Below are 72,089 nucleotides of genomic sequence, written 5' to 3' on the forward strand. Positions count from 1 at the left end.
TGGGTCAGGGTCAATACTACAGGCAAACTGATGTTAGTGTCCATACATACTCTGATGATTATAGGTATGGTGAGGCACAGGCAGGGCTGCCAGGGGCTGAAGCTCTGCCATCAGTTGACATCCCACTTTTATCCACCTCATCCCCGAACACAGTTACAATGCCCAGACCCCATCACCAGTGACCATAGATGAGGGACAGTTGGCTGGTGGTAACATGGGATAGGACAGTGTGGGGACTATGGCAAGTATGTCTGTGCACAGCAGCCATAACTGGATGAATGGCAAGGTATGCCACAGGCAGATGTACAGGGGTGCTCATAGGAGGGCTGTTGGCCATCATGCCCCTGGCAGAAGTGCCACATCAGATGTCACCAGATGCATGTTTTAGGCCATCATGGAGGCATAGGCATGTATGGAACATTATACCAGACAGAGTCTGAGGCTCCAGAGGGCTACTCATTCTGCTGTACTTGACAATACCTGTAATCTTGCAGGTGCCCACCGTTATTTTGCAGAGGTCCTGGATAGAAGGTTGGGTGAGATGGTGGGAATCCTCGACCGTGTGATGTCTGTGTTAGAGCATGTGGTGGGAACAGGGCATCAGCCATGTGGATGTAGGTCAGCAACAGCAACAGGTGGAGGTCTTCTTGGATGTGCACCAACTCACAGCCGCTCCCGTAGTGGCAGTACTAGCACCAGCACTGCAGGGGGGATGCTGGCCACACCACAATGCAGCAGGCCATGTGCACATGGGCCTGGCTAGTCCCAACAGGGACACGGATCCAGCGGACAATTGTCATCATCATGGGAGAGTACCATATCTGGGCTTCTACCTTGTAGTGCCCATGGAAACCCTGGCAGGTACAGTTCCCATGTCCATGTCCAGAGACTGTGAACTGTACACCCTGCCATGTACGGTCTGCAGCTGCCCAATAAACTCCTGTATATGGCAGCCACATGGCAGAGCTGTGTGTATACATACACACACATCACCAATACAGCTAGGGCACCTCCATACCTACAAACACCACATCTTTACAGCCCAATTATTAAAGAATTTCCTAGCACACACACATGATATCAACAAAACAGCTCAGCTTAGGTATCTGGCAAACCCACCACACACCCTGTGCATATGATGATACCTGTGCCACATCCCTGTCATCCATACTATCGATGCAGGGACATGCTAATATGGTTCTGATGCACAGGGTGAATGTAGTAAGGTTTAGCAATGTAATGCTATTTAACGTGTTTTCAACTGGAATGTTTAATGCTTACATGTTAGGGTGTGTAGCTGTCTAGCCATGATGCATTATAGCTGTTATTTACACTGAGTGATTGTGGTCTCCATAATGTATTCTGTTTGTGTTGTAGGTGTCTATGTGTCAGCAGGATATTGGTCTGCTGTCCTTTCCTACGAGGGGTATGGCACTGTGGTGACACATTGTGTCATATCCTGGGTACAGCTGAACACAAGTAACAGGTCTGTATAATAGTTACTGCATGTGCCACATGGCTGATAGTCTGATGAGTGTATACAGATGAGTGCATGGTAGCTGATGACAGCAGCTCTTCTCCAGTGGACAATGGTAAGTGTACTGGGTGGCACACACCAAATGTTTGTGAATAACACACACACACACACACACACACACACACACGGGCTTTGGTGTCGATGCAATACACAGAGAATACTGTACACATGGATGTACTTAATTTTGCAGTGAATTCATTTTGGCCTATGTAATTCCACCAAGACCAAATAGCCAAAACATTACATCAGTAAATAATCAGTCTGCCAGTTTAATGTCATTGACGATGGTATTGGCAGGGTATATGTCCTCTTCCCAACTGTAGTGCAATCCTGGAGTTGGTAAACATAGGTGTGCTGGTGTGGGTGGCACAGCCCCCCACTTTGGAGGGTGTGTGGTGTCATAGAACCACACATAGTGTGATTAAGAAATATTTAACCTGTATAACAGCAGAATAAGCAGGGGGATACACACAACAGTAACCCCAGGCTGTACTCACAACCACACACAACTATATATACCAATTCCAGTATTGCTGTACAGCTGTACAGTGGAGAAGAGGGCATTTACACATCCACTACTAGTTTTGATGAAATTAATTTCCACAAGATGATTCCTTTGAAATGTTACCTTTTGCCAGTTCGTTCTCAGACAAATGATCTCCTGGGACATATATTTTCTGCAAACTGAAGTAGATCCCTTCACATACACACACACACACACACACACACACACACACACACACACACACACACACACACTTACTTTGCAACACTGAGAGTAGAACCCCTACCTAGGTACTTATTTCTACTAATGTGTTTGGCCTTAATTGCACACACCACACAGCTTTTAGGATGAGGTGTATCCCGAGTTTCCTGTTAAGAGAAGAACATCACCAGGCCTTGTACAGTATGGTAATGGGGGATGTACTGGGTGTTAATGAACAATACACAGTATGACATACCATCATGTACACATTGACAAACACATACAGTCAAAGACACATTTGACAGACCTGGGTTTAGCAGTGCTAACTACCTTGTCAGTGAGGCCATACTGTTAGGGAGTTTTTGCACACAGGACATGCATCATTGGGCTGAATAGTGAACTCAGTTACCTGTATGGTTGATGGTGACAACGGTCCTCATACAGTGGAACTTGGGACATGTACTGGGGGTACCATGGTGTAAAGACAGTATACCCAGCACTCATATCCCACATTGGATAGTATACTCACTGAAACCCATGATAATGCTCTGACATACCAACAATCACACATTGATCAGGACTACAATACAAACCCTTATATATCCAATCAGTGCTACTACAGGGATATGCATTTATTGCACATGCCACAGGGATAGTAGGGTGAGGGTTTGCCATGGCTCTCCTAATGTCAGCAACATGACCACCCCATATAATGTATGGCAAGGTTTATTGTATTTGAAGTCTGTGGCCACAGAATGCTGTCTCATACAAATATGCACAGTCACACACAATTGCACACACATACACACACACACACACACACACACACACACACACACACACACACACACACACACACACACACACACACACACACACACACACACACACACACACACACACACACACACACACACACACATACCCACATTTGCCAGGACTCAAAGGGTAACCCACACATACCTTTCCATTTGTAGAACAGAGTTATGCTGGTACTGCAAGCTCCAGGTAGCCCATAGGGTGAAGAGTGTAAAAAGGTACATTTAATGTGAATTACAGCAGCTGCCATTTCTAAGTATAGCAATGGGGAGGATGTAGTGTGTGAGAAGGCCCTCAGTGGATTTTCAACTACAAGTTTACAAACACACAGACACTGTTATACTCAATAATGCACACACACATTTCCCAGCACTGAAGTCCATAGGTGTAGGTGTTTCTAGGTGTGTACCAGGCTAATGTACATGGAGAGATGAGAAGAGTAGGGCATCTGAGTACACTGGTACTGTGCCACCAGACATTTATCAGCAGGCCATCTATCAGCTGATGCCATATGATCCCTATGTTGACAGTTAAATTCAACATCCACTCCTCTGGTTTTATCTTGACGAGAGCCAGTGAGGTGCTCCAATTGACATGTATGCAGCATATATTGCATAACATGGCCAGTGTCTGGGTTAGCGACCTGTACACAAACATGTTCTGTTGACTGCAGTAGTCTGTTTGAAGTATCCATGGCATGTGGTGCATACAGAGTGGGGTTTCCTAGCTGTGGCATTCATAAGACAGCTGGGCAAACATGTAAGTGTCAGTCAATCAGAGATTGCCTGTAAGCAGCCAAAATGAATACCTGATATCTGCACAGAGGACAGACAGAAAGTAGATAGGCAACAGGTTATGCATTAAGATGAATGTTTTGACAGATAGACGTCTGAAACTGATAGGTATGCCATTTCTACATTACAGCAGTCCTCAATGACATGTCCTGAAAACATGGTAGTCTGCAGTTACTATCAACATATCAGATCAATATCCAATAGGAGATGCATACAAACATACAGCTCAAACACCAAGAACACGATAGTCAGTACTCAGAGTCCAGCTTTGCATGCAGGGGTGTATGGTTCCAGTACTACAATCTGCAATCTACTCTTACTTGGAAAAGCACTGTTAAATGTAGTAATGTAATGATACAATACATGCAAGTGTGACTGCATATAACCTGGGATACTACCCATGTATAAAACACATGCAAAGAGAAAGGATTGTGGCACTACCCATGTATACTCAGGTGTTCCTTAAGTATACCCATTACCCACCCCCTTTGCTACTGTAATAGCAGCACATAGAAGCATGTTATGTACATGGAATTAAATACACTAATTAAATATGTCATTACCTGATATTTTATCAGACCTGAATGTGATCACTGGTTACCAGGGCTGAACTATGCTTAGCAGTTGTAAGCATTGCTTAAATATAAATGCTAAGCAGATTTGTGCACTGGTAAGCAAAGCCTACACGGTGTAAGCGCCTACACGTTTAACCATACATTAACAGTGCTTACCGTCATGTAAGCCCAAGCAAACCCACTTAAAGCTGCTCAAAACTGCCTTAACTATTTTGTATCCAACATCTGTTCTACCTAGCAACAAAATAAACATCCCTTGCAGGTCCTGACCTAGGACACTATACACTATAATCACAGCAGTTAACCACTAAGCCATTTGAGTCAAGAAGATGCCTGTTGTTTTTCAAATATATCATTCAGTACACATACTGAATAGTAGTGTACAACAGCTCTGATTACTACAATTGTTTAGTACTTGTAAGTGAAAAAGGTTTTGAATCAGTCATGTTCTTATACGTAAATATACACATATCAGATTAATATGGTGGGATACATCTGAGAAGGTATATACAACACTCATGTTTACACATAAAAGGATATTTCTCTCTCTCTCTCTCTCTCTCTATATATATATATATATATATATATATATATATATATATATACATGTGTGTGTGTGTATATTTTTATATTTCTCTCTCTCTCTCTCTATACATATATATATATATATATATATATATATATATATATATATATATATATATATATATATATATACATATACATATATATATATATATATATATATATATAAACTGTCTTCGGCTTTTCGGTTAGGTTGCCACAGAGGAACTGCAGTCCGCTAATGATTGGCAGTAGATTTTACGTGCTGGCTTGCCGGGCCTAACGCACAACCTTCAACGAAGGAACGCCCATTCACGCATGTCAACACACAGAAGACACTCTAACTGAGAATCGAACGTGCAACGTCTGTGAGGCAACAACTCTACCACAGCACCACCACTGCAGCTCTCTCTCTCTCTCTCTATATATATATATATATATTTATATATATATATATATATATATATATATATATATATATATATATATATATATATATATATATATATATATATATATATATATATATATATATCTATATATGTGTGTGTGTGTGTGTGTATGTATAAATGTCATAGGCCCATGACATGTAGTGGAGTCATACCTCAGCACCATAACTATCAACCTGTTAGTGCAAGGGACCGTAATGTATGTATTGCAGTTATAAATGTAGAATGTTGCTACAGTGTCAGGGGTTGTGTCAACATACATGTTGTGAAGGAAGGCTCTTCTGAAACTGACATTTACGCCATCAGTTACTGACAGACGTCATGAAATTATCATAGTGAAGTACCACACAAATCACAGTAATGATCCTATGGAATGCAGAAGCAATATGAGCAATAAACATGGACAGTCTGAAACAATCTGGTCAGTTAGGAGGTATACACTGAATGCCTTAGTCCAAGAAATGTGGAACAAGCCTGACAAAGGGGACATTTAGAGCCATGAAATGGGGATATATCAGAAATACTGGACTAGATAATCTCACACAGTTGATGCATTCACACCCTCCTGTCTGTCCTGACACATATTAACTGGAGGAGCAGACATCCCAAGCCACATACTAGTTAATGACATACACCTTCACACCAGCCCAATACTTTGTCAGACATACACAACACATATGGTGGCCAGGCAACAGTACATCTGACAAATATCTGGACATAACATCACACTAAGGCAAATACCCTGCTCTGCTAGGGTTACATGTGAAAAGATAGCAGCTGAAATATCAAACACCATATGGTTGAGACCATATGGTCGATATTTCAGATGATCGATCACTTCAAAGTATTAAAAAAAAAACAAAAAACAAACAAGAAGACATGACTGCAGGGGGGCACACGCCCCTGCACCCCCACACCACCCTACTTAAATATACCAACTCCAAGATCGCGCTACAGCAGGGAATAGGAATACTTCAGTGTAGCGCAATCCTGGAGTTGGTATATTTAAGTAGGGGGTGTGTGGTGGGCACAGCCCCCCATATGGGGGATGCAGGGGGCTTGCCCCTCTCCAGTAATGTCTTCTTATTTTTTTTTTAATACTTTGAATAGATTGATCATCTGAAATATCGACCATATGGTCTCAACCATATGGTGTTCGATATTTCAGCTGCTCGATCTTTTCACATGTAACCACTGCAAGGCATGTCACCAAGCGCTGTCTGCACTACAGGCAAACTGCCACAACACTAACCCAATTTTCCTATGTGGGAATACACATGTAATTGCAGGCACTACAGGTGCGTAACAACATGGGGTAAAAGACACCAGTGTGAGAGTGGATACCCACAACCAATCTCAACATAGTCACAGTCACATAATGATAAGCCTAAGTAATAGTACAGTCAATGGCCTGAGTGAACAAAAGTCATCATCATGTTTGCCACTCACACACTAACCCTACATATACTGGTCCAATTCACAGTGTAGTCTGATGCCTGACTGTGGTATGGGATATGTCTCAGTTTGACCCTACAAACATATAGACTGACAGGGTATCAGAAACTGGAGCAGAATGCACTGTCAGATAGAACAGGACAAAGAACACTGACATCTACCCCAGTTTGTACACAGGCCAAATAACATGATCACAATACACTGCTACATAATGCAGACACTCTGTCAACAATCGCCATAAGTACACAGACCTCACTACTGTACAGATTACCACAGAATATCCAATGTGTGTGTGAAGCATAAATGGTGTACAATTTGGTGTGTGTGCACAGACATCTGCAAATGACAGATATGTACAGTCCACTGTGTTGTTAGACATGGGCTTCATTTCTCTAAGTGTAGGAGAAGCCCAGTATGACCTTCTGTATTGAGTATGTGAATTCATTCCATGTAGGGTTGTACTCCAGTCCAGGGTTTGGTGTTCTCAACCTAAGATAGCAACCTGTTTCTGCAAGATATCTGTAGATAGGTTGACAATATGGAGTCACAATGGGTGACAGATGCTGTCTGTGCTGCTTGTATTATATCGTTGGTGTTAGCAGAGATATTCAGACATATGCACTGTTTTACACTGTGATATATTATGTCATCGACTACTGACAGATATAATTATTTGCTCAGTTATTTTTGGGAAATACAAGATGAATGAAGCTGACTCCAGTATTGTGGTCTGCAGCCTACACATTCTTGCACACTCCTGTCATTCTGGAGGGGCAGCTGCAGACACTTGCTGATGCGTCTGTGTAAATGGTCCAGCACCTTGGTAGTATAGTGGCTGAGGATCCCCTTGTTGTACATATATCAACTTAACAGAATGGCCATATCCTGCTGTGGCCATACCTCTCAGCTGTACAGATTCACCCAGGTTACCCAGAGGCAGGGCTCATATATCTGGTCAGTTCCCCTTCACATTGTGGTTTACAAGCAGGTTTGTAGCCACCCATTACTGGGTTTGCAGGCAGGGGTAGTATGCACACACATCAGAGTTTCAGACTTCACACACTCCATGATGTCCATGCATCTACACCCCCCAATCTGTTATTCTATCCTCATCATAACATTATGTGAGCGATATCTGGGTAGCATCCTACAGTTTGCCCTTCATCCGAGCAGTATTTATGTATTGGCCCCCAGTTAATGCAGTAGGACATGGGGGGCATGCTACTGGGATTTGTCAATATGGCCTTGCATTTGTGTTCTGTTGACTGTGTAAGTTTGTTATTTGGGACCCCATAAGATACCATATATTGGCACTACAGGTGAGGCACAGGCCTTTGACAAAGGACTGTAGGCCATTTGGTAGTAATGTAGGCTATCTGTAGCAGGGCAGTGCATCCTGTCACTCCTACATTCCCAGGCTGCGAGCCAGTGGATTCCTTTGGGGTGACAGGGTAAGTGTTTGAGGTGTTAAAGGCAATAGTTCCTGTACATTTAGGCACATTGGTCTGGATGCAGGCAGGGTGCTGCTTACAGCTAGGGACACACCTCCATAAGACACCTCTTCAGCATGCTGCATTCTGTGGGTATTCCCATACAGAAGTGGGGTCATATTGTACTCATTCCCAACAGCAAGGATATGACCTGTGATAAACCTCTGGCTGATGGTGCGGTGAGCTGAGTGCATGTGTGATATGGAAGCTACTTGCAGCTGACTCACAGATATACCTGGGGCATTCCCCTTATGTTGCCTTCTGCAGGGACATAGGAAGTCTCTCATTACTTCATAACTGTGCCTTTTGTGGTCTGCCAGTGATTGTACAAACTACACCAGTATTCCATACTTCACAGACAACTAATGTGCTGCTAACCTGTATGTACAATTCCAAAGGTGTATGCAGTTGACAGTTAAATTTTATGCACTCTGTCTAGGGTACTTCCACCTGTGTACTGTGTGTTTTTATGGGCCCACCTTCATGACATGTCCATCTTTCATACAGTGACAGATATTAACATCTGGACAGTGAGTATGGATGACTGCTGACATGGTTATTGCTGAGAAGTATTGTGGTTGGCGCTGCAATTGTCATACCATGGCCCTGTCATCCACAGTACTGCCCATAGGCCACAAACACACAGCCCTCCATGCATACAAGCTGACCACTGCCACACAATATTGAACATGTGACAACCTAACACATGGACCGCTGCATATTGTACACATGCAACAATTTATCCTGTAGATTGGGCCAGCTTGGGCAATCTGTGCTCCATTGTTATTACATCTCGCATTTACATGTTACTGCATTTCTACATGGGATTGTGGGTGGGGGGGCACACCTGACGACTTTAAACATTTGCTATTACTGTACTGGTATTTCAGGTACTCTGTTGGCTTCCATTTAATTTTGTATTCTGACCTATCGCAGACTGAAGGCATATCAGTAGTGTACAGATCTTAGGTTTTATTGATCTACATTTCAGTTTCAGACTTCATAGTCTTCAGAACTGACATACAACTGCCAGACCTGCTGTAGTCTGTCTGTGTAGGTCTAGAGGGGGCTGTTCTCCATTGCCATTAATTGGAGGCCTTAGACCAGCCTTTCTTTATGGTCATCTACACCTGTCCTGCTGGCTGAGGCTGGTGGTGGGTATGTGAGCCACACTGACAATCATGTGTCTGTCCTATAGACACACATTTGGGCCACAACATGTGCTGCAGTGGGATTTGTCACCTTGTCTAGTACTGCCTAGTATGTTGACAGCAGTATTTGTTATGGATTTCATGCAGCACATAGAGGTGCCCACTATCTGCTGCCATCTCATTCAGCCACCCAATTCCCTTGCATGCTCACATCCATACCATAGATACAACTATCAGAACATACTACTCCATTAAGCAATTGATAGGAATACTGACTTACCTTGTGTCTGTGCCAGTATTGAGGATGGTGCTGGAGGGATGACTATGTCAGATGCACATAGTACACTCCCTATACATAGTAAATCACAGGTAGTGTCATTTTTGGAATCCCTTTTACTGTATGTGCGAGTCAGAGAGAGGTGTCATTCCCTGGGTCCCTACCGTGTCAGTGTATGTGCTATGCGTTGTCTCTTTGCCAAGGCCTGGGCATACTGGGTACGCCTCCTTCTGCCTGCATGGCAGGCTCAGGTAATTCCTTTTCTGAGTCCCTCTGTGCTTGTGATGGCCTTGGCATTGGTGGGGGACTGTGTGGCCTTGCCATGGGCTCTCCCTGCTGCAGCTGTTTCTGCAGGATTATATTGTGTAGCATGGCACATACTATGAACATTTGTGTACATGTAGCTGGATAGTACTGCAAGGTTCCACCGGATATGAACAGGCAATGGAAGCATGACTTGAGCATCCCAAACACATTGCTCTGTTATGATTCTGGTTTGTGCTACGCTGCTCCATGCGCAATTGACTGATTCTGATACAGTTCACCTGCTAGCTATGCTAGTTCTCCTTGATTGCCTTCCTACTGCTGTTTTGCCTTACCATTGGCTTCCTGTTTATGCCCGAAGGCACGCCATGCATACCCAGTGCTCAGATGTGAACAGTGCTGCTATTTCCTGGGGTTTTTTTTTGTTTGTTTAAAACCCGGTGCATGGTCGCACACCTGTTTAGGCTATGTACACAGTGCTCAGGAACATCTGAGACACTCCCTTCCTTAGCTGTGCTTAGCTAAGGGCAAACACAAGCTACAGAGCTCCCATGAGGTTAAAGCAAGCATGGCACACCTCTTTATGAAGTCATTCATCTCTTAGACTTGCACTGTTGTATTGCTTCACCTACACGGTTGGGTGCAAACTAACACTGAGAGGAAATCTGTGATCCAGTATGAAGTCCCTCATTTGCATAAAACAGAATGCTAATTCATAGTTACCACACTCACACTCAGCCTTCCCCTTTAGCAACCTCTACTCCTTGGTATTGTTGTTTTATGCATGCCATTGACTATCATGGCAAAATGCTGATTTGGGTTTAAAAGCTTATTTCCAACTTTTTTTCTTATTTTTCAGCCCAATCCCATTTGCGCACCGCTGCACTAAACTTAAACGGCCGAAATCGGCCAAAAAAAAATAAAAGTTACTTTTTATAATTTTGCAACTATTTATCATGCCAATGGCCATATATTTAGCCATTGGCATGCCTTCTCCTTTGAATACATGCTTTCTTTGGAGCTGTCATGCCTCCGTTTTGTAATTTGCAGAAATGTATTAGGTTAGTAATCAAATACATTTCTGCAGGTTACACTATTCCTGCACAGATGCCTGCCTGCATCCTGCATTACTAATTCACCTCATTTTCATGGTTTTCACCTGCAAATGGGGTAATTAGTATATAGCAGTGGTGTCCGTGCAGGAATAGTGTAGGAGTGCCCGTGCACATCCTGGGAGCTCGTTCCTGGATCGGTTGTCGGCCATATTGCATGCAGCAGCTTTTACACTATTCCTGCACACAGTGCAGAGCTTGCTGAATCCTGGGGATTGTTTGGAGATTCTGTGACCATTCCCAGTTTGCAGTCATCAGCAAACTTTGTCAGTCACAGACCTTTAGTTTTTGCTTGCTATGTTAGTTGATGGGGAAGTTCTAGCCAATTTAGGCATTTTAGTGCTATACAGTGGTGAGTTCTGAAAGAGGTATTTGCTGCAAATTTAGCCACTTTATTAGAGCACTGTTGAGGTTTTGATTTTTGTGATACCTGGATGTTAGTAGGGATGGAAGCATCATAATGTAGTGAGGGTAGGAGGTAAGTAGTGGCAAGTGCAGTTTTAGTTGGGTTGGTGGGAAAGCTTTTGGCTCTATAAAGCATTATTAGGTTTTAGTGATTTTTTATGCAATTTTGTATATGCAGGTCAAATTTAAGATTATCATCCTCTAATAATTTGCTATGAAAAGTGACTTCAATTATTATTAACAGAGAGGATTTTAAATGTTGTGTATTTTTCATGAGACAGGGATTTTTTTGGGGGGGTTGAGCATGAGGTATGAATCACAAAGTACTGTTTCAGTGGCTGTTAAAGCTTCCTCAGTAATGTTTTGGAGATGTCCTTTATCATGGCTTAACTGCAAAGTGATCTGCCACTGTTTCATGGTCACTGTAATGTAATCGATCAGTGTGGAATTATCTTATACATTTTTATGCATCCTTTTATCCATGAATGTGGGATTTTATCAATTATTTTTGTAGTTAGTCCATGCTATACTTAGATTCTTCCCCTTTTTACAGTTTTCCACTATGAATTTATTTAAAAACAAATGATTCTTTGTTCTATATAACTTTCTTTTATTGCCATTTTGTTCTATTGCAATTATTGAGTTTTCTTCTAAATAACTACAAACACTGTCAGCATCAATTCCAGTGTATAGTTTATAGTTTATACTTCATCAGAAGGCAAATTATTGGTCTATAAATTTTAGGGTAGCTTGCAGGTTTACTCTTAAGAAGGAGCATTGTTTTTCCTGCTGTTAGCCAGGTTGGTGTCTGTTCAGGGGTGCACATATAAATAGTTCTTACTCATGGCTAAATCCTTATGCAAAGATGTTAATACTTTTAACCAGAAGTTAGGTATTGCATCTGCACCTGGTGTTTTCCAGTTAGAGGCTTTTCTTAAATTTGTTTCAATCTCTCTGACTGTTACTTTGTCTCATTTCATATCCTGTACCTTTAAACTTCTTATTCTTTCTTTAACTTCTTCTATCCATTTAGCATCTTTGTTATGTTCCACAGGATCTTCATAAATACTTCTCCATAATATATCTATTTCTTGTTTTTTTGGTGGTCTTTCAACTCTTTTTACTTTTTTCCCTGTTATCTGCATATCTTCTAAGTTTTTCTGCCTGTGCTGAGATTTTTAGTTTGTTATTTGCAATAGTACATGATAGATCCTGATCAGTTCTAATACTATGCATTGCGTTTATCACATCTATCTTTTTAAGTATTTTTGTTGATCTGTTCCCTTTTCTCTACTCTTCTAATAGTGGCACTTCTTGTCTTAACTGCTTTATAGTTTTCTCTGTTCAAAACTTCCACAATGGCATTCTGTTTCTCCCTTTCCTTTCCCTCACTACTCTGTGTTTTTGTGGTAGAAATTTATCAGTTATTAATTTAGCTGCACAGTAATATATCCTGCTTACTTCAGTTATATCGCATGGAACTCTACGGACAGTCCTAATTACTGTGTTCATTTGTTTTATCAAATTTCTGATTTTTTGGGGTTTTATTGACCTTCTGCAGTCTATTTCTTTCACTGACCTTTATATGTCTATCTGTCTCTATTAAATCAAGCAACTCTTCTCTTAGCTCATTTTCTTCTAAACAGAGGGCACAGTTGTTTTCCATTTCCTAGAGGCATTCTATAGAAAGTTCTATATTATCTTCCTGTGGCACATTCTCTTCAATTTCATCCTGTGCCATCCATTGCCCTGTCATATGGGAACTCACTGTCCTATCACTCTTTAGCATTGACTGCATCAGAGTTTCCACAATTTCCTGTTCTTTGCCTTGCTGTCCAGCTTCAAGTGGACATTTATACTGGTTTTCTGTTGAAGGCTCCAAAATATCTTCATATGACACCTGACCAACTGCTTCTTGTTCCACTGGTTTCCCCTTAATTTGGATGTCCATTGCTCTATCCTGTTGTAGTGCTTTCTGAATTAGATTTTCTACAGTGAATCCTTCACTTTACAGGTACTTGTGGCTCATCGCTGCCCCTTCCAGACATCAGCTTAGTTAAGTGAGGGATTCCTTTCTTTTCTTACCTAGCTGTTGGGCATTACCATCAATCTCAACAAGTCATCACTGGCCCCGGTTCAAGTGTTAGATTTCATTGGGGTTCGACTGGACACTATTCAAACCAGTCTTTCTTACTTCAGAGAGGATTCAGTCACTGAAGCTGCATGCCCTTTGCATTCTTCAAGCTCAGCCACTGATAGCGGAGATGGTACTAAGAGCATTGGGGTCCATGGCAGCCATAATCAATATCTTGCCTATGGCACATTTTCATATGTGGGTTCTTCAATGGACCCTCATGGTCCAGTGGTCCATAGTAGATTCCCCTTGTCTCATCCTGTTAAAGTCTCTTCAGTATGCAAGGACTCTCTTCTGTGGTGGATTCATTCTCCGGACCTGGTTCTGGATCACTTCTTTCTTCCGACTTTCCCCTTGGCCATGATGACTATGGATGCCTCCCTTCTAGGGTGGGGGGCACTGCTTGGAAGGACAGTCCAAGGCATGTGGTCCCCTACGAGACCAGATTTTATATCAATGTCCTGGAGATGAGGGCGGTGCTTCTAACGTTGCAGGCTCTCCATGCCCATCTTCCTCCAGGGATGATTGCTATCCAGAGAGACAATATGTCTGTGTTCTGTTACATCAACAAACAGGTGGGAGCCAGGTCTTACCCTCTATGTCATGAAGCCATGAGAGTGTGAAAGTGGATGATCTCCATCATCTGGTTTCGGGTGGCAATGCACGTTCCTGGTAAGTCCAACATTCTAGCAGGCAGGCTCAGCAAGTCTATTCTGATGCCTTACAAGTGGCCTCTGAATCCTTCAGTAGTGAAACAGATCTTTCTCAAGTGGGGTCAGCCTTGCTGTGATCTCTTTGCCTGTCTTTCCAGCACAAAATGCAGCAAGTTCTTCACTCTGAACCGTCCCCCGGTGGGAAGCCCACAAAAACACTCTGATTCATGCTTGGCCCCTCTGTCTTTTTTATGCTTATCCACCTCTTCCATTGATTCCAAAATTCCTTCAGAAAGCTTGCAGGCTGGGGGGATTAGTTATCCTCATTGCCCCATTTAGGCTTCATCAGGTCTAGTTCCCCTTTCTATGGTTTCATCTGATGCCTCCACCATGGACCTTGGATCCAGTTCCGGATCTTATTTCTCATTCATCAGGGATTTCCCATGCAGACCTGGGCAGTCTGAATCTCACTGCTTGGCTGCTCCAGCTCCCATGATAGTGAGGACTCCTGGTTTATCTCCCCTGTCAAAAAGATCCTGGTGACAGCTCATAAGTCTTCCACCAGAAAGGAGTACTCCAGCAAATGGAAATGTTTTTCTATCTGGGCTTCACAGCATTCCCTAGATCCTTTCACTGTCCTGGTTTCTGCAGTTTTGGAATTTTTGGCAGGGAGTTTTCAGCAATGTGCCAGTTCTTCTACAGTCAAGGTCCAACTTGCAGCAATTTCTAATTTTCATGTAGGTGATAATATGGCTTCCTTAGCATCCTCTAAGCTTTGCAAAGCCTTTCTAAAAGGCACCTTTCTTCTTCGACCCCACCGCATAAAGGACCCAATGCTGCCATGGGATCTTACGTTAGTTCTATAAGCTCTAGTTTCATCTCCCTTTGAGCCTGCAGTGTCTGTGGATCTGAAATTTCTGTCCTGGAAGACAGCCTTCATGATGGCCATTACTTCTACCAGGAGGGTTTTGGAGCTGCAAGCATTGTCAATCAAACCTCCTTATATGATTTTTCATAATGATAGGGTATCCTTGCGCACTAATCCGTCCTTTCTCCCTAAGGTAGCTTCAGAATTCAATATTAATCAGGCGATTAATCTCCCGTTTTTTCCCACATTTTCAAAACAAGGAAGAATATAAGTTGCACTTGTTGGATGTGCACAGACAGTTACATTTTTACCTGCACAGGACTAAATCCTTTCACAAGTCTAACCAGCTCTTCATTTCCTACAGTAAACCATTTTTGGGGAAACCAGTATCTATGGTCACCGTTGCCTGTTGGATTTTCCAGTGTACTATTTGGGCATATTCTGTTAGGGGTTTATCCCTGCCAGGTCATGTGAAGGCATATTCCACCAGATTTATGGCTACCTCAGCGGCCTTTTGGTTCAGAGTTTCCTTAGATGATATCTGCTCTGCAGCCACTCGGGCTTCATCTCACACCTTAATTTTGCATTATAAGTTTGACATCATATCCAGGAATAGGGCATCCTTTGACTCCTCCATGCTCTGCAATATCCTTCCATGAGGGTGTCCCAGGTTTCTAGTAGCTGGAGACTCTGTCTCATAAGTTGAAGATCAAATGAAGACAACAACTTCAGATAAAGAAGTTATGTACTCACCATAACATTCCATCTGAGTTGTTGTTCTTCATTTGTCTTCAGCCATTTTTCCCTCCTTCCCCATGCCTTGCATAAACAGTGTGGTGGTCTGGTGAGCTGAGGATGTGGTCACATCCTGGGTGCCTCTTACTCTTCCTTTTTTGCTTATGCAGATATTTAGTATGAGACAAGGTGTTGGGTTGGGTGTGGATGCTAAGTTGGGCAGCAAACTTGATCTGAAGGGAGGAAGGAGACAGGGACATTATGGGTAGAAGAGGAGCTTTGAGCTTGGATCAGATGCTAGATATGTGGCCATGTTGGATCTGTGCCAGATCTGGGAATCCACAGGTTGAAGACAAATGAACAACAACTCAGATGGAATGTTATGGTGAGTATATAACTTTTTTTTTCTATTTCTTTAACTTCTCCATTACTAATCTCCTTTTGTACTTTTCCTCTTTGTCCTCTTATTTTTGTATTGTAAAGTTTTCCATGTCCGGATTCCTTTGCCTGTATTTCTCTTCAGGCATCTTTGGTGCTGTTCTTTTTGTATTGATTAGTTTTGCTTTCTCCTTTGCATATATATTACACCATATAATATCTCTTTTTCTTTTGCATGTCCATATTTCTTCTTCAGAAGTCTCCTCATCTTCCTGGTTCTCCTTACTTTGGCAACTTATTTCATCATGCTGTGATGTAACCTGTGTTAGCCCTTCTACACAAAATCCTTCTCTTTGCAGGCACTGCATAACTTCAACTTCTATTTTTTAATGTCTACTTTACAAACCTTTTTCTACATTCCCTCTTTGTGGTATTATTTTTTTATTGTGAAATTTTCCATATTTGGATGCTTTTGCTTATATTTTTCTTTGAATATCTTTGGGGCTGCCTTCTTTCTATTTATTAATTTGGCTTTCACCTTTGCATAAATGTTGCACCATATCAAATCTCTCTTTCTTTCCCATGTCCATATTTCTTTTTATACTTTTCAAAAATCTCTAGGTTTTGTTTATATTTTCACACTTCCTCAGATGCTTCTTTTTCCAAACAGATAAAAGTTTATTGGTTTATACACTGTTTTTTTACAAATCGAGGCTTCTGACAGTTTTTCTTATGGAAGTAATTTTCTTTCCTCTAATTTCCCTCTTTTTGTATACCTTGTATCTTGAAATTCTGAGCTTTTTGCATAATAGTAACAATACACAATTTTTGTCTTATCCTTATAGTCCACTCTATCATCTTTATGGCTCTTCTTTGGCCTGTCAGTTTTTGTGACTTTTGTGGATTGCTACTTCCTTCTACAATGGGGAGCCATCCTCTCCCTGGGCCTGACCTGGCCACATTGTAGGAATGTCCCTGTATTTTGAGGATTCTACACTATCATTGTTTCCAGTCCTGACACCAGTGCACTCACCAGGATTGGGCACTTTTTTATCCCGAGTCTTGTGCGCACAGTTTTCTTTTTTAATTTTTGACCTACTTCTCTCCATGATATATGTTGTATACAATCTATATATCAATCTCATCTTGGTGAGATTTTGTGAAAAACAAGGTCCACCTCGTGAAGGTACTCACTAAGACTTGAGGATGAATTCAGTTTCAGAGATAATACTCCCTTTTTCTTGCTGATGTATCATCTCTCCATTCAGACCCCTGTCTGGCTGTATAGATTGGGAGATGATCACTGTTACAGTATGACTTTGTTCTTGTGGTGGTGAATTTGCCATGGGCTGATACCAGGATCCAATCTAATAAGGGATTTGATATCATATGATTCAGTAATGGCTTAATGCTATTTGTACTTAATATGAATCTGAAATGTAGATATATTAAATTCAGTTTGTGGGAGTGAAGCAGATTGCCAACATGACAAAATCTTACTTGCTTTACCTACATGCAGTTAGGCAACACAACTGTGCATTTCAGGGTTTCTTTTGGTCCTACAGACTAGAAACTATCAGGAAAGCTTTTCTACATGTTTTTAAAGTATGACAGTGTAAGTCGTAATGAATTACAACTCGCGTATCTTACTACTTAACAACTGCCTTTCCCAGTATCTTAATGTAACAGCCAGTTTTATTGTTTCTGCTATTGTTGTCACTTTTGCTATTTAGCTGTATTTTCCCAAGTTGTGCAACCATGGCATTATTAATTAATTTATTTATTTTAAAATGCAGTAGCGGGTTGGGCAAAATACCATTTTCAGCCACAGCCTGAGCTCAGAGATCAATAACAGAAAATACCACAGACGGCTGTGTAGGTAAACATGGAATTTATCCAATCAATGATAATCAAATAATACAATTAAAGTTCTTGGTAATCTAGTTATACAAATGTAAAAGGTTGACCATAAAGAGAACTTCAATAAATAGTATTATTTATTTATTTATTTTACATTTGTTTACCGGGATAGTCCGACTGGATACATATCCATTTTCAGCGGAGGCCCGGGGAGAAAAGCTCCACAAAGACAAACTTACATAGATTACATACAAGTTAGCAAATTATAAAAACAACGTGATTATATACAATGAGTTAGTGGTGTTCGCTAGTAGGGACTCACAATTGTCATGGACAAACAATTAAAAGTAAGAGACATTAGATTGGAAGCTGAGCTTGGTGATGTAGTTGCAAGTTATGATAATTGCAGAATATGCTTTTAGTTTATAACTTAATCAGGGTTGGTACATGGGCATAGCGAATTCACTTTGAGATACTGTTTGAGGTTTTTTTTAAGAGACTTTTGGAGGATTGTAGGGTTATATAGTTTGGCAATGAATTCCAGGTTTTGCCAATGAAGTTGGCAAACATGGATTCACCAGCAGAGTTATTAGCTTTGTGGGTTTGGACCAGTAGTTTATCTGCTGACCATAGGGATCTTAGATTGCTAAACGGCTTAATAATATTTTTAAGTGAGGGGGTATCCTCAGGGTGGTACAAAATTTTGTGCACTATTAAGAGTTGATTGAATTGAATTAAGCTGGGCAGTTCTAGCCACTCTAGTTGTTTAAAGTTCTGGCAGTGGTGGGTTCTATAGGTGGAGCCAGTGGCAAATCTGACAATATGATTGTAGCTGTTGGACAGCTTACCTAGTTTGGATTTGTTGAGATTTGAGAGTACAGGTGAAGCATAGAAGAGAGTAGAGAGTAGGTGTGATCGGGCGATTGCAGTCCTAGCCAGTGGGGTTAAAAATGTCCTGTTTCTATACAGTGATCCAAGCTTCTTATTGATGGTCTGTATGGTTTTGTTGACCTGTAGGTCAAATTTGAGATTATTGTCTATGATAACCCTTAGCAGTTTGATGTGATTATCTGGGGAAATAGTGGTACCATTGTTAGATGTGCCAGAGAATGAAAGTGTGGTGGATCTACTAGTGGGAGAGAAGAGTAGAAGGGCACTGAAGGTTTTAATATGAAACATTGTAAACCTGAATCTTTGAAAACTTTGCACATATTTTCAGCAAAGAGGTATTTCTGTAGTTTTTTTTTTAATATTAGAAGAGTGGTTTCCTTTCTTGTACCCTACAGTACCAATAGTAGGTTATTGCAGCATAGAGTGCCATACAGATGAATGTTTTTTCTTCCAGCTGCATGTTTGATGGGAGTCTTTTAGGTGAGATTACTTTCTGATTAGTTCTCTAAGGGGGTAAGTAAACTTACTATTTATATGTAAGAGGAACATGTAAAACTCAGATTACTTCTGAGTCTGTCACAGTCCCAGTGTCCAGTTACCAGCTAATAAGCTGAGTTTTCTAGACTAGAGAATATTAAGCAAATCCTTCCTGCTTGTCAGATATAAAATCAGAATCTAACAGAGATTTATTAGCCAGGACACTGGCCTTCAAAGATGTAAAGCAACACCAGGATATCTATTAACTCGCCATGCTGTACTGGCGTTTCAGTTAATAGAAAAGCACTCCACAACAGTCTGAATCTATAAAAACTGCCATCATTATCCTCTCGCTACATACTGCTACTGTAGAACTGGCAACACCAGGACATCTGTTAACTGAGATGCAGGATAGGACTCAGAGGAAGAACCTGAAAGTTCTATGAGTTACACAGAGGGTTGAAGTATTGAAATGTATGAAAAAAAAACTAGAATATGAACGGGATTTTCATTGAATAATGCTCATACTGTAGAAGCTTATCAGCTTATATTACTGGTACCAGATGTGGTGATATGGTGCAGTTGAAAACTGGTTATTAAATGGATGGATGTTGACCCATATTTGGAGGCTTGGTAACATTTGGACACAGTATGGAAGGATGATTTCATTTGTGCATAACTTTTCCAAACAGTTGATCAAATGGCAATCCTGATTTTTTGATGGCATTAGTGAGTATTATTGAAATAATTTGAGGTACAAACTGTCATATTGTGCCAATGATTTGCACTTGCAATGAATGTATGGGAAAGAGTTTTCAACTTTAAATTTAAATAAGTATGTTGTGGGAAGAAGTCACCAACATCAGAAGAATTGGTGATTTGTTAGATGCAGCGTTTGCATCTGTTAGAGGAAGGTGAATAGTAGGTTTCACAGTCACAGGTTGGGAAGATTTTTCAAGGATTTACATATGCTTTACTTCTGGGACAATATAATGGCAGCAGGCAATGTTGATTTGATGAGTTCTGACTTAATTGGATTAGGGAACATGGCTAATAAAATGAATATTGTAAACAGCCTGGTTGGGTGATGTTTAGGCAGTTACTCCACCTCACCTATAAAACTTACAATACAAAATCTCCAGGAAGGCATCACAGATGAGATTTTATTAGTATACCTCCCTTGAAACAAGTAAATAGGTTACAGTTGATATTATTCCTTGTTTCTTTCAACATATAGTGCAGATTGCAACATTCATTAGTGGGTCATAGCCTCATTTAATTCCCTTAGCTCCCTTTAAAACATGGACAGGAGTGTGGATTAAGGAGGCAGCAATCGCTCTTACTAACAGCATAAATGTTAAAAACCACACAGGGAAATTTCTCAGCAGTGTTTTACTATAGCTGTGCTCCTTAGTTTGCATATCTTAACTATATTCTTCAAAAAACGTGTTGTTTTCACAACCAGATTAACAAGCAGTAGGCATGATAAGACATTTCTCTTGTTAGATTCTAAAGCATCATTCAGATCCTTTTGCATATTGTTATACTCAATATATAATTTGTACTACAGATAGTTTTACATTCTTATAGAGTTGTAGTCCTTTAAACGTTATATATAAGCCAATACATACATGCCATCAAATTTAATTACTGATCTACACTCGCTTAGAATCAATTATTTTTGTTAGTTTTACACTTTGTTAGCTCTGTAAAAAATGAAGACTGTCTTTACATGTATTACCAACAGGTTATTTATGAAGTGTTACTTAAATGAACAAGGTTCTTATTTTTCATCAGGGATTAACATTTGTAAAAAAAGTAAAGTTTCATTTTTTTTATATCTGAATTGTTCTACTAGCTTAGTATATGTCTCCTTTGTCAGTAATGAGCAATTATATTATGGTTTCCTCATTAACATTGGTGGGTGGCTTATTTTGCCATGGATGTGGGAGGGAAGGCAATCAATTCTGTACTTTTTGTTTTATGGAATGTAATGAGTGATTTTGTGAAACATAAATGTCAGTGGCTAATGAATGATGGGTCACTTTGGTATACTGGCCTTTATCTTTTAGGTTCATAGGTTCATAGGTAGGTACTAGGCTATTGGCCCTAGGGCCTATATAAGCCTAGCCAAAAAGATACCCTGGCTTTCGCCACCCAAGAAAATTATTTTCCTGTGCCCCTGTCGAGCAGAGCCACAGAAGTGATCCCTGGGGTGAATTTCCTATTTCCCATCCAATCATCAAGATTTTTCTTGAAGAGTGCTAATGAGGACTAGGTAGTTTGTTCCAGAGTATGGGAAGTCTCTGGGACAGGAATCTATCCCTCCAGCATGTTCTGTTTATTGTGGTGACAAGGTTTAGGTTCATAGAGCGTGTAGCTTGGAGGGATTGGGATTACTTTAAGTGGAGCATGTCCAACAGCTCTGGGTTTGATATAACTTTGTATGTTAGGCAGAGACCGCCTCTGAGTAGGCGATATGCAGTGGAGTAAAGCTGGAGTTTTTTGAGATGGTTTACATAGGGCATCTGTTTGAGGCCGGTAATCCTCTTTGTGAGGTATTTCTGCAGCCTTTCCTGTTGTTGTAGATGTCTTGTGGGGTACATACCAAAAGGGGCATTGTACTCTATAATGAGTCTAATGAGTGACTAGTAGAGGGGAACAATGACCTCTTTTTTTCCTGGATGAGAAACCTTTTGTGATGAGTTGTGCCACATAGAAAGATTTCCTGACTACTGTGGTGATGTGATTATCAAAGGAGAGACTACTGTCCACCTGTGTCCCAAGGTCTCTTATCATACTTTCAGTGTTGAGTAGACTACCACCTATGTTGTAGTTCATGGGTACAGACTTTTTACCAAAGGGGATGACAATGCACTTTTTGGCACTAAACTTGAGGCCATGGCTTTGACACCAGGCATCTGTCTCAGTGAGGCCCTTTTGTAGGATGTCCACATCATTAGGAGTTTCAATTATGGCTCCCAGTTTGGAGTCATCTGTGAACATTGTTAGCCAAAGACCTTCTGTGTTAGCCTGTACTTCAGAGAAGTAGATACCAAACAGGGGAGGGCCCAGGACTGAACCCTGCGGTACTCCACTTGTCACTGGTCTGAAGTTGGATTTGGAGTCTGCTACTTTCACAATGTGGGTTCTGTCAGTGAGCCAGTTGGCAACCGATCTTGGGACATAGGGATTTATACCTAGTTTAGGGAGTTTTTCTATAATTCCAGAGTGGGGGATGGTGTCAAAAGCCTTGGCGAGATATAGATAGGCTGTGTGAACCACCTTACCCTCATCTATGACTTTGGTGACTGCTTCAAATAAGTCTATCAGGTTTAGGAGACATGATCTGCCTTTTACAAACCTGAACTGGGAGGGGTCCAGAGTTTGGAGATTACCAGTGTCTTTGTTTATAAGTTCCATGATGATACGTTCTATGGCCTTGCAGACTAGGCTCATCAGGCTAATGGGGCAGTAGTTCCCAGAGACCATGGTGGCTCCCCCTTTCTGGAGTGGGATAACAATTGCTTTGCACCATTCAGTGGGCACAAAGCCTGAGGTGTGGCTATAACTGAACATGGTACTTAGGTGGGGTGCCAGTTCATTCTGTAGTTCATGTAGAATGCAGCCTGGGATGTTGACAGATCTCATGGATGCTGTTTTCTTGGCTTTGGAGAGTGTGTTTTTACCTGTGCAGCCATGATTACAGGAACTTTGCATTCTTCCAGTGTAGAAATGGGCCCTTTAGGGGGTGAAAGGGAGGTAAAGTTAGCACTGAACCTATCTGCTAGGGTGTTGGCAATATCAGTTGGGTCTGTATATTTAGTGCCAATGTGCTGTAACATTGAGCAGATCTGAGTGTTGAAACTGAGATTCCTGACATAGCTATAGAATGCTTTGTGGTTGTCTTTAGAATCAGTGGCAATTTTGTTTCCGTAACTAGCTTTGTAGGATTTTATGAGGGCTCTCAGTTTCTTACTGAGGCTGACCAGGGAGTTCCTCCAATTATAGGATTTTACTCTTTTTTGTAATAGTTTCTTTCTTCTGTTGTAGAGTTTATTTATGGCAGGAGAGCACCAGATTGGCTTCCTTTTTTGGAGCATAGCATTTTGGTTCTGTTAGGGATAGCACGATCCATGCACTTGTGTACGTGCTTATAAAGTGCATTTGTGTAGGATTCAACACTCGTACCTCTATTGTCCATCTGCATGGGTGTCATGAAGTTTGCCGCGTCTGTCTTAAGAAGTGTGAAGTTGACTTTGGAGACATTTTTAAGGTGGTTTCCCTGATGGGGGTGGGGGCAGGATGTGGATTTCTAGGGTGATTAGCTTATGGTCAGATCTGACCAACAAGGAATTGACCTCTGGTGTGGAACACCAGTCACCCATGTTGGTAATAACCAGGTCTAGGATATTGCTGCCATTGGTGGGGGTGTGGATAAGTTGATCCAAGGTATTGGAATTTATGAATTCCAAAAAATGTTGAGCAAAAAAGTTGTTACCTGAGTAGTTTATCCAGTTAATGGTGGGGTAGTTGAAATCGCCCATTATTAGGGTGTTGGGTTGTACCCTAATATTTTCCAGTGTATCATGAAATGAGGAGTGGGAATCCTGGGGCATGATGTGGAATCTGTAGCAAGCTACAATTTGGATTGCGGTCTTGCCCAGAGTCAGTTGCACTTGGATCATCTCGGATGCATTATGCTGAGCAACTAGCCTGGAGGTGTGGATATCCTTAAACAATATGGACACATCTCAGTCTTTAGTATTTTGGTCCAGGTTAGGTGGACAAAAGGTATGTTATGAATTATAGCCTGATAATGCAGGGGTGCTCTCTGTAGCCTTCAACCAGGTCTCTGTCACTCCACAGATGTCAATGTTCTCCATTTTAAGGAGTGCCTTGAGTGAGTGCATTTTGATGTTGGGAATTTTTATTGATTGTTAAGGCAATGAAACCATTGATAGTTGCCAATTTCTAATCCAAGATCAACCATTTTGATTATATTAAGGAAGATACAAAGTTTTGCAAGTCAGCTGTATGCTGGAATTAGAAAGATGACATTGTGACATTGTGCTTGTGGAAACTGCTGCAGCAAAAAGCAGCGATTTTTGCAGTTGTAGAAAATAAGATTCAGAGACATTAGACAATGAGGAAAGACCTCATTATCAGCTAAATTACATGATGTTAATACTAGGGCTAATCAGCCTTTTCCTGTGGTTATTGCTGTTGGGCCCCATGCATTACATTGGTGCAGGCATTCGCTTCATGCATTCTCACACACATGCACACACTCAAACACACACACACACACACACACACACACACACACACACACACACAAACTCATGCATGCACGCACACACACACACACACACACACACACACACACACACACACACACACACACACACGCATGCACACACTCAAGCACACACATGCACACACACACACACACACACACACACACACACACACACACACACACACACACACACACACACACACACACACACACACACTCTCTCACACACACACACACACACACACACACACACACACACACACACACACACACACACACACACACACACACACACACAAAATGTATTTATTTATTATTTTATTTTATTTTACATTTGTTAACCAGGAAAGTATATCTGGACATGTGTCCTTTTTCAGTGGAGGCCGGGAAGAAAAGCTCCAATATCAATTAGTACAAAAGTCTTTAGTACAGAGTATAGTTAACACATATTAAAAAATATTAAGTTGCTACATTTTCTAATACAGCAATACATTTTTGTAACACAGATTAGGTCATTATAATAAAACTATTTACAACAGTAATGGTTCATCGGAGTGAAAAAACAACAGGAATTATAGCAATAACACTTAATACATTCTGAAGGGTTGCACTTAATTTCAGTATGTAGACTTTTCAAACAAAGATATGTCAATGCGATCGAACATTGGTAGTAGATAGAGAATACGTTTGATATAAGAATCAGTAAGGTGTCTGTTGAGTGGGTTCAATGTTTGAGGGGAAGCTAAAGTATAGGAGGTTTGGAGGGAGTTTAGTAGGTCTAACCTGTGCTGTGGCAGCAGCAGAGTCAGGAGTTTGTAAGGTGGGTTTTTTAGGAGTCCTTTAAACTGTTTAGATGGGGAAGTGTTCATAAGTGGTTTGGGAAGAGAGTCCCAAAGTTTGGAGATATAACTGGAGAAGAGGGATTCACCTATTGAGTTTTTTACTTTGGTGACTTGGAGGAGTAGTTTGTTGTTTGAGTGAAGGGATCTGGATGCAAAGCATGGTTGTATAATGTCCTTAAAGGCTGGGGGGTTTTCTGGATGATGGAGGATTTTGTGGGCTATGGTTAGTTGATTAAATTGAAGTAAAAGAGGGAGTTCTAGCCCGTTAAGTCATTTTAGAGATTGACAGTGATGGGATTTAGAGGAAGCATTAGTGGCAAATTTGGATATTTTGTTATAGCAGGTTTCAAGCTTGGCGAGGTCGGTTTTACGGAGGTTTGTAAGGATAGGGGATGCGTATAAGAGTGTTGATAGCAGGTGTGTTCTAGCAATTGTAATTTGTGTATTGTTAGAAATTGTTTATTCCTATAAAGGAGACCATGTTTCTTGTGAACGTTTTTAATGGATTGGTCTCTGCGGAGGTCAAATTTCTGGTTATTGTCAATAACAACACTTAGAAGATTGGTATGGAGGCTATGAGTGACTGTGGTTTTGATCTTAGAGAAGATATGAAAGATTGTGGAAGAGGAAGGATTTCTGGTGAGGTATAAAAGCATAAGTTTAGTTTTATGTGGATTTAATATAAGTTGGGAGTTTATTAGCCATTTTTTGACAGATAGGAAGGTGTCTTGGGTGATGGATTACATGTCGTCAAAGGAAGAAGCAGAACAGATCAGGGTGGAGTCATCAGCATATTGAATGATCTTGGCTTGGGGAGTGGCAAAGTGGAGGTGATTGGTAAATAGCGAGAAAAGTAGTGGTCCAAGGATGAAGCCTTGGGGTACCCTTAAGGTAACTGGTTGGAGGGGTGAGAGGGACTCTTGCCAAAGGATGGTTTGGTGACAATCTGTTATGTAGCTTTGGAACCATGCTATAGCTGTGTTGCTGAGGTTATGGGAGGAGAGGACGTTTATGAGTTTGGGGTGATTAACCATGTCAAGTGCTTTTGACAGGTCCAGGGATACAGCTGATATGAATTGGGAGTTGTCTCTGAGGTGATTAATTGTGTTTGTGAAGGATAGAAGTGCTGTTATTGTGCTATGGGCAGGGCAAAATCCTTGTTGAGTGAGGGATAGGAGGTTGTGTGATAATAGATATTTCATGAGTTGTGAGTGTACGACTCGTTCTAGGATTTTAGACAGGGGGAAAAAGATGGCAATGGGGTGATAATTAGTTCACAGGAGCTACATCCTTTGTGCAGGGGTAAGATGTGTGATATTTTCCAAATGGTAGGAACATATGTCTCAGTGATGGATCTATTTATAAGTATGTTTATTGGGTAGGATATGGCTTCTGATGCTAGTTTTACATAATCTGCAGGGAGGTTATCAACATATAAAGTAGTTGGTTTTAGTTTTCTTAATAGTTTTTTTGATGTAGTGGATCAGGACTGGTTTTATTTTGAAGAGGTTATTGCAATTTTGTCGGGGGTATTGGGATTTTTTTTTCTGGGGGGGTTAGGTGTAATGTTATTCAGATTGTTTGCTAGGGATTGAATGGATTCTGTAAAGTAGTTGTTGAACTGGGTGGCCATCCTTTCACAGTTGTTAGCTGTTTTGGTGTGGGTGTGGCATTTTACCTGGTTGAAGTAGTTTGTTTACAGCTGATCAAAACTTTTGTGGGTTATTCTGATGCTTGACTTGAATGTTGTGGTAGTAGTTGGATTTGTCGGTTTTAATTAATTTCTTTACTTTGTTTCTAAGTTATAGGAAAAGTTGTTTATTGGTGCTGTTTTTTTTCTTATGGAACTGTAACCAGGCTTTGTCCCTGTCTTTGACTACCGCTCTAGTTTCTTTAGTTAACCAGGGTGCGTAATTTAATTTTTCTCTAATATTTCTGGTTGGGGCGTGGGTATTGAAAATCTTGGGGAAGGTGTTGAAGGAGAGTACTGCCTCATCTAATGGCAGTTGATTTAGATGTTCCCAGCAAGATTAGAGATAAACTTATCAGTATTGAATTGTTTTTTGTTTCTAATTGTGTGGAAGGAAGTTGAATATGGTACCTGGTTTCGCTCTCTTAGGAGAAATGTTGGGCAGTGGTCAGTTAGATTATCAGGGAGGCAACCTGAGTGGATTAAGTGCGGGGAGTTAACTAGTATCTAGTCTAGTATGGATTCATGTTTAGAGGCTTTATCGGTCCTGGTTGGAGCTGAGATGATTTGGGTAAAACCGCAAAAGGTAATGTGCATAGTGGGAGTTGTGAAAGAGCATAGAAGCCAGTCTATATTGAAGTCACCCATTAAGATATTCTCTTGAGGCAGGGATATGATACACCATTGTAATTGGTTTTCCAGCTTGGGAATGTTGTTACCTGGTGGGACGTACCCACCAATTATATTAAGGTGTTTTTTGGGGTTGATGGCTAATCTGGCTATAATTAGCTCAGTATTTGTGAGGCCTGGGAGGAGACTTGTAGTAGTTTAACTGATAGGTGGTCTTTGTATATGATAGCCGCACCACCTCATTTTTTGTCTATTCTTCCTTTTCTGAGGATATTGTAACCTGGGCTACTGATTTTATTATTGCTAATGTTTGGTTTTAGCCATGTTTCAATTCAAGTAACTATATCTGGGGAGTAGTAAGATAGTAGAGCATGTAAACTGTGGGTTTTGTTAGCTATGCTACATACATTAATGTTGAGAAGGAGGAGAGTTGATTTTTTCCTGTGGTGAATTAGAGTAAGGTCAGTTTGGGGAGGTAAGGTTGTGAAGTATGTGCATTTGAGAGTCCTATTTGGGATGGATGTCTCCTGCCAGTATTAATTGTCTGCATATGTGTTTAAGGAGCTTGGAGAGTGTATTAAGAACCTTAGAAAATCTAAGAGAATTGGGGGATTTTGTTAGTTGTGGAAGGAGTTTGCTTGTGTGGTAGTCTGTATATTGGTTGTGTAGAAGAGAGCTGGGGTAATAGACCATTGAGTGTTTAGAAATATTGGTGCTGTTGAGGTGTGGTGTGAAGGTGGGAGAGAGTGTTTGAGAGGAGTTTCATAAGAGGAGAGGTTATATAGTAGGAGTAGAATAGAGATTATAGTTAGGAAGTGTAGAGTGTGTTTAGGAGATAGCATAGTAGAGAATGTGATAGTGTGCTTAGTAGTTAGTGTTAATGGGGGGTGAGAGGGTATTCTGTTTGTTAGGGGTTAAAGTATAGTCAGTAGGAGTTGCTGATAGGTGGGAGGGGTGGAAAGACTGTGTCAGATTGGTGTCTGAGTTGAAGGTGTGGCTGTGGCTGACTATAAATTTATGTGTAGTGGGGTGATTGGAAATTGGGGGTAGGTTAGAGGAGTGGGTTGAAACCACCATGAGGGAGTTGGTGGCATTACAACAAACAATCAGCCAAATAGTATAGGCAGGTAAGTAGCAGTGGTAAATAGGCTTGTCCCTCACTGTTCTAATTACAAAAAACAGAGTGTTTAGAGCTTAAAAGTAACATATGCTGCCTTACACAAATATTCTTTTTATTTTACTTTTCTTTTTTTCTGCTGTTAGCCCTTGTGATATAATTTATCAAGACCACCTAGATAAATAGCTTAAGTCCTGTATTCAGGAGCAATCTAAGTGCAGATTAAACCCAAGTATGGTCCAAATTCTGGGGGGAGATTTAGGGGGACTAGCATCTGGGTTGTGTGCAAACTATTTAACAGCATTTTCACAGTATGGAAGTTAACCACTACGGCAGTTATTCAAAATGTTAGCAAGTCAATTAAACATGCCCAGAATAGAGAATAAACTAAGCTCTTCTCTAAGCTTTTTTACTTATAACTTGTATATATGATGGCTCAGTAACAGATAACTAAATTAAGACAATTCAATGTAATGACTTACGTGGCAAGCATACATTTTCTGTGTGAACGCACACACACACACACACACACACACACACACACACACACACACACACACACACACACACACACATTCACACACACACACACACACACACACACACACACACACACACACACACACACACACACACACACACACACACACACTACTAAGTCCACTCCTAGTGTAGAGTAATAAAGCCCTGAATTGTTAAAGATTATCTTTCTTTGCCAAGGGTACGGAATTTGAATACTTTTCACAAAATTGTTAAGCCTGTTGTCCTAATAACTTTCTAATTAGTATTGGATAATATCAAACAGTGTCCCTGATATCTGGTGTTCCACATATATACATATGCATATACATATGTTCATATACTCACAGATAGTTTTGCACACACACACACACACACACACACACACACACACACACACACACACACACACACACACACACACACACACACACACACACACACACACACACACACACACACACACACACACACACACACACACACACACACACACACACACACACACAGACACTTTCTGCATATGCTCAAACATGCAGCTACACAGATATACACATGCACGTGCTCATACACCCAACAACTACCTGTCAGCTAAATTCCTTGGCACTCACCTCTAAAACGATGTTGCCCACTGAAAGTAATGAGTGAGCATACCTCTCAACTGTCCAGATTTTCACAGACTATCTGGATTTTTGCCTCATATTTTTGGCCTATTCCACATGCCAAACAAAGTCTATGTTTTTTTGGCAAATTACTGAGGCTTAGAAGGCACTAATTAATGATATACATTTGAGTTTCAAACTTCATATTATTAAAAAGTTTAAAGAAAACACATGCTAACACAAATCCTGTTATTCTAGCACCTTTCTAAGTTTATAAAAGCAATATTTAAAATTTACCCTATTTTGGGGCCTTTGTACCCCAGTATTTTAGGCATTTTCCAGATTTCTTGCACTAAGAGGTTGAGAGATATATGGGTGATTGTAAACTTTTGTCAGAGTTAAGTAACTTAGACAGCCAAGCTAACTTAAGCAGAATTGCTTGGTTATACAACTCACTTACTGGTGGGGAAGAACACATGGCTAATTATCATAGGCCACTCCCATGGAATGCCCCATTAGCATGTTGCATAACAAAAGAGTTGTCCCACCTCAGTGATTCTACACTCTCTGAATCAGAAAGCACCACCACCAGTGGGGAAACAGTCATTTTAATTCTTATCACTGGCGGTAGTCCTTTCTGAATCCCATGGAATAGGAGAACACTTATGTAATTATTATGGTGTACATGGTTCCTCTAGAAAAGTCAGCATTAAAGAGGTTTATTATTGCCTCACAGCAAGAGGTTCTCCTGTTCGATTCTCAGCTGGAGTGTGGGGAGTGCCTTCTGTGTGGAGTCTGCATGTCCTCCCCGTGGTTGGGTGGGCCTTCAAAAGACACGCGTAAATGGGCAAGCCTTTGTTGAAGGTTGAACATCGAGCTGGCACCTCGGTGTTCGTGAAAATCTACTGCCAATCATTAGCGGACCGGAGTTCCGCTGTGGCGACCCCTAACCGGGAAAAGCCGAAAGACAGCAACAACAACATTAAACTGAAGTATCATTTATCAATGATGACATAGCCAATGTGACAAATGACTAAGTTCTCCATTAGTAAATTTATTAATTTTCCTTGAAATTTGAAAAAGGGTAACCTAATTATATTTTTTGCATGAATGCAGCAGAACTACAACTAGTTGGCTTGGTGTTTTAAATACTTTAAGACAATGAAAATGATAGTAAAATGGTGGCCATTTTTTAAGTGTGGAAGAGAGTTTTGTCTTCAGTGACTGAGTTTCTCCTGGTTGATTGTCACCCTCTTGGTTATAACTGAACTTATTAGAAGATATTTGTTTATAAATTGTGAAGTATCTTACAATGTAGGTACTAATATTCATGGTACATTATGCCCTGTTGATGGAAGAGGGTTACAAATGAAGTATATGTCATATTCGCTATTCATTGCATGGATTTGTAGAATGATACTGAAGACATTTAACATTTTTTGTGGTGTTAAATGAGAGCTTACAGTTATAGACATATTAATGAAGATTGTGCCTTTGAGCACTAATGCTAACATTAATGGTGACATCTTCTGGTGATGGTGTTTTAACAATACCCTTGAAATTAACAGAGATTCAGCTCATCAGTGGAGATTGCAATAACCTACTTTCAGGATATCTAATCAACTTGTGATCAACCACCGACTCATGCTGGTGAAAATTAATCCTCCTACTTTCATTTATAACTATATGTAGTTTCAAGTTGAAAAGCAAGGTGTATTATTTTTATCTTATAAAAATCTCTTGGTATTTTCAACAGCTTTATAAATAGTGGCATTTGTAGAAAGAAAGTTTATTATAATTCCATGATTATTTTCAAAATCTATATTTTTAAGGGAAGAAATGACAGAAGAGATGAGAAAGTACTCTTGAAATAAAATTATCATGGAATAACAGGGCAATCAATCTTTGTCTCTGTGCTGGGTAGCAGAAGCATTTTGATTAGAGGGAATGATTGATTATTATTCCACTTTTTTCTGAAACTGTTTTCATCAAGATGCTATGGAGTTAGTAAATGTTAATTTGTTGCTAGTTTTCTATTCATTCATTGTTTAATAATGCAGTTTACAGGCACAGTATTATAATATTCATATACATAAGTGATCAATTCACTAAAGGATAAAAATGAAACGATGAATAGAAAGGAAGGTTTTTTTTATATTTTTTTTCAAGTTGTTTGTTATTGAGATGGATTCTGTGTTGCCAATCTCAGCAAGGCAGCTTATTCACTAAGTATTCACTCTTTGTAAAAGAATAATTGTTTTATAATGCCTTGCTTATTTGGTGATTAATCTAATACAGGATTTGATTGGTGGTGCACCAATCAAAAACTATGTCTGCCTTTTTTACCATTTAAGTCTACTTATGATGAGGTGCTGCGTGTATGTGTTTATTTTTCCTGTTACATTGTTACAGCTGATATCAATACAACAATTTTTTTTATAATACATGATTGGGATGACAAGTAGCATAGATATGGTCATTGAACAATTCCCACTTCAGAGAGAGACCCCTGAAGCTAGGATATCATTAATTAATAAACAAAAGCCCATAACATAAGCAATGTATGGTAATGCCTACACCTTAGTGGCAGTGATTATGTTCACTATATTGATTACTCCTGCAGTAGACTTACCTATATGGGTTATATTCAGCCAAGGATATAATAGTCAGCCAGCTTCCAAAGCTTCAGGGCTCCTGGCACCTTCCACATATTTAAAGTACCAGGCAGCTTAAGCTAATCTGACTAACAGACAGGTTTGTGTGCCCTTCAGAGCTTTACTGCTCCTAAAGAATACTCTCCTCTGAGATTTTCGAGATTAGACAGTCAGCTTGGTGCTGTTTCTTTGCTAGGCAGATAAGTTCACTTTGAGGGGAAAACACGTCCATTTTCTAAATATTCTTTGGATTTTATCACTTTCCTCTTCCAGAAAGTTATTTTAAACCTAAGAGTTTTGCGTTTTAATGGACGATACTGTACTGTACTTTTAAACGGGAGTGCTCTTTTTCCTGTCAGTTAAAAAGTTGTGTAAAGTAGATGATCACTATTTTTTCTATGGGGAAACTGTGTTTATTTTACTTTTTTATGGCTGGCAAAGTGTTTTAAACTCATTTTTACTGTGGCAGTTGGAGGAAATGCCACCTTTCCAGGAGTCATTCCTCATCCTCCAGATTAGAATCTTTTATTTCCTCTGGTTTTTCATCACATGCTGTCCCAAGGAATGATAGACCAGTTCTTCCTTCCCAGGTGGGAAAGTATTTTTGTTCAAGAAAGTTCTTAGTGTCAAAAAAAGAAAATGCATGGAGATAAGTTATGGATCCTACCACTGCAGGCTAGCAGTTTGCCTCACCTGCAGGGGGATGACTCCACTGTGGCCATTTGTTGTACCTCAGACAAGCCATCTTTTGACCTGGATCCCTCTGGTGTAGCACATACAGCCACTATGGACGAGGGGTTAGCTATGCCCATTTCAGCTGATGCCATTTCCCTCAGTGGTTCTGGGAGAGACAACAGGGAAGGCAATCCTATCAGAATGTTGTGTCCATCCTAGGGAAGCTGCTTCTGCCATTAGTAACACAGCTGATCCCATGTTCCTGCCAAAACGAAATAGAAAACTATGTGTGTACTCCTCAAATGTTCTTTGGCAGGAGTAGTTGACTGAGTCTGGTTCAGGGTTAAATTCAGGCTATTTATATTTCTTGTAAGATAGTTTCTGGTAAAAGAAAGAAGGCTACCTCTTTTCCTGAATAGATTCAAGATTTTGAATCTGAATCTGAAAGGGAAGATGAAGGGACAGATACAGGATTTTCTCTTCAGATTTCTGATTAAGACTCAGAGAATAGCGCAATTTCTGATTCTTACTGTGAAGAGTTCTCTTTCTCTGAGAACATTGCTAGAAAGTTCCAGTGTTTTCAGTGGGAAAACAATGAGGTTTATTAGTACCTCAAAAATACTATAAGTTCTTGCAGATGGAATTTCTAGAACCTACACCTGTTCCTCCTGTTATGTCAGCTTTTGAGGATGTGTGCATTTTACTGCCTGTAATTTTCCTGATAGTCAGCCAGTTGCTCTTAAAAAAGCATATAGGATGTATAACGTTCCTCAGTCTCTTAAGTGTTTATTCACTGTTCCAAACCTGACCCACCAGTTGTAGCTTCAGTTGATCCCACTGCTGCTAAACACACAGGTGTCCATATTTTTCCATATTTAGGCAACATGCTTATCTCTGCAGTCTTTTTCAAAGTGTCTGGAATCTTTTTGTCTTGGGTGAGAGATCTCTTACACAAGCTGTGATACCAAGATAACATTCTTTGGTCCGAACACCAACACTTTTGTCTTTTCAAATCCCAGTGCTAGGGTTTATCAGAAGAGACATCATTTAGTGGGGACTACAGATATACTTAAATCCTGGACTCCCCTCCTCCTTCCCTGTTCCAAAATAGTCAGTCACCACAGATGCCTTGGATTTTGCTTTGGAACCAGTTTCAGGAGAGATAAAAGTGCAGGGTGTCAGACACCAAGGGAAGATGCAAGCACATAAATAGCAAAAAGATGCTTGCCCTAATCAATGCACTCAACTCTCTGAATCATCTTTTGTCCCCAGGACCTCTTCAAGATGTTACAGACAATACCACAGTCATGTGATGCATCAACAAGCAGGGGGGAACCAAGATGTACCCCCTTTGTGACTAGCCAATTTATCTTGGAGATATAGCTTCACACGACAGTCTCCCTCTACACTCATTCTATATTCTGTCAGAGCAAAATTGTGGGGCAGATAAGCTGAGCAGGTCCAGGGCAGACTCGCAAAAATGGAAACTAGATCAACAAGTGTCCCAAGATTTGATCCATCTGTGGAGAGATCTTCAAATAAACCTGTTTGCCTCCTCTCTGAACAATCAACTGCCAAAATTCTGTTCCAGGACTCCTTACAAGAAGGCCTACAACACAGATGCCTTTTTTTCCTTTGGCAGGAATGTTCCTGTATGCTTTTCCATCCTTTCCACTAAAATCCAGGGTAGTTCTGAAAATTCTAAAGGAATAACCTGAGATCACTATAGTGACTCCCTTCTGGCTAAGGCAGCCATGTTTCTCCCTTCTTTTTGAAATTGCCAGGGGCAATTACCAAAAACCTCCTCATAGAATGGATCTGCTCACACAAGAACAGGGGTGCTTGAAGCACCCTGACTTTAGTCAACTTCAGCTGACTGCCTGGATGATGGGTTTCAATTCCTTTTGTTTACTAATAGTATGCAGTAGGCACTAACTGAGGCAAAAAAAAAAACTGATACTAGAAAATCATTTTTAACAAATGGAAAAAGTTTTCTATTTGTGCCAACAATATAACCAGCATCCACTCAGGACTAGTTGTTCTCTGGTTTTACAATATTTGTGTGAGTTTTCTATCATATGGCCTTTCTTATTCCTCTATCAGGCTTCATTTATTGGCCATTTCAGCATGTCTGCCCACAAATTCTCCCATTTCAATGCAGTCTCATGTCAAAATATTTTTGAAAGTGGTTTGAAACTGGTGCCCCCTCCTTGGGATCTCAAGTTTATATTAGAGAAGCTAAGCACTTGTTCCACTTAAATCAGCTAATCTGGCTGACTTGAGGATCTTAACATGGAAAACTATTTTCTCTGACCTCTGCAAGAGGAGTATGAATTGCAAATTCTTATAGTAAGTCAACCCTATCTCATTTTTCACAGGGACAGGACTTCTTTGAGAACTAACCCTTCTTTTATGCCTAAAGTGAGATTCTCATTAAGCCAAATTATCCATCTCTCTGTTTTCTTCCTGAACCTAAAAATGAGGAGGAAAGGATGCATTATACTACGGAGGTCCATATACAACTCAGGTACTATTTTGATAGAACTAAATCTTTCAGATCTTTGGATCAAATGTTTATTTCTTGTGAGGGTAAGAAGAAGGGACAACTTGTGTCAAAACAGACTTTTTCCAAATAATCATCTAAGGGTATTACCTTTTGTTATACTCACCATAGCAAAACTATTCCATGCAGGGTCAAGGCCTACTTTACCAGGACCTTGGCTTCATCTATAGCATTTTGGAAAGGGTTGGATTATTATAGAAGCTGCTACTTGGTCCTGTGTACATACTTTTCCAAAGCACTACAATCTTGATTCCATCTCTAAGTCCAGGTCAGGCTTTGCTAGGACCATTCTCCAGGGTTTCTAAGGCCCTTCTCCTTTCCACCATTAAAATGTAGTTAGATGTGGTAATCTGCCCATATAGCTGAGTCTACTGCAGAAGTGATTGATATGATGAACATAGTACAGTTGTGTAAGTAAACTTACCAAAACAGTAGATGTTTGAATGATCCCCGCTACAGTAGCTGCCCCTCCCTCTATCTCCCTTGTTTTAATGTTTATTTATGCCAAGATGTGGATATTTATTTTTTGTTGTTCCTATTGTCTTTCCAGGGCTCAGCCTTTCTCTCTCTGTTGACAGGAATGTTCTGAAGGACTGGTGCCAAAATGTCTCTTTTATTTAGCTCAGCTCAAGCTGCCTTACAATTTGAGCATATGGAAGGTGCCCTGATGCTTTGGAGGCTGGCCAGCTGTTATATCCTTGGCTGGATATAATCCATAGAAGTAAGACTACTGCAGCACTGATTATTCAAATGTCTACTGTTATGATAAGTTTACTTATACAACCGTACTTTACTTTGTCCACAGCCATTAGAAAACCTTTTATTTTCTTATGAGCTGATTGCTGAATTACAGGATAAAGTCTGCTATCCCTTTCCCATTTATGACTACAATGAGGTATTCTTAGCGATTGCAAATGCATCACATAGATACATTCTCACCGTCAATCCATTGATATTTTAAGTTCTTAAGAATCTTGAATTGGGACAATTTCTTCTATGGGGAATGGAGAGATACATTGTCTGTAGTCTCCCCACCATCATCCTTACCATTATATGCTGAGAAAGCTTTAAATCAGAGCTGAGGTTCCTGCTATACCACTGCCAAAACCAATATTTACTAAAGTATCATATTCAGGTTCATGGCGTGATACCGAGCTTGTGGGATGATTTTAAGAAGACCAGCACACCTGTTCCAGAACTGCGCTTGCACTTAAAACCTGTGACAGCCATAAAGTACAGCATGCTATAAGTTTGGCTTATAGACTAGCCACTGGACAAAAAAAATCATTAATCATCTTGCACTCTTATTCAAGCAGCAGGGGAATGCTGAAAATCACCTGCCAATGAGCCTGTCTATCACTTAACCTCTGTAGATCAAGATTCTCTTCAAGCATTCATATGCTAGCCTATATTTTGCTTCAGTCACCATCAAATACCATAAAGATGCCTCATCAAAAGAAATCTTTTTTAATAAGTTAAACACACATGCACATATGCACACACACACACACACACACACACACACACACACACACACACACACACACACACACACACACACACACACACACACACAAACACAGACACCATAGGATCATAGGAGGTTACTAGGCTAATGGCTCTAGGGTCCTTACAAGCCTAGCCAAGAATTTATCCCCAAAAAGAAACCAGTCAGCACCTGCCACCCCTGTCAATGAGGGACACAGGTGGAACCCCTGGGACAAATTTGTAGTTTCCCATCCACGCATCAAGGTTGTGCTTGAAGAGGGTCAGCAAGGTGCTCTGTTTGACGTGTGTGGGTAGTCTATTCCAGTGATGGGGCAGCCTCTGGGAGACAAACCTGGCTCTCAAGCAGGTTTCGTTGATGTTGCATATTAGATTCAGGCCTTCTGAGCATGTAGTACATGAGAAGTTAAGACTTACAAATATGGAACATCCCTAGTAGGGCAAGATCCGAGATTGCCTTGTAGGTGAGACATAGATCACCCCTGAGCAAGTTGTACAATACCAGGTAGAGTGACAGTGATTTCAGTCTGTCTGCATAGGCCAGGTGTGTTGGAGACCACGGATTCTCTGTGAGGTATTTCAGTGGCCTTTCCAGTTGGTGCAGATGTGTGGAGAGGTACATACCAAATGAGGCATTATAGGTTCATAGGTTCATAGGTTCATACTAGGCTATCTGCCCGAGGGCATTTACAAGCCTAGCCCATCGTTTTGTGGCTTACGCCACCCCTTTAGTGTGGGGAACTATACCCATTATTTTGCTGTGCCTCTGTCGAGCAGTGACACTGAGGTAATCCCTGGGGTATATCTGCGATCTCCCATCCATTGGTCAAGATTTCTCTTGAACAAGGCCAGCGAGGTGCTCTGCCTCACATGTACTGGGATTTTGTTCCACAGCATAGGGAGTCTTTGGGTGATGAATCTATCCCTCCAGCACGTTCTATTAATAGCCGTGTCGAGGTTTAAGTCTCTTGTGGCTCTGATGGATCTAGATTTTTGAGGTGAAGCATATTCATCAAATCTGGGTTTGACATGGCCTTGTATGTTAGGCAAAGGTCACCTCTGAGCAAGCGATGGCGTGTTTACTGAATAGAGCTGGAGTTCTTTCAGTCGGGCAGCATAGGACAGATTTTGAGACCCTTTATCCTTTTGGTGAGGAACTTTTGTGGCCTCTCCAGCTGCTGCAAGTGTCGGGTCAGATACATTCCGAATGGGGCATTGTACTCAATCATTGGTCTGATGAGTGATGAGTAAAGGGAGACTATGACCTCCCTTGATCTAGATGAGAATCCCTTCATGATAAGGTGGGCAATGTAGAAGGTCTTCCTGACTACTTTAGCTACATGGGTGTCGAATGACAGACTACTATCAACCTGGGTCCCCAGGTCCCTGATAACTTCTTCTGTGCTCAGTGGATTGCCACCTATTTGGTAGCTAGGGGTAACCTTGTTTTAAGGGTATGACTATGCATTTTTGGCATTTAACTTTAGGCGTGGCTCTGGCACCAGTTATCCATTTCTGTGAGACCCTTCTGAAGGATATCTGTGTCAGATGTGTTTTCTACTATGGCAGTTTGCAGTCATCTGCAAACTTTGTCAGCCATAACCCTCCTGTGTTTGCTTGTACTTGAAAAGTAGATGCCAAACAAGAGTGGGCCCAGGACTGAGCCCTGTGGGACACCACTTGTGACAGGCTTGAGTCTGACATGGCGCCAGCAACTCTGACCCTGTGGGTTCTGTCACTCAGCCAGTTTGCAACCCATCTTGTGATGTATGGGTTAACATTTAAGCTGATGAGTTTTTCAATGATACAGTGGGGTATTGTATCGAAGGCCTTAGCCAGATCGAGGTAGGCTGTATGGACTGCCTTTCCTCATCAATGGCTTTGGTGACTGTTTGAAAAAGTCAACCAAGTTTAAAAGGCATGATCTGCCTTTGACAAAGCCAAACTGGGTTGGATCCAAAGTCTGCAAATTCCCTATGTCTTTATTTATGAGGTCCATTATGATCCTCTCCATGGCTTTGCAGATAAGGCTTGTCAAGCTAATGGGCGGTAATTTCCAGGATCGGTGGAGGCACCGCCTTTGTGAAGTGGGACCACAGTTGCAGTCCTGGGTACATATCCAGAGGTAAGACTTTGATTAAACAGCTGTCCTAGCTGTGGGTTTAATTCCTCATTGAGTTAAGTGGAGCACACAGCCGGGACACCATCAGGTCCCATGGATGCTGTGTTTTTGCTTTGGAGAGAGCAGTTCTCACTTGGGCTGGAGATGTTTGGGGGCTGCAATCGTTTGGTATAGATATCTCTCCTTTTGGGGAGGGGAGAAGTTTGCACTGAACCTGTCAGCCAGTATGTTGGCAATGTCTGTAGGATCAGTAATCTTCACATCATTTTGAACTAGTTCTGAGCATATCTGGGAGTTTCCTCCTAGGTTTCTAACATAGCTAAAGAAGGCCTTATGATTGTCTTTTGAGTCTTTAGCTGGGACCCCTACTGTTTGGCATCTTTTTGGTCTGAGGAAAGAGTATAGGAGAGATGCAATCCCTTTACTTATAAGATGAACCAAGTAAAAGGCTTTTCTGACCACTGCCACTACATGGTTGAATGTAAGGTCAACCTGAGTGCTCAGGTCTCTCACCACAGGTCATGTGCTTAGGGGGGTTGCCACTGACGTGGTAATCAGTAAGGGCTGTGCTTTTGCAGAATGGCATGATACAATTTTTTGCATTTAGCTTGAGGCCATGACTTTGGCACCAGTCAGTAGCTGCTGTGAGACACTCTTGCAGTATGGCATCAATGACAGCACCCAACTTACAGTCGTCCACAATCTTGGTCAGCCACAGGCCTTTTGGCTTTGCCTGGACATCTGAAAAATAGATGCCAAACAGTAGGGGTCCCAGCACAGATTCCTGGGAAACTCACTAGTGGCAGTCTGCTATCGGTGGTGCCGCCTATTTTGACTTTGAGGGTCCTGTCAATGCGCCAGCTGGCCACTCCATTTTGTGGCCTATCATAAATGCAGGTGTTTGTAGTCCCACTGCTGCAGTTTTCAGTCTTGAGATATCCTGCCATGCAGGCAGACCACAGCCTTCCAGTCAATCATCTTGCAGCCCGAAAGGAAGACTGGAAACAAAGCTCATATCCAGCTTGCAGTGTCTTGCAAGAGAGTTTAGAAAAGCCCATACAACTGTTGAACACATCACCTTAAGGCTCCACATGTGTAAAAGGCCTGAGGGACAGCCAATGCTTTGGTAAGTATGCTGAAGGATACAGGAAATGGCAGTGAAACCTGGTCTGTTAATAATTGCTATGCAGTCAGGGTTAGACAAAGATACAAAAACTGGCAAATGAATCATTTGTTGACATAGCCCACAGGTCTATACCCCCAATGCTTCTCATCAGGAGAATAAGGAGTTCTCCCTTGTTTATATGACAAAATGCTGCCATGTTGTGAAAGCAAAAGGCTACTGCACCATGGTAGAGAAGCCCTGAAAAGCCACAAGGTGTAAATGACTGACCAGTCACCTTAAGCAGCCTACCTTTGGCAATGCCTCATCCTACAGCAGAATGTCCATGGTGGCTACCACTAAATGGGTAGGGATATAGAATGAACTGCCCAGTGTTAGGCTTGGAGAGTGAAACCACCACCAGAATGAGAAGCGGTTCGAAATTCATGGCAAGCTGGGACCACCAAGCATTAGAGGACCACTGAAAAACTTCCATCAAATACCTTGCAAAATGGACTACATAGATTTTATCACTGCCATCAATTCCACACTTAAGCATATGAAGGCCCTTACCAGAAGGAAAAGGAGCATGTTTTGCACCAGCTAAACAAACACAGACAACAGATAAACAAACACAGACACCAGATAAACAAACACACACATACACTCCCAGAAAGGAACAGTTCTCTTTTTTTAGCTCCAGAAAAGCAAGTTTCCAGTACCAATTATAGTGTCATAGTCACTGCTGTCTTTTAGTAACCTTCCTTCCATGTGTGTACTGCACAGCTGCTAAAGCTGTCAGTTTAACTGCAGTTACATTTGGTAGTTTCCTGCTTCCTGGAAAACATATAAAAACAAATGGAATTAAATGAATAAATAAATAGCTATGTGATATCTTGCAGCTGCTATTTACATCCTAATATAACTATAGCACTGCAGGAAGTGTGTCTGGAACACATTGTAATGTTCTTGTAGGATATATTTAATGTGAGATAGCTGGTTTCAACTGCTGCATTCTGCCTTCTTTTTTTCCTCACAATGCATCTAATGTGACTACTATCTCAGCTAATGCACATTTTATAGCTTCCCCTGCTCCATTTAGTCAGAATCTGATTGCCACAGATACAGTTATAAAGCAACAGGAGAAAATTAAACTGAAAATAGATTTAAACTGTCACTGTCCTTCATAACATTCTAATAGTAAAAAAACATCAGTGCTGGCAGTATCAGGGATTCCAGACTGCAGGCTTATTCAGAGTTGAACTGTATGTGTTATATCTGGAAATCTCCTAAAAAGTACAAGCCGGTATGATAAAATACAGCTGGGATGTGATACTATAAAATATGACATATAATTATCAGGCAAATACATAGGGAGATATTATTCACTGTAACTGGGTAATTATGAAACAAGCAGTAATTCTGCAGGCACAGCTTAAGCAAGAGAAATGTATCATAAATTTAGAAAATGAATGTGTCAAATAAGAGATCTCTGCAGTATTGAAGCAAACTACACATCAAATGTATGGCAGATGGGTACTTATAATGAACTAAGTGTAATGTCCTTGCTATCAGAAACATAGCAATGAACTGATGACTAAAAGAAATTTAATTCTGTGGAAGTGCCTGCAAAAACATGAGATTTTACCCAAGTAGTGAGTACTTGGTGTGTGTTTGAGAAGCTTATGTTTAAATCCCCAATACATTGAACTGATGACATTTGATAACTACAGGGCAGTCTCATGTTAATTTAAGACCTTAAGGTTACATGCCTCATGAATCCCGTGAAAGAAATAGCATGACAGGACATCTCATCTCAGTTTAAATAGTCAAATAGGAGTAAAACAGACAGCATGAAAGGACATGTATTCTGATTCAACAAATGAGCTACTCTGTGAAAACTACATTCTAACCTGTCAAGGTCAACCAGAACTGGAAATATTAGACAGGCATATTTTTGATTATCTAAGACAGGGTGCTGAACTCAGACCAGCCAAAACCATCCTTTCTGCTAAACAATTTTGTCAAGGATTCACTGTTATTAACCTTTCTTTCTCTCTCTTTCTATTTCTTAATGACAAACCAGTTATAATTTTGAAAAGACTTTTCAGATTTATGTGTCAAGATATTTATCACTGCTACCAGTAAACTGTTTTTCATTGCCTAGGCTGGAGCAACGTGGTACTAACACTCACTCACCTTTTTCTTACTAATTCTGGCAGAGATCTTCGAGGTGCAAGACATATGTACTTAATTTAAATGTGATATTCTTTGGGCTACAGAACCACCCTGCTCTCCATGTTCTCCTTGTAGAAGGCTTTGCCTTGTATCACCTTTTTTTTTTCTAAATGAAAAATAGAAGAAAAAAGCCCTGACTATCACCTAGGGGATTTGAATTTTATTACTGGCTCAGGTACCTACTGACATTAGGGGGCGGAATGTGCTAGGGAGGCAGACTGTTGCCATGTTTGCCAGATGTGAAAGCAGACAGTCATAGATATTAGTGTATGTCAGGTTACCATATGTGCATAACATTAGGTGCTGCGGTAGCGTTGTCACCTCACAGTAAGACGCTGTCTGGTTCGATTCTCAGCTAGAGCGTCTTCTGCGTGGAGACATGCATGAATGGGCATACCTTCGTTGAAGGTTGTGCTTCAGGGCTGGTAACTCGGCACGTAAAAATCAACTACCAATCATTAGCGGACCGGAGTTCTGCTGTGGCGACCCCTAACCGGGAAAAGCTGAAAGACACAAACACAAACAAATTAGAGGATACCACAACAAGATGGTAGGGTGGTCATTTCATATATCGCCTTTGTCTCTTTAAATATATGATCCATAGCCTCAATGTCAAGGGAGTTAAAACTTATTTATTTTATTTATTTACATTTGATAATTGGTATGGCGAACTAGTCTAATGCATCTTTATAGACATGACCCAGACCAGAATTATAATAAAGTTATAATGGTGCGAAAAGTTGCAATAAAACATTTAAATGACAAATATGATAAACAAAAATAAAGCTAAAAACAAATGTTTATGAATGGTAATGAGTGAAAAAGAATGAAGACTTACAAGAATGTAAGAGAAATAGAAATAAATATTCCAAAGTAGTGTACAGTGAGAGAGGAGACTACAAGGTATTAATTAAGGCGGGTAGGAAGAGGAGTGCATAACAGAAATGATGTTAAACAGAATAATCAGTTACCACCCAGGAATGAAGAAGAATAGAGGACATGTATGGTAATGCAATATGCCAAATACGTCAGCAGTGGAACATACAACCAAATCAAAGGGTAAAAAGGTGACACACACAAATGGTTTATAAAAATACAAAAAAGACTCAGTCAACCTATAATCTTCATTGTGCAATACCTTAAACTTTATATTGTGGAGGCCCATGGCATATATGCAAATGACCCCTTAAGGACATAACAATGTTTCATAGGTTCATAGGTGTGTACTAGGCCAACGACCCTGGAGCCTTTACAAGCCTAGCCCGTAGAAGTGCCCTGGCATCATGCCAGCATTAGATCCCAGTGCCTCTATCAAGTAGAGCCACTTGAGTGATCCCAGGGGTGAACTTTCTTATTTCCCATCCACTCATCAAGATTTCTCTTGAAAAGGGCCAGTGAGGTGCTCTGCTTGACATGTATGGGCAGTCTATTCCAGAGCATGGGCAGTCTCTGGGTTATAAACCTGTATGTCCAGCATGTTATGTTGATTGTGGTAATGAGGCTGAGGTCCCTGGAGTGTGTGGTGCGGAGGGATTGGGATTTCTTTAGGTGTAACATTTCTAACAGGGCTGGGTCAGACATGGCTTAGTAAGTCAAGCAGAGATCATCTCTTAATAGATGATACGAGACAGAGAAAAGCTGGAGTTTTTTTGAGTCTGTCCATGTGCTAAAGGCCTAGGATCCTCTTCGTAAGGTACTTTTGTGGCCTTTCCAGCTGCTGCAGGTGTTTAGTGAGGTACATGCCAAATGGGGCATTATAGTCGATGGTTGGTCTAATGAGGGAAGAGTAGAGACAGATGATGACCTCTTTCTTCCTGGATGCAAAACCCTTGGTAATGAGATGTGCCACATAGAAGGACTTTCTGACCACATTGGCAATGTGGTGGTCGAAGGAGAGGTTGCTGTCAACCTGTGTCCCCAGATCTCTTATAATACCTTCAGTGTTCAGTGGGCTGTCATCAATGTGGTAATTAGTGGGAACTGAGTTTTTCCCAAAGGGAGTGACAATGCATTTTTGGAATTAAGCTTAAGGCCATGGTTTCAACACCAGTCGGTCTCAGTGAGGCCTTTCTGTAAGATGTCTACATCACTTGGGGAGTTAATAATGGCTCCCAGCTTGCAATCAGCTGTGAACTTGGTCAGCTAGAGTCGCTCTGTGTTGGCCTGGACTTCTGAGAAATAGATGCCAAACAGCAGAGGACTCAGGACTGATCCCTGTTGGCCTCCACTCGTGACTGGTCAGCAGTCTGACTTGGAGCCTGCTACTTTCATACTGTGGGTTCTATCTGTGAGCCAATTTGCAACCCACCTAGTGATATAGGGGTTGATGCCTAGTTTGGTGAATCTATCAATAATTCCGGAGTAGGGAATGGTATTAAATACCTTGGCCAGATTGAGGTAGGGTGTATGAACTGCCTTGCCCTCATCCACACCTCTGGTAACTGACTCAAAGAAGTCAACCAGGTCGAGCAGGCATGATCTACCCTTCACAAAACCAAATTGCCTGGACTCCAGAGTTTGGAGATTCCCTATAACCTTGTTAATTAGGTCTGTGATGATGCGCTCCATAGTCTTACATATCAGACTTGTCAGGCTAATGGGATGATAATTCCCAGGGTCTGTAGTCACTCCACCTTTATGGAGAAGGATGACTGTAGCAGTGTGCCATTCTTTAGGGTCAAAGCCTGAGGTGAGGCTGTGATTGATCAGGGCACACAGGTGTGGTGCCAGTTCACTTTGTAGTTCATGTAGAACACAGCCAGGGATATTGTCAGGTCCCATGGAAGCTGTATTCTTTGCCTTGGACAATGCAGCTTTAACCTGTGCTGCAGTAATGCTGGGTGCCTGGCATTCTTCCAGTATTGTGATTGGTCCTTTACTGGGGAGAGAGAGGTAAAGTTGGCACTGAATCTGTCAGCCAGTATGTTGGCAATATCTGTTGGCTCAGTATAGGTGGTACCACTGTGCAGTAACTCAGAACAAATCTGGGTGTTGCCATGGAGATTATTGATATAACTGATATAACTGTAGAAGGCTTTGTGGTTGTTTTTAATGTCTGCCACAATTCTGCCTTCATAGCTAGCTTTAGAGGTTTTGATGAGGGATTTCAACTTTTTGTTGAGGCTAATAAGAGAGTTTTTCCAGTCTTGTGACTTCACCTTTTTCTGCAACAGTTTCTTCCTTCTGTTGTAGAGTTTGTTAATGGCAGGGGCCCACCAGATTGGCTTTCTTTTTTTGGAGGAGAGCTTCTTGGTTCTGTTGGGTATGGCTAGTTCCATGCATTTATGTATGTGTTCTTACAGTGCATTGGTGTATGATTCAGCGATCATGCATCTATTTTCCATTTGCATGGGTGCCGTGAAGTTAGCCATCTCTGTTTTTAGGTTCCCAAAGTCAGCTTTGGAGACATTTTTCATGGTGGTTAACTTTGCCAATGGTGAGGGTGAGATATGTAGTTCCATGGTAATTAGTTTGTTGTCAGATCTAACCAGGGAGGAATTAACTATTGGTGTTGAGCAACAGTTGCCCATATTAGTAATAACCAGGTCAAGGATGTTGCTTCCTCTAGTGAGGGTAAGAATGAGCTGGTCCAGCGCATTGGAATTAATGAATTCCAGGAAGCGTTGGGCAAGTGTATTGGTGCATGAGTAGTTTTCCCAGTTGATGGAGGGGTAGTTGAAGTCACCCAGTATGAGAGTATTGGGTTGGACCCTAATAGTTTCCAAGGTGCTCAGGAATGAAGAATGAGAGACTTGGGGCATGGTTGGTGCCCTATACCAGGCTATGACCTGAATTGCCGTCTTACCCACTGAAGTATCTCTGATGTGTTATGCTGTGCTACTAGTCTGGAGGTGCTCATATCCTTTATGAATATGGATACTCCACCACCTATGGAGCTTTGGTCCATTTTTTGGGATCGAAAGGTGTGGAATGAGTTATAGCTTGGTAGTGCAGGAGTGCTTTCTGCTGCTTTAAACCAGGTCTCTGTCACAGCACAAATGTCGATGTTCTCCATTTTGAGGAGTGCTTCGAGTGAGTGCATCTTGAGATTTAGAATTCTAGCACTGAGCAGCATGACCCTCAGATTGCATTTTATTTATAGCTGTTATGGTGGCAATTTGGTCTTTGGAACACCATCTAAAAAAGGCACTGTAGGGGTGGCAAGAGCCTTAGCAAGTATCTGGAAACCTAGGGGTGACAGATGCAGGCCATTTCTGGGAAAACATCAAGGTCTGTCAGTCATGTCATCCCAAGCAGACAGATACTGGATCCCTTTAGAATGACACCAGAAACTTAACCAATTGTTGAAGTCAATCATTTTCTGCTTGTACTGCGGTTTCATTTTGGATGACTGAAGGATGCTGCTCTGAGCTAGGGTCATATAATCTGAGAGCTCCTCCATGTCTCTTTTCATGTAGTCCAGGGAGGTACATCTCAGTTCATTCACACCCACATGGACAATGATAGAGTCATACTTGTACTTCTTGTGGAGTGACCTGAGTGCATGTGTTTTGTGTCGGATCCTGGCACCCGACAGAGAGCTGACTGTTACCTTCTCTTTATTCAACCTTGTGAGTGGGACATCAGTGTGCCTCACTATCGAGTCACCTATGATTAGTGTATTGGGTGAGCTGTTTTGCTTTAGGGGCTTAGGTTGAGGGTCACACTGTGTAGGTAAGCTATGTGTCTTGTGATTTGTGCTTGTTGTGGTGGTTGAGTGCATTTCTGATATGGAGGTCTCTGATGTTTGGGTAAATTTATATTGAGAGCCTCCACAAAGCTGGGTGTGTGGTTTGTGTTTTTATGTGATAGCTGTGATGGTGAGTGTTCTGGAGGGCTATGTGTTCCATGTGGTGTGGTGCAGGTGTTCACCTTCTCCTCTTGACCAGCTATTCCGGTCTTGGCTGGAGAGTGCATGTCTTCCAGTTTGGATATTTAAGTGCATCTCTCACAAGTCTGAGTGTTTGGAGGTAAGAGGAGAGGGTTGTCTGTGTACATGAGGCAGTTGCTGCACTGCCTCAGAATGCCCAAGTTCACCAAGTTAATAGGAGAAGGTACAGGGAACTGACCTTTAGACATGTCAGGAGGGATGGTCAATATTAATAAGTACTGGAGCTGTTTCCTTATAGGACGTTTAGTGCTGTTAGCACTTGTGTGTGCTGCAATAATTGCTACAAGAAACCAGATGAAGTGCTAGGAGAATAAGCTAGTTAAATGAAAGAGAGAAGAGAACTAGCAAGAGCTAAGGAAAAAATTGAAGAGCAGACTTTCTGGCACCTGTAATAGTTTACCCTAGCTAAGTGGTGCTGCATGGCATGCAAACCCGTGCAAACAAGGGCTTTTAAAGCAGAAAGGGAGCTTAAAACCACTCCTCTTGTGGTAGATAGGCTAACTAGTGCTTACCACTCCCACTGATAAGCTGAAAGGCTTCCCTCTAACACAGAAAGGTCTGGGGAACTCAGAAACTACAATACAGTCTTGAATACAGCAAATCTGTATCTGGACTACTCTAGAAGAGGAAAGGCAGGAAAACAAGCTAGAACTTTTTTTCAGATATATGGCTTTTGAATGCTCTTTTCTTTTTATTTTTAAGTTATTATAGGTACATTTAGACCAACGAAGCCAAACCACACCAGTATTAGACATGCATGTTTTAACCTTTTTATTGACCTTATCAATATAGCACAACTGAATTGCTTGGCTATATGTTTAAAAAGTAGAGCTTAAACATTAGGATGCCTGCAAAATATCTCAAATGACATCCAGTCCAAAGGATAAAGGTCACACAGACAAATAATTCCATAAACACTGCAATAGAAACCCAGCCAAGCTAGAATCTTCACTGTAGAATACATTTAGCCTCCTGTAGTAGAGGCCCATGGGATATATGCACATTACTCCTTAAGCACATAACAGTGATCAGCTATATGGTTTTTGAATGTCCATGACTTTTTATGTGCAATGAATAAAGGGAAAAGAGGGTCAGAGGGATGGTCAAAGGGACACGGTGGCTTTTTTTGTAACAATGTAGAGTCATGGGCACACAGTATCAAGGCACTTAAGCGCATGATCCTGACCTATGGACCTATGAATAAGCAGGTCCACAGTGCACAACACTGCTGCTGAGAGCTGTACAACATGGACTGCAGTATAAGGAATCAACCTAGTCCCAGACATGGTACCCTACTATTGGTTGGCGAACCTCACATGGAAGAGGCCAGAAATGTGCAAACAGCACTAGACAGACAATGTTAGTGTGGTACTTGCTTCCTTCTCTTCCACACTAACAGCACCAGTCAGAGAGAATTTTAGTGTGGAAGAGAAGGAAGCAAGTACCTCACAGAAAGGTATATCAGAATGTCTAATAACTGATTATAATACACTACTGGCAACAATTCAGAGTGTTCAAGACTTGGAAAGAGTGCCACTACAGATGGGCTGTAGGTATATACTGTAAGAGACAGACATGGTGAACGTGAAGGTTGTTCAGTCACAATAGAACAGAAACTGAACCACACACAAACCAAGTGTGCATAGGTCTGTGGACGTGCATGTACATGGCATACAATGGCCAATACTTTGAAATGTGTCAGTTACATATCACCACCATGCTAACATGCAGCCTAGACAGCATTGGTCAAGGACAAATATGCAACCCAGTATTGCACTCTTAAAATAACATAAAGCTAGGACTGACAATATGCATATTTACTCATGAAGCCTGAGGTGTACAATTGGTACAAAAAAATGCTACAGTAGACTGTCCCATAACAGTAACAGGCAAATGCCACAACTCAGCATAGGCATGCATGCTGTAGTTTTAATGTAGTCAATGCAAATTTGTGGGCAGTTGTATATATGAGTGGATGTAAAATTTCTGCATAGTTTTCTTGTAGTCAGCATGTGTAGCATCATGATAAACATAAGTACTGCATACAAACTTGATCCAGGTGCATCAAAGTGCTGCACTACAGGACATGTTATGATAGAGGAACTGGTATATGGCACATGTGTCAATTATTGCCTAGAAGGCCACAAACACAGGGAATACCGGACATGCATATGTCAGACTGCACTGTTGGAAGTGCCACACCTAATCTGCTGTGGGAGGTGATGGGGAAGGGCACTGGTAGAGTGACACAAGACCACACACAATCCAACATAGAACATGTCAGCAGGAGATGTGTAAGGAATTACACTGTATGCACAGCACAAGACCACATACAATCCGGTATAAAACACATCAGCAGAAGATGTGTAAGGGATCACATCATGTGGACAGCACAATACCACACATAATCCAAAATACTGCACGTCAGCAAGTGATGTGTAAGAGATCACACTGTGTACACAGCACAAGACCCCACACAATCCAACATAAAACACGTCAGCAGGAGATGTCTAAGGGATCAAACTGTAAGCACAGCACAAGACCACATACAATCCAGCATAAAACACATCAGCAGGAGATGTGTTAGGGATCACACCAAGTGGATAGCATAATACCACACACAATCCAAAATATCACATGTCAGCAAGTGATGTGTAAGGGATCACACTTTTAGCACAGCACAAGATCACACACAATCCAACATAAAACACGTCAGCAGGAGATGTGTAAGGGATCACACTGTATGCACTTCTTCAAATCAGTCTCCAGAGCCATGGACAAGGGTAAGGTGGTCCACACAGCCTATCTAGACCTTACCAAGGCCTTTGACACCATCCAACACTCTGGAATCATAGATAAACTTGCTAAACTGGGCATTAATCCCTACATCACCCAATGGGTTGCTAACTGGCTTACTGATAGAACCCACACTGTAAAAGTAGCTGACTCCAAATTCAGCTCCAGACAAGTGACAAGTGGAGTACCTCAGGGTTCAGTCCTGGGACCAGTCTTGTTTGGCATCTACTTCTCTGAAGTACAGGCCAACACTAAGGGACTCTGGCTAACAAAGTTCGCAGATGACTGCAAACTGGGAGCCATTATTGAATCCCCAAATTATGTGAATACTCTACAAAAGGGCCTTACAGAAACAGATGCTTGGTGCCAGAGCCATGGGCTCAAGCTCAATGCCAAGAAATGTATAGTTATCCCCTTTGGGAAAAAACATGTACCCGTGAATTACCATATAGGTGGCAGTACACTAAACACCGAAAGTGTGATAAGAGACTTAGGGACACAGGTGGACAGTGGTCTCACCTTCGATAACCACATCGCCGCAACAGTCAGGAAATTCTTCTATGTGGCACACCTCATCACTAAGGGCTTTTCATCCAGAAAAAAGGAGGTCATTGTCCCACTGTACTCATCCCTCATTAGACCCATTATAGAATACAACACCCCATTTGGTATGTACCTCTCAAGACATCTGCAACAACTGGAAAGGCAGCAGAAATACCTCACTAAAAGAATCACAGGCCTTAAGCAGATGCCATACGCTGACCACCTTATTAAACTCCAGCTATACTCTGTCGCATATCGTCTACTCAGAGGCTGTCTCTGCTTAACATACAAGGCCATGTCAAACCCAGAGCTGTTGGACATGCTACACTTAAAGAAATCCCAATCCCTCAGAGCCACATGCTCCAGGAATCTAAACCTTGTCATCACAATAAACAAAACATGCTGGAGGGATAGGTTCCTCACCCAGAGACTCCCCAGACTCTGGAATAGATTGCCCATACATGTCAAACAGAGTATCTCTTTGGCCCTCTTCAAAAGGAACCTTGACAATTGGATTGGAGAAAGGAAATTCACCCCGGGAATCACGTCAGTCACCCTGCTAGACAGGGGTCCAGGGAAGTAAATAGTGTGGGAAGAAATAGCCAGGGAATGTCTGTGTGTGTGTGTCCATGTGTTTTTGTGTGTGTGTTGAAGCAAGAATGTGTGTGCACATGTGAGTGTAAATGTGTGTGTCTGTGTGTGTACATGTCTGTGTGTGTACATGTCTGTGTGTGTCCATGTGTTTTTGTGTGTGTGTTGAAGCAAGAATGTGTGCGCACATGTGAGTGTAAATGTGTGTGTGTGTGTGTGTGTGTGTGTGTGTGTGTGTGTGTGTGTGTGTGTGTGTGTGTGTGTGCGCGTGTCTGTATGGTATGGTGCTGGTAGAGTGTTTAGTTCTCTAATATTTAGAGTCGAGTTAGGTACAGTGGTAGGGTTTGGACGAAGCCCCTGCCCACTGTTACTTATGTGTGTTAACCATAAGCACACTTTCCCTAATAGCACGAAGCATCAGAGAATATCCATGTGCAACTAACAGTGGGTAAAACTGCCTTCCAGTTTATAGTCTGCTACAGACCACCCTCTCAAACCCAGGAACCCCACTAGGCCTTCCTGAGAACACTGGAAAATATGAAGGTCTATCCAAACACCATTATATTGGGCGAATTCAACTACCCAAACATAGACTGGGAGCATTACTCTAGCTCCAACACCCTAGCCCAAAGGATCCTAGAATTTATAAACTCAAATTCTATGGAACAACTTGTTACCACTCCCACAAGAGGGGAAAACATACTGGACCTGATCATCACCAACATGAGGACTCTATGCTCCAGACCAGAAGTGTATCCATCACTGGTAAGATCAGACCATAAACTAATCTCACTGGATATTCACATCCTGACCCCACCCCCTGCCCAGAAAACCACAGTGAAAATCTTCTCTAAAGCAAATTTCACACTCCTCAAAACCGAGGTGGAATCCTTCAAAGCCCCCGGGCCTGTGGAAAATACGGCCCAGACAGCAGAATCCTTTATAAACGCATTCTATGAACACCTTCAGGAATGCATGGATCATGCAATCCCAAATAAAACCAAGACCCAATCCTCTAAAGGCAGACGTCCTGTCTGGTGGACCCCAGCCATAAACAAACTATACAATAGAAGGAGGAAGCTACTACATGATAGAGCAAAATCCCAAAAAGGGAAGGCATCTCTGATCAGTATTAGCAAAAAACTACGGGCACTCATAAAATCATCTAAAGCCAGCTTTGAGAGAAAAATTGCACAGGACACTAAGGATAATCACAAGGCTTTCTTTAGTTATGTTAGAAACCTGGGTGGGAATTCCCAGATATGGTCAGAATTAGTCCAAAATGACAAAAAATACACCGAACCCACAGACATAGCCAACATCCTAGCTGACAGGTTCAGCACAAACTCCCCCCCACCACCAAAAGGGCGAATATATATCCCAGCAGAGTGCTGCCCCCCTGACATATCAGATGCTCAGGTAAGAGCTGCCCCCAACAAAGCAAAAAACACAGCATCAATGGGACCAGACGGTGTCCCGGGCTGCATTCTACATGAATTCCAAGAAGAGCTAAACCCAAACATAAAACTACTGTTCAATCTCAGCCTTACTACAGGATATATACCCAAAGAGAGGCATACAGCAACAGTGGTCCCTCTCCACAAAGGTGGTGCCTCAACAGATCCTGGAAACTATCACCCCATAAGCCTGACTAGCTTGGTCTGCAAAGCTATGGAAAGGATCATCATGGACCTCATAAATAAAGATACTGGGGACCTACAGACACTGGATCCTACCCAGTTTGGCTTTGTTAAGGGCAGATCCTGCCTCTTAAACCTGGTTGATTTCTTTGAAACAGTCACCAAGGCCATTGACGAGGGGAAGGTGGTCCACACAGCCTACCTGGACCTCGCAAATGCCTTCGATACAATACCCCACTAGGGCATTATAGATAAGCTCACCAGCTTAAATATAAACCCCAATGTCACTAGATGGGTTGCAAACAGGCTCAAGGACAGAACCCACATGGTTAGAATTTCTGGAGCCATGTCAGACTCCAAACCAGTTACAAGTGGCATCCCACAAGGCTCAGTCCTGGGACCTCTCTTGTTCGGTATATATTTCTCGAAGGTACAGGCAAACACGGAAGGACTGTGGCTGACCAAGTTCGCAGATGACTGCAAACTGGGCACCATAATCGACTCTCCAGCTGACACAAGCATCCTCCAAAAGGGCCTCATAGAAACAGACAACTGGTGCCAGAGCCATGGCCTCAAGCTAAATGCCAAAAAGTGTATAGTCATCCCCTTTGGCAAAAACAAAGTGCCCACAAATTACCACATAGGTGGTAATCCATTAAGTACAGAAGAAGTAATTAGGGACCTGGGGACTCAAGTTGATAGCAATCTTTAATTTGACAACCACGTGGTCAAAGTGGTTAGAAAAACATTTTATATAGCCCACCTAGTCATGAAGGGATTCACATCTAGATCAGGGGAGGTCATCGTGCCTTTTTACTCATCCCTCATCAGGCCCATAATTGAGTACAATGCCCCTTTTGGGATGTACCTTACCAGACACCTGCAGCAACTGGAAAGACCCCAAAAGTACCTCACCAAGAGGATCAAAGGGCTCAAACAGATGCCAAATGCTGCCCGGTTAAAGAAACTCCAGCTCTACTCAGTGGCATACCGCCTGCTCAGAGGAGATCTGTGCCTAACGTATAAAGCCATGTCCAACCCGGAATTAATGGGCATGCTGCACCTCAGAAAATCAAAATCCCATTGAGCTACGCGCTCAAGAGACTTGAACATCAGCACTGAAATAAATAGGACATGCTGGAGGGACAGATTCATAACCCAGAGGCTCCCTTCACTCTGGAATAAAATACCAGTCCAGGTTAGGCAGAGTCCCTCATTGACTCTCTTCAAGAGGAATCTTGATAAGTGGATGTGAGATTGTAAGTTTACCCCGGGTATCACTTCTGTGTCACTGTTAGACAGAGGCACAGTATACTAACCTCGAAAAAGGGCATAGCAAACTTAATTTAAAATGGTGGCGAAAGCCAAACACACTCTGGCTAGGCTTATAAATGCCCAAGGGCAGCCTAGTATGAACCCATGTATCTATGAATCTAAGTGGCACTACACATTACAGACACACTATGTCTGGAAGAGAGTGGTCTTTTTTTTACCAGTTGGTTGAGGGCTGGTGTGAAGTTTAAGGTGTTTACATCATAAACCTGGGGTACAGGGATTAATTTTCACATTTGAAAATGGAAAACTGACTAGACTTAAAAAAGCCCACTGGGGGAGGTAGCCTAATCTTTATCTATAAAGGAAATTGTTTTCTTTATTGCTTGGCTTAGTGATTAAGGAAATAGTAGTTTGATGAAATGAAAGGTAAGTGCAATTATTTTTTCTAGACTAAATGTATCTCAGTGATTTGTGTGGCTGTCCAAGAGCAAGTCAAATGGACAGAGATCAGGCATCAATAATGTCTTACAAAGCGTGCTGTATATCATAACAGCAAATACATGAGTATGGATACATGCAAATGGGGATTAAGTGAAAATGCTTTGAGAACAATTAATCAGTTTTCTGCTGTCTGCATCTACATCCAAGAAGACAGCATTTCATACTGTGCCTTGAAGCAATGCTGGACAACAGTGGTCCAAAGGTAAATATAACAAGGTGAAGTGCCTTACACATATGAAGAAAAGAAAATGACATCCATCTGAAAACATTATAGGTTTAATGGATGAAATACAATGCTCTGCAGTTCATGCAGAGCAGGAGTGTGGCCTCACCACTGTGACATGACCCACTGAAGTCTATGTAAAGTAAAACAGCAGCATACTAGTCATAGACAGATGTAGTATCCACAAACTATACAATGATATGCAATGCCATGAACATGTGATATGTACAAAGTGGTATACCAGTACAAATACTGCTCTGAATGCACATGATGGACATGTAACAGGTTCCAGAGATGTGCTGTAAAAATCTACAAGGTAGGTGACAATGACACACAGAGTTAGTAAATAAAGGTCATGTACATGTGTGACAAGGAGGTTATGTATACTACAGTCTGGGAGATGGCCCACACATAAAACATGCTGATATAACACTGAGGGCATATTGTATGCTGGTCATGCTGCATACATGTAGAAAGCAGCCAGTGTACAACAATACAGAAAATGTGGATACACATAGCAATAACTCTGAATGTATATTAACTTTGACCCCACCAAAGAGACAGCAAAGTGGAGGGGAAGGTATGCATAGCAGAAAAATGTACTCTCCCTCACACTGTGTAAAGGACAACAGTGTGTGTACCTCAGCCATAAATAACAAGTGCATTGCTATGTGTGTGTGTGTCACTGTAGATGTGTCCAGTATGCTACAGATATTAATAGGGTGGAGGGTATGCAGCAGCAAATGCAACCCACCTACAACAAATGGAACAGTGTATCAGCATGGAACATGGTATACACGGTCACATGCAGTACATGGAACACAATATACATAAACACATGCAGTTGAGAATGAGAGTGTTAAACGTCTGGAGGAAGGAGGTATTACCCTGAATGCATAGAAAACACACACGTATGAAGAGCTACAGTAAGAACCATGTCACATGCTCTATCACAGGCCTCTACCTGCCTGGGACTATGCAAATAAAAGTGTTTCAAATCTATTGATGGCATATGTTCTGATAGCTAGTATCCCCGCAGCATTCCTTGAAATTGAGTATGTGCCTTTAGGTGGGAATGCCAAGGCAATTACATAACTCGGGTGGTACATAGCAGAACATCTTGGACAAAGGTGATGCAATGTATCATTTGTGCAATGTCTGGTGCAGATGGGGATGTACAGGCATCAGACATAACTGAGATGTATCTCACTTCAGCCATGCATGCTGAAGAAAGGCATTACAACAGCTAAGGTACAACCTGCTTACCTCTGACACAGAAAGTGGCCATCTATACCAATAACATGTGATAAACATTGAAATAGCACAGTGTAATACAGTGAACTCAACACATATAAGACTCACAAACAGGAACTCTGTAACTGCATGTTACCATGCAGACAACACAGAGCCACAGGGGAGCTTGCACATCTGCAAGTACTAAGGACTCAAAGAACTGCTACTGAACATGTGAGGCCCTCAGCTACACATGCTGTGATAGGGATATGATGCAGTGCAAGTGAAGAGGTGATGTCAGCACATTAGAATGGTCTACAAATGCAGTTACAGTAGTATGATCAATAATCAGAATGTGTGCAATACACTGGTACTATCATAGGTTCAAAGGTTCATAGGTTCATACTAGGCTATCTGCCCTAGGGCATTTATAAGCCTAGCCAGAGTGTGTTTGGCTTTTGCCACCCATTTTAAAATTAATTTTGCTATGCCCTTTTTCGAGGTTAGTATACTGTGCCTCTGTCTAACAGTGACACAGAAGTGATACCCGGGGTAAACCTATGATCTCCCATCCACTCATCAAGATTCCTCTTGAAGAGAGTCAATGAGGGACTCTGCCTAACCTGGACTGGGATTTTATTCCAGAGTGAAGGGAGCCTCTGGGTTATGAATCTGTCCCTCCAGCATGTCCTATTTATTTCAGTGCTGAGGTTCAAGTCTCGAGCATGTAGCTCGATGGGATTTGGATTTTCTGAAGTGCAGCATGTCCATTAATTCCGGGTTGGACATGGCTTTATACGTCAGGCACAGATTGCCTCTGAGCAGGCAGTATGCCACTGAGTAGAGCTGGAGTTTCTTTAACCGGGCAGCATATGGCATCTGTTTGAGCCCTTTGATCCTCTTGGTGAGGTACTTTTGGGGTCTTTCCAGTTGCTGCAGGTGTCTGGTAAGGTACATCCCAAAAGGGGCATTGTACTCAATTAAGGGCCTGATGAGGGATGAGTAAAGAGGCACGATAACCTCCCCTGATCTAGATGTGAATCCCTTCATGATTAGGTGGGCTATATAAAATGTTTTTCTAACCACTTTGGCCACATGGTTGTCAAATGAGAGATTGCTATCAACTTGGGTCCCCAGGTCCCTAATTACTTCTTCCGTACTTAATGGATTACCACCTATGTGGTAATTTGTGGGCACTTTGTTTTTGCCAAAGGGGATGACTATACACTTTTTGGCGTTTAGCTTGAGGCCATGGCTCTGGCACCAGTTGTCTGTTTCTATGAGGCCCTTTTGGAGGATGCTTGTGTCGGCTGGAGAGTCGATTACAGTGCCCAGTTTGCAGTCATCTGCGAACTTGGTCAGCCACAGTCCTTCCGTGTTTGCCTGTACCTCCCAGAAATATATACCAAACAGGAGAGGTCCCAGGACTGAGCCTTGTGGGACGCCACTTGTAACTGGCTTGGAGTGTGACATGGCTCCAGCAATTCTAACCATGTGGGTTCTGTCCTTGAGCCAGTTTGCAACCCATCTAGTGACATGTGGGTTTATATTTAAGCTGGTGAGCTTATCTATAATGCCCGAGTGGGGTATTGTATCGAAGGCTTTTGTGAGGTCCAGGTAGGCTGTGTGGACCACTTTCCCCTCATCAATGGCCTTGGTGACTGTTTCAAAGAAATCAACCAGGTTTAAGAGGCAGGATCTGCCCTTAACAAAGATGAACTGGGTAGGATCCAGTGTCTCTATGTCCTCAATATCTTTTTTTATGAGGTCCATGATGATCCTTTCCATAGCTTTGCAGACCAAGCTAGTCAGGCTTATAGGACGATAGTTTCCAGGATCCGTTGAGGCACCGCCTTTGTGGAGAGGGACCACTGTTGCTGTACACCACTCTTTGGGTACATATCCTGTGGTAAGGCTGAGACTGAACAGTAGTTTTATGTCTGGGTTTAGCTCTTCTTGGAGTTCATGTAGGATGCAGCCCGGGACACTGTCTGGTCCCATTGATGCTGTGTTTTTTGCTTTGGAAAGGGCGGCTCTTACCTGAGCATCTGAGATGTCAGGGGGGCAGCACTCTGCTGGGATAGATATTTGCCCTTTTGGTGGGGAGAGGGGGGAAGTTTGTGCTGAACCTGTCAGCTAGGATGTTGGCAATGTCTGTGGGTTTGGTGTATTTTTTGTCATTTTGGACTAATTCTGAGCATATCTGGGAATTCCCACCCAGGTTCCTAACATAACTAAAGAAAGCCTTGTGATTATCCTTAGTGTCCTGTGCAATTTTTCTCTCAAAGCTGGCCTTAGACGATTTTATGAGTGCCCGTAGTTTTTTGCTAACACTGATCAGAGATGCCTTCCCTTTTTGGGACTTTGCTCTATCATGTAGTAGCTTCCTCCTTCTATTGTATAGTTTGTTTATGGCTGGGGTCCACCAGACAGGACGTCTGCCTTTGGAGGAGTGGGTCTTGGTTTTATTTGGGATTGCATGACCCATGCATTCTTGAAGTTGTTCATAGAATGCATTTATTAAAAATTCTGTGTTCTGAGCCGTATTTTCCACAGGCCCGGGGGCTTTGAAGTATTCCACCTCAGTTTTGAGGAGTGTGAAATTTGCTTTAGAGAAGTTTTTCACTGTGGTTTTCTGGGCAGGGGGTGGGGTCATGATGTGAATATCTAGTGAGATTAGTTTATGGTCTGATCTTACCAGTGAGGGATACACTTCTGGTCTGTATATCTATATCACTCTCTCTACAGATAGAGATATAGATATGCAGATACATGCAGTGTGGATGGGTACAGGGAAGGAGTACACAGATAATACTTAAGTGACACTTTCTTTTTCATCTCCAAATGATTTTGATTTTTTTCCGATTTTACTGACAAAAGTTTGGATTGTAGATCTAATAATTCAGAATCCCATTCTCTGATTTTTTGTTATACTAAGTTAGGGTTTTACCATATATTTAAGCTTTTAATGAGTCCTAGGTGAAGTGCTGATGCACAAGTACACTTATGTACATAGTAAAATGGTGATATGAGGCATACAGTGTGAAGGCAGATGAACACGTGAACCTGACCTATAACTAGACAGGTCTGCCACTGAAAACTTCACTGTACTGTTTAACACAGGGTAAGCAAACAAGTTAAGGCCAAACATGGTACCATACTACCTGGTAGAATGCATGGCTTGTTGAATGCTACTTTTGTGCATGATTGATCAGAAGCAGTAGTTGACAAGTGCAGATACAAATCAATGTTTGTAAGTGGGAGTGGATTGTAATGTTGAAGCTTTTTTTATAACAACACTTTCAGCACAGTGTGTGTGTGTGTGTGTGTGTGTGTGTGTGTGTGTGTGTGTGTGTGTGTGTGTGTGTGTGGTTGGTTGTGGAAGTTTTCACAAATTAGGGATACAGTAAGGGTTTGGGAAGTGGATAGCTTTAGTGTTGTGCTTGTGTATCTGTATTTGTGCATGCATGTGAGTCTGGACGTGTGTGTGTGAGTGTGTGTGTGTGTGTGTGTGTGTGTGTGTGTGTGTGTGTGTGTGTGTGTGTGTGTCTGTGTGTGTCCATGTGTTTTTGTGTGTGTTGAAGCAAGAATGTGTGTGCACATGTGAGTGTAAATGTGTGTGTGTGTGTGTGTGTGTGTGTGTGTGTGTGTGTGTGTGTGTGTGTGTGTGTGTGTGTGTGTGTGTGTGTGTGTGTGTGTGTGTGTGTGTGTGTGTGTGTGTGTGTCTGTGTGGTGCTGGTAGAGAGTGTTTAGTTCTATAATATTTAGAGTCGAGTTAGGGGCAGTGGCAGGGTTTGGGAAAAGCCCCTGCCCACTGTTACTTATGTGTGTTAACCATAAGCACACTTTCCCTAACAGTGGCACTACACACTACAGACACAGTATGTCTGGACGAGAGCGGTCTTTTTTTTCTTACCAATTGGTTGAGGGCTGGTGTGAAGTTTAAGGTGTTTACATCATAAACCTGGGGTACAGGGATTAATTTTCACATTTGAAAATGGAAAACTGACTAGACTTAAAAAAGCCCACAGGGGGAGGCAGCCTAATCTTTATCTATAAAGGAAATAGTTTTCTTTATTGCTTGGCTTAGTGATTAAGGAAATAGTAGTGTGATGAAAGGTAAGTGCAATTATTTTTTCTAGACTAAATGTATCTCAGTGATTTGTGTGGCTGTCCTTGAGCAAGTCAAATGGATAGAGATCAGGCATCAAGAATGTCTTACAAAGTGTGCTGTATATCATAACAGCAAATACATGAGTATGGATGCATGCAAATGGGGATAAAGTGAAAATGCTTTGAGAACAATTAATCAGTTTTCTGCTGTCTGCACCTACATCCAAGAAGACAGCATTTCATACTGTGCCTTGAAGCAATGCTGGACAACAGTGGTCCAAAGGTAAATATAACAAGGTGAAGTGCCTTACACATATGAAGAAAAGAAAATGACATCCATCTGAAAACATTATAGGTTTAATGGATGAAATACAATGCTCTGCAGTTCATGCAGAGCAGGAGTGTGGCCTCACCACTGTGACATGACCCACTGAAGTCTATGTAAAGTAAAACAGCAGCATACTAGTCATAGACAGATGTTGTATCCACAAACTGTACAATGATATGCAATGCCATGAACACGTGATATGTACCCAGTGGTATACCAGTACAAATACTGCTGTGAATGCACATGATGGACATGTAACAGTTTCCAGAGATGTGCTGTAAAAATCTTCAAGGTAGGTGACAATGACACACGGAGTTAGTTAATAAAGGTCATGTACATGTGTGACAAGGAGGTTATGTATACTACAATCTGGGAGATGGCCCACACATAAAACATGTGGATATAACACTGAGGGCATGTTTTACAAGGTTATGTATTCTACAGTCTGGGACATGGCCCACACATAAAATATGTTGATATAACACTGAGGGCATATTGTATGTAGGTCATGCTGCATACATGTAGAAAGCAGCCAGTGTACAACAATACAGAAAATGTGGATACACATAGCAATAACTTTGTATGTAAATTAACTTTGACCCCACCAAAGAGACAGCAAAGTGGAAGGGAAGGTATGCATAGCAGAAAGATGTACTCTTTCTCACACTGTGTAAAGGACAACAGTGTGTGTACCTCAGCCATAAATAACAAGTGCATTGCTATGTGTATGTGTCACTGTAGATGTGTCCAATATGCTACAGATATTAATAGGGAGGAGGGTATGCAGCAGCAAATGCAACCCACCTACAACAAATGGAACAGTGTATCAGCATGGAACATGGTATAGATGGGCACATGCAGTACATGGAACACAATATACTTAAACACATGCAGTTAAGAATGAGAGTGTTAAATGTCTGGAGGAAGGAGGTATTACCCTGAATGCATAGGAAACACACATGTATGAAGAGCTAAAGTAAGAACCATGTCAAATGCTCTATCATAGGCCTCTACCTGCCTGTGACTATGCAAATAAAAGTGTTTCAAGTCTATTGATGGCATATGTTCTGATAGCTAGTATCCCCACAGCATTCCTTGAAATTGAGTATGTGCCTTTAGGTGGGAATACCAAGGCAATTACATAACTCAGGTGGTACATAGCAGAACATCCTGGACAAAGGTGATGCAATGTATCATTTGCGCAATGTCTGGTGCTGATGGGGATGTACAGGCATCAGACATGACTGAGATGTATCTCACTTCAGCCATGCATGCTGAAGAAAAGCATCACAGCAGCTAAGGTACAACCTACTTACTTCTGACACAGAAAGTGGCCATCTATACCAATACCATGTGATAAACATTGAAATAGCACAGTGTAATATAGTGAACTCAGCACATATAAGACTCACAAACAGGAACTCTGTAACTGCATGTTACCATTCAGACAACACAGAGCCACAGGGGAGCTTGCACATCTGCAAGTACTAAGGACTCAAAGAACTGCTACTGAACATGTGAGACCCTCAGCTACACATGCTGTGATAGGGATATGATGCAATGCAAGTGAAGAGGTGATGTCAGCACATTAGAATGGTCTACAAATGCAGTTACAGTAGTATGATCAATAACCAGAATGTGTGCAATACACTGTACTATCGCTCCCTCTTTCTACAGATAGAGATATAGATATGCAGATGCATGCAGTGTGGATGGGTACGGGGAAGGAGTACACAGATAATACTTAAGTGACAGAAAGACTTTCCCCTGAGGATGACTATCAGTAAAAATGACAACAGTGGGATCCCTGAACACCTGGCACATGATGCAATCCATCTCACTCAACAAATCCTCAAAAATCATCTACTTTTGTACACAGAAGAAATTTATGCAAAGGAGAAAGCAAAACTAAGCAACAAAAATTAGCACCAAAAATATTTGAAAACAAATACAGGCAAAGGAATCCGGACATGGAAAACTTTACAATACAAAACATAAGAAGACAAAGAGGAAAAGTAAAAAAGGAGATTAGTAATGGAGAAGTTAAAAAAAAGAAACTGAGGTTATGGAGTTCCTCCAAAGTGAAGGATTTAGTGTAGAAAATCTAATTCAGAAAGCATCACAACAGGAAAGAGCAATGGAACTCCAAATTAAGGGGAAACCAGTGGAACGGGAAGCAATTGGTCAGGTGCCATATGAAGATGTTTTGGAGCCTTCCACAGGAAACCATTATAAACATTCACTTGAAGCTGGACAGCAAGGGAAGGAACAGGAAACTGTAGAAACTCTTGACGCAGTTAATGTTGAGGAGTGATAGGCCAGTGAGTACCCATATGACAGATCAATGGATGTCACAGAATGAAACTGAAAAGAATGTGCCACAGGAAGATACAATATAACTTTCTACAGAATGCCCACAGGAAATGGAAAACAAAAAAAATTCAATGTTATATTACTGTTTGACCTTTTGTACTCATTGCTTTCTGTGCGGTTATCCTGTTATGTTGTTGAAGTGCTGCTGCTAGCCTATTGCTGACTTAATTTCTTTAAAGTTTGCAAATTACAGCTTCTACAGTATAGTTTTTTTTTTTTTGCTAAATGTGAAAATAACTGTGTATTGATTGCTTGTATGCTGATGAAGTGTTTGTAATAGTTCTGCTGCCTCAGTCTCACACACTTTATCTTATCTTCCCCTTTTTCAGTTCTCCTATACGTTAAAGTACATCACCCCCCAGAAACTCTGCCATTGATTTTTTTCCCAGCACATGGTTGCTACACCCAAAACGTCGGGAAATAGTCCCACCAAGAATTAACCTGCTGTATTTTTCTTTTTTTACTATTATACTGTGTAATTTCACCAACCTTTGGGTATTCTGTTAGCAGCATGCTGTTAGGACCACTCGGTCACCTCTAACAAACCTCTCTCATCTGACCCAGTTCGCTGTATAATTTTCCCTCCCCCTAGCTCCATTTAGTTGTGTAGGTTCCTAATAGTTATTTGTTAATTTAGTTAAGCACATTCCAAAGACTTCTAGTTATTACAAATCCCCTTAGTCTACCATCTTAGCTGGTATGCCCAGCCTGAAACACTTTAATGCTCATCTTAAACCCATCTGTTTTTTTCTCAGCTATACCTCCCCTTACAGAAAACTGCAGTAGTGCAACTGTACAGGGGTTCTGTCCTTCTGTCTTTCACCCTACAAAGTTTACGTTTCATTGCCCCTAGTACCACCTCCTCTCATTCTGTGCACATTCTCTTTCACCCTGCCTACCTGCTGTTTTTTCCATGTTGGACATGTTTTTTTTTAACTTTTTTTGTTAGTTTTCTCCTATCTCGGTCTGCCCAAGATCTGGCGGATCCCACTCCATTTGCCCTCCGTTGCACTCCAGGCTCACTCTGCTCACCTACCCTACCCCCATTCCCACACACTCCCACTTTCCTTACATTTATACTCACACAAACTACATCCCACTGCTCTCTCAGCCAATCACATTTCCTACATCATATATAACCCAACCCATCACACTTCAACCACTCTCAACATCACACTCACACTCCATTCCCACTCAACTGTGCTGTACCCCACCCACAATCCCCACCCTGCTTATTCTCCTCCCCAACTTACCACACACCTACACTTAACGTCTACCTCACACAGCACATCCACCTTACCTAATAGTCACAATTATATCACTCTCAGCTTTGCTAACCCTACTACTCATATTCTCTTACTACTCTACCTCCTATCACCACCTCACCATCTCCCATACGCACACATTGACCAGTACTCACCACCTTCCACAATCTTGTCTAAATTCTAATATCAGCATATCTTCACAACTTTTCAACTTCACATACTTCCACCTTTTCCCTCTAGAATACCCCTCCATACAAAAAACTATTCTCCTACTTTACAAAAACCTCAAGCCATCCAATAAAGGCATGCACAACTACCTGCTCAAGCCCTCACTACCTAATCGTTGTAGGGGTGTACATCCTAACCCCGGCCCTGCACAAAACTGCAACCCCCCACCCAAATAGTAAATTCTGCCTTGGCTATCACCTCTCCCCTTACGCATACAACCTCTGACCTACTAATCTTAAATATTAATCTTAGAAGCATTCACAACAAAATTCCCAAATTCCAAGCAACGCTCAAACTGTACTCTGTAAATGTAGCTATACTTATTCAAGCCTGGTTAAAAGACCACAATAAAAGGAATTAATTTCTGCCCCAAGGATATAATACCCATAGATTAGACAGAAAGCACAAATGTGGTAGTGGTCTAGCCATTCTATTCAAAAATAACCTTACACTCCAGCAACTAGATATATCTGCTCCTCTAACTACCGACTCTGAAGTCATAGTCTCTCATGTACACATCATCAGAAAAAGTCCATTGTAATTATAGCCATATACCTCCCTCCAGGTAACAATAGCCTTACCATTGAAAATTTACTTAGCTGGGCCTCTTCTAAATTCAAGCAAGAAACATTAATCTTAGGTGATCTCAGTCTAGACTGGACCTCATGCACCTCCACTACTTCAACTAACTTTGTCAACCTATTTTTCTTCTCCCAATTAATCTCCACCCTTACATGAATTGATAAGCATAATAATAAACACTCTATACTAGACTGGATTCTCTCAAACTGCCCTGACCTCTGTACCCAAGCCGGCTTCCTCCCTGATACACTTAGAGACCATTCTCACACCTACCAAATCAGGCAAAAAACTAACTCAACCAAAAGTGCAATTTATAAACAGATTCTTACCAAAAAAAAAATTCTGCCAAACTTTTTAATTCCCTCTTTAAACATCACAACTGGACCCCCTTAAGGCACCTATCCCCTGATGAAGCCAATGAATACTTCAATAACTAATTTTTAGACATCCTAAACCCACTAGCCCCTATCAGAATAACCCATTGCAAAAGCACCCCAATTCCATGGCTAACCAAAGAAACAAGTAACATCATGAAACAAAGAGATAGAGCATGGGTAAGCTTCAAATCCACTGAAATCCTACCCTCCTTACACAATGACTGCCAACTAAAAAACCTAGCCCAAAAAAAAAAAAACAAAAATCCGCAATGATAAGCAATCGTACTACATTCTAATCCAACACAAACATAAAAATAATCCTCAGAAATTCTGGCATGCCATAAAACAACTACTGTCCCCCAACCAAACATCCACCTTCTCTCCTTCAATCCCAAATAACAACACATCAATAGCAGCCCATTTCAACTCACATTTCATTAACTCCATCCAAACCTTATTAAATAACAGCAACTATTCCCCTCTAACAATACCCACTACTCCCGACCTCCACTCCACCACCTTCTCATTCCACACCATCCAGACTAGTTACCTAGAAAAGCTCCTTCTTAAAGTTAAACCCACTACTCTAGCCACTGGTCAACTCCCAACTGAATTTCTTAAACTTGAAGCTGACTCCATTTCCTACCCAATATCCATGCTTATCAATTGGTCCATCACTGAACAATATGTACCAATATGGAAAGTCTTTCATATCATTCCCCTACAAAAAGAAGAGCCTTACATAGATATAACCAACTACAGGCCCATTGTCATACTCTCTCCCCTTTGCAAAATACTGGAAAAATGTATACATTCCCAACTACTAACCTACCTACTACAAAATAACCTGCTCTCCAATTCACAGCATGTCCTTAGACCTAAAGATAGTACTACCACTGCTTTCTTAAGCCTCACAGATGCCAACAGCCACAAAAACAATAACCTTGTCTCTTCTATATTCTTAGACATGTCTAAAGCTTTTGACACCATCTCCCACAAGATACTACTGCAAGAACTAGCCTCCATGCACATTTCTTTCTCAGCACTTGCTTGGTTCCACAGCTACCTGTCCAAACAACAGAAAGCTGTCAAGTGGGCTGACGACTTGTGATGTCCTCTACCTGTTACTGTCGGTGTCCCACAAGGCTCAGTACTCAGCCCACTCTGCTCCATCTTTGAAAAAAAAATAACTCTGCTTCACCATATGCTACCATAGTCCAATATGCAGATGACTCAGTCATTTGCATAGCTCCCTCTTACTCAGAACTACAACTCAAAACACAACAAGTCTTCTCAGATATAAAACTATATCTCAAGGAGAACCAACTCATATTAGACTCCAACAAAACAAAGCTTATGACATCCACACATAATAAATCCACAGAACACTCCTGCCTCCTTTATATCCTCTCTTCCAACAGCACCAAAATCAAACCAATAGATAACACTAAACTTCTAGGGGTCACAACAGACAGGTCATTAAGATATGACTAACACATAGCCCTTACTGTCAAGAAATACATATTAAACTCAGCTGCCTATACATTCATCCCCTCACACCAAACTGGCCCTAGCTAGAACCCACTCCATGTCCACACTTCTATATGCCTCCCCATCTTCACTAATCTTAGAAAATCAGAACTCTCCAAACTAGAGACTTGTTGCCACAAAATTGCTGCCAACCTCCCTAATAGAGCTCACCACTGCACTCCCCTAAAACAACTGCACTTCTAGAACTACCACCTCTTCTATCACTTAACCAACTGACAGCTGCCCATAATATTATTTATCATCCAGATGCCTGTCCAGCACTAAAAAATCTAGTCCAACCCTACCACGCCACCCGTACACTTTGCTCATCAAATAAACTACTTCTAAAAAGCCAGAAATCTAACTGTTTTGGTGACTCTCTATTTGCTAATCCCATTGCTAAAAGCTGGAACTCTATCCCACAAAACATACTCACAACCCCCACCAACATTAGATTTAAGCAACTAGTCAAAGAACACCTCTTCAATAACTGGCTCTGCACCTGTATTACCCATAGATAATCTCCTTCTTTCCTCATTCACTCCCTACTTGCATCTATATCACATTATTGGATGATGACAGGAGTGAATGCTCTTTCATCGAACCGATAATGTTGAAACCAAAAAAACGCGAACACATGGAACAATGATTTTTTTCCCCAGGGAAAAAAATTCACTGCTCTGTAAAAAAAAAAAAAAGTTTAAACACAAAATTAATTTGGGGCTTTGCCCCACACAAACTCCAATGTCACCCCTACTTAAATATGCCAACTCTGAGATCACACCATAGTGGAGGAAATGGCAAAGTCCAGAAGACGGACCACCGATTTTTTTCCCTGGGAAAAAATTGATGGTCCGTGACTTTGCTATTTTCTACTTTCGACATTATTGGATCAATGAAAGAGCATCCGCTCTTTTCATCATCTGATAAGGCAATATAGACCCCCCCCCACTCTACTATCAGTTCTAATGTGTAGATACAGTCACATACTTATTTTTAGCTGTTCTTCTTTTTTTCTCAAAATTTTTTTTATTTTCAAATACAGTTGAATAAATTCCATAGCATTTGTATATAACATCTTAAATAACTATGTATACTATTTACATAATCCTGACACTATAACAGAGCTCAATAGTTACTTTATAGGTATAACAATCTGTTCGGTTATTGTAAAGTGTCAATCAATGATAAGACTTTTTTCCATTGATTGTTGATAAATGGCTTAGGATAAATCCTTAATTCTTTAATTTTAATTCCCAACAATGCTGTGGTCTTCAGTAGGCTGTAGAAGTCTTCCAAAATTGGTATTTTGTTTGTATTCCATCTTCTTGTTATACATTTCCTTGAGATTACAAGTATTGTCCATACTAGATACATATTTGACTTATTCAAATGAGGACCTTCATACACATTTAATAACACTAGAGATTTAGATAAGTTAAACGATTCGTTAAATAAGGCTTGTAAAAAGTTTTTAATACCATTCCAAAATGGCTTAATTTTAACACAGTCAAAAAATGTGATTCCAATCTGCATTGTGTATTTGTTCACACCTCCAACATATTCCCTTTGTGGAAGAATTAATTTTAGTAATTCTATCTAGAGTTAAGAATGCTCTGTGTAAGCATTTCCAATTAAAAACTTTCCAGTATTGTGTAAAGGATGTATGTTTCATTGATAATAAAATATTTGATTTAATTTATTCAGTTAGTTGTAATGAGTGTCCTTTTGTTATATAATTCCAATATGAGGATTTGGGTATTGTTTTATAGTTTATCAATATCTTGTAAAACTTCAAAATACTATTTTCCATGTTATAATCATTATATATGATTTCATATAGGTATTTCATACGTTTAGGTATTTCTTTAAATGAAGAATTACTAATTATTCTGCATAAATCTTGTGAATATGTCAGAATGCTTTGCATAGTTAGCCAATCTTGTTATGGAATTTTTATGTTGTTTCTATTGTTTGCATATCCAGAACTTTTAGTTCTTTGATACATTGAAACCAGCAAACAAATCCTTTCTGTTCCCAGGAATTATTTCTCTGTATATTGTATATGGATAGCTCTTTGTAACTATGAATGGTGTTAAAAGATCAAACCAGATTTTTAAATCTATATTTGCATTAATAATGTTCCTAAATGAGTCAATGTAATAATTAATCATATGAGTTTTAGTGGGCTTAGTTATGTTATATTGCATACTAATACATATGTGCCATGGCAAATTGTTTTTATCTATTTGAAATTTTTTTTGTAAATCAAATTCATTTATTGATATTGCAGTTAGTAATTCTTTCCAGTTTGCAGAATAGTTTGGACTTATCCAGTCTGAGGTTGTTTTAGATATTGATGCTTTTATATATGTTTCTATATCAGAAAAGTTTAATCCTCCCTGTTTCCATGGTCTGATATGATGTATTAAAGCTATTCTGTTTCTTTTGGGAAACCATAAAAATGTTATTAGGCATGAGTTTATTTCTTTGAGTATATTCCTTTCTGGTAACAGTTGCATTGCCAAAGCTATATATAGAATCTTGGGTAGTAAAACCATTTTTATTAACTGTAGTCTATCTTCAAATGTTAATATTATTTTGTTCCACTTTTCCACAGAAATTTTAATTGTATTGATGATATCATTGTAGTTTTTTAGATTAATTCTTTATTATCCTTGCATAACTCAATTCCTAGACATTTTTAAGGTAAATTATTGTTTCCCTATAATGTGATTCCCCTTCATCTGCAATTCTTTTTTTTATTTAAAAATAAAAATTTTGATTTTGATTTATTGAAATGGAGTCCTGAAGTCCTGTAAAATGTATCAATTAAGATATCTAATTCTTCTAATGTCTCTTTTGTATTGGATAATGTTAAAAATATGTCATCAGCAAAGGGCATTACTTTAGAATTGCATTGTTCATAAACATCTACTTCTTTGGTTTTTGTATTGTTACGTATTGAATCTGCCAATATTTCAATAGCCAAAGCAAATAGAATCGGTGACAAGGGACATCCTTGTTTAGTACCCTTTGTTATATGTAGAGATACAGAGGTGAAAGGACCTAGCTTAACATATGGTTACTTACTTGTATATATATTCTTTAGTAGATGAACAAAAGAAGGAGGAAATTCAAATAACACCAGAATTTTAAATAAATAGTCCCAATTTAGGGAATCAAAGGCTTTCTCTTTATCTAAGCCAATTATGAGTGTTTCTTTATTTTCTTTATTAACATAATCTATAAGATAAATTATCCTTTTAATATTGTCATGTGTGTGTTTATGACATATAAATCCAGTTTGATCATTATTTATTGTTTTGGATAGTGGTATTTTCATTCTGTTAGTTAATATTGTCATAAATATCTTATAATCATTATTTAATAATGATATAGGTCTATATGAGGTACAGAGGTTTGGGGATTTGTTTTCCTTTAGGATCGGTGTGATTAAGGAATATCTCCAAGAGGGTGGTATTAAAGCTTTTGACTGAATTTCTAATAGAGTTTTATGGAAGACGGATTGTATCTTTGAAAGTTAAAGTTTATATATTTCCATAATTATGCCCTCTATACCTGGAACTTTATTATTTTTACCCTCTTTTATTGTATCTGTAATTTCTTTGTAGGATATGGGTGCTTGCAGATCTAGTTTTAATTTTGGTGTGTTTTTTTTTTATATTAGGACATTTTTCATCTAGATTTAATTGATTGATGTGTCTATTTTAATTTTGGAAATGTTCCATATAGTGATTTCTATAGATATCAAGAATGGCACCTATATCTGAGACATTTTCCGCTTTCTTTTCATGGAAGATACTTTTAATGCTATTAGCTTCTGACTGTATTTTGATTCTTGTGGATGAATTATGTAGATATTTGAGAGAAGTGGCCAAGGTATTAACTTTTTAGTTTTTCTAAAGCTAAACTAGTTTTATGTGGTAGAATTTCATTGTTTTCATTGTTTAATAGTTTTACTTTTGTTTTCATCGCCAAATGATTTAGATTTTTTTCCGCTTTTACTGACAAAAGTTTGTATTGTAGATCTAATAATTCAGAATCCCATTCTCTGATTTTTTTGTTATACCAAGTTAGGGTTTTACTGTATATTTAAGCATTTAATGAGTCCCATACCATTATTTTATCTCTGTGATGTAATTAATATCTAAGAAGAACTGTAAATCAGATAATAATCAGGGTTTGAAATCTTTAATTTTAGTTATATATGCTGGAGTACTTGAGTAAAAGATTAATGGTTTGAACCTATTTTGAAGTTTTAGTATTAATGAATTGTGGTCTGAAAAGGGGCAGGGAGTGATTGAAAAATTAATGATTTTAGAGTGCAAGTCATGGGCAGCAAATATTTTATCTATTCTAGTTTGGGTACCATATCAGTGATCTTGATGAGAAAACAACAAAGATTTATCTTCTTTAAATT

Source organism: Protopterus annectens, chromosome 15.part0, assembly GCF_019279795.1.
Source record: "Protopterus annectens isolate FY-2018-M chromosome 15.part0, PAN1.0, whole genome shotgun sequence".
In the NCBI taxonomy this organism is placed as follows: domain Eukaryota; kingdom Metazoa; phylum Chordata; order Ceratodontiformes; family Protopteridae; genus Protopterus; species Protopterus annectens.